Source organism: Rutilus rutilus (assembly GCF_951802725.1).
Source record: "Rutilus rutilus genome assembly, chromosome: 19".
Taxonomy (NCBI): Eukaryota; Metazoa; Chordata; class Actinopteri; order Cypriniformes; family Leuciscidae; genus Rutilus; species Rutilus rutilus.
This window is the reverse complement of record NC_140232.1, coordinates 16,824,432-16,896,520: the sequence shown is the minus strand read 5'-3', so window position 1 is coordinate 16,896,520 and position 72,089 is coordinate 16,824,432. Positions and strand designations below refer to the sequence as shown.

The window sequence follows — 72,089 nt, the reverse complement described above, 5'->3', positions numbered from 1 at the left end:
GAGGACAGCTGAAGCCAACCAGAAGTGATGTTTGGGCATTTGTGGCCATCCTGACAAGACTCTAGCGACACGGAGAGACTGTTTGTGATGCAATCCAAGAGAGACACGTCTAGCGAGCAGCAGACGAGGCTAAGGCTGAGGCAGTCATTATTTTCTGTGCAATTAGAGGAAACCTGAAGTCCTTGATAACGAGCGCAAAAAAATGCCACATAATTAGAAATACACCACAAACACCATTATTGTCAGGAGAACACGGCCGTATAATGAAGCAATTATAAATGAGCGGCTGAGCTCCTGTCATTAATTTCAGCTTTTAAGGATGCAAGAAGATGAGCAGAGGCTAAATGTTTCAGAGAGAGTGAGCGCTGAGAGGGTGCTTAAGGTAGTCAATGCCGTCAAAACCACTTGAGGTTCCCCTCAACGGCCAGATAAAGCCTTAAGTGCCCTGTGGAAAGACTCCTCTGAGCCGGAGTGTGAGGCGAAAAGCTTTGAGCGTTAACTCCTGAGCCATTATGGCCGTCACAGGCAGAATGTTTATACATGCTTGTGCACACGTTCAAAAGCACAAAACGAGGAACTGACTTTGATGTAGAATTTCAGTCTTGAGCTAATCAACAATCAACCAAACCAACATCCTTAAAGAGCCTTCCAGAGAGCCAGAAAGGGATTTCCATGCTCTAATGTGATGGTAAAAGGTGTGTTTGTTTGGTATGTGGACAGTACATTGCTAATCGCATTAGCTTGTAAGCTAAAAGGCTAAGAGAAAGCTTCATTACAGCCACACTTGGAGGAAAGAGAAAAACTGCTCATCCATGGAAATAACTCAAACGTATTGATCTCGCTTTGAAACGCACACGCCGCTCTCCTTAAACCCCACCAATTAAAAAAGTGGGGGTGAATTTCATTAAAATGCCACACGCTTAGTCTTGATCTACCACCGCAAGCCAACCAGCGCAAACACGCAAACATCGCTTTATTAATGAGAATGTTTCTTCTTTGATTGCCCTCCTGCATCAAGCCGATCGGCGATGAAATCCTAGACCGTTATATATATATACACACACGGTAAAGAATGCCAGGCAGAATATGTGCTAAAGCATCGTGCAGTAAACATGAAAACGGCAGTCACTTCGTACATGCACACACACACACTGCGCATTGAACTCCAAAGACGTTGGCGTCATCCAGCACACTTAGAAATACAATCTTATTAATAGAAAGGCTGGTGCTACAGGCACACTACATCATTATTGTCTTGAGAATGCAGTGCTAGAGAAGGAGGCAATTAGGCTGAGGAAGCTGCGAGGTTGCCATTATTTTAGCATTTAATGACCAGGCGCTACGGCAGGGGCTTGATGCAGAAATGAGGGTCTCAGCTCTGAAATTATGCATTATCTGGCAGATCTTAGTGCACCCCCCTAAGACTCCCTCTCCTTCACCATGAATAAATTTACATGGGAATGCTTATTTCTCTAATTTAGGCAGTAAAATTAGAATATACAATACAAATCTACCCGTGGAAGACAAGCATCTACTCACTGTTTTGGTTTTTAATGACCCTGTTTCATGTCTTCCTGTGCTTTTTTCTAGTTATTGGGCGGGGGCTGGAACAGACTTGTGGAAATGAGAATTGTGTCTTTCTTCCATTAGTTTAGCTACGATTTTTGCAAAATGGAGGAATATTTTGAGCCTATGTGGGAGGTCACATATAGGCCTATTTGGGAACACCTTTGACTAGAACAGCAAATGCTGAAGGAACGGTAGCATTGATAACGTGATGAACTGGTCTCTCCAAAAAGCCATATCCTAAAATAAAGTGTCAAGCTTTTTAAGCATCGAATGAACACCCAATAAACACACAACTAGCATGAAACACATATGTTTTCTAATAGGTTTCCTGAACACTTACCCCATTTGTCATTGGTCAGTCAAACAGATAGCCCCGCCCCAAACAAACACCATTGGTTGAGCCACTGTTGTCGTGCTGGGCTGGTCGGAAAGCTGAAACAAACAGAACAATGTTTTGAAAACACAACAGAGACACAAATAACTACAAATAACTTATTTGGCTTACTATGACTCTACATATAACGCTGGGGAAGGAGAAAGTATTTTAATATCCAAAAATGATACACTTCACCTTTGTAAAACAAACATTCTAAATGATAAATGGCGCAAATTCTTTTGCTGAACTACCAACAATGAACATTTATGTGATTTATTGTTGAAGAGCAATTGTAAAAATGACATCTTCCAGATGAAAATGCACACAGAAAATAGATGCCATGGATTGTTTTTATCATCAAGGAAGATTCTGTTAATTAGAATTAAAAAGTTTCAGATTAGCCGTTTTCAAACTGGGGTCCACGAGAGTTATAGGGGGTTCGTAATGTGAAAAGACGAATATAATATAACAATATATAAAGTATAAGTGTGCATGCGTTTCAGTGTTATTGTTGTTAACAAAACTATTACAAATCATTGTCGTTAATTGAAATAAAGCTGAAATAAATTAAAATCAAAATGTTAGATGAAAAACTTAACCTTATTTTATGTAATTTGCCAAGGCAACAATTCTAAGTTGAAGTTGAAGAACTAAAATTGAGCTAAATAATAACCTAAATAATGCCTTCTGTTTCATTATACACAATTTTGTGATGATACATTATTGGCCACCACCATATCACAAAAACCAATTTGTCGGACGTTCTCTTCCATTATTTGTAACCCAGAGGCTTCGACATGGCCATAGTCTGCACTGTCAGCTAGAGCTCTTCTCCAGGATGATCACGGCAGATTCCTGCATAAGAAGTTTCAGCCATCCGGTGAAGTCAAGACTGAGGAGATGCGTCTCTCACTGCTAAGAGATGTTCATCATTCTTGATCTGAGTCTGTCAGGCCCCGGTGTTTTAGTGCCTCTTGCTATTAGGCAGAATTGACAGGCCAAGAAGGTAGCGAATAGCAGAAACGTGTGAAATTAAGGAGGGCATCGTGTGTGTGTACGTGTGATGGGAGAGAGCAAGTGAAGTGTGGCCGTCATTTAATCTGCAATTTATCAGTTTAGGCTGCACCTTGTTACAATGGAGCGAAATTGTTGCTGCCTTCAGGAGAGATGAGATGGCGTCTCGTCTCTTCTATTGCCCCCCTCTCTCTCTCATTCGCTCTTTCTCTGCATGCACCTCTTAATGTAGTCTGACAGCGGGGGGCCGGATGGAGTGGGAGAGATATGGTGGAGAGGTATTTTTTATTGTTATTATTATTATTTCTGAAAACCCTCAATTAATATATAGCGTTGTCATCCCCTCCATGGGCGAACGGCCATAGCTGTGTGACAGAGAGAGAGAGAGAGAGACGCCTGTGGAGGCTTCTGTGTCATATAGGGCTGAGGTCACACACTGAGGTCGGTTGCTTTGGGAACATACACGCACAAACATCCCTTCTATAACACTGAGCACATTCATTTCAGGGCAATCAATGCTTAATTGGCATTTTTCCCATTAGGCCTCTCTATTAATGTCTTTTTAAATCAGATTTGTATGAGTTGTGAGCTAGTTCATGTTAGATTTCCCATTTTAGAAGCCTAATCAAATTACCTCATTGGGCTTCTGTGGAATGGTATTTTTCTATATCCATGACAATATTCGATTTAAATGGCCTCCCTGCTAAACAGGTTGACAAGCATAGTGTATTAATCTTAGTGCAGTGTCTCCTGAAATGACATGTAATCTGCAATGCGCTTAGGCACGTTTACGCGCATGGACGTTTGCGAATGAAGTGTCCATCATGACGTGGAAAAGAATCCCATCCAGGGTTTTGGTATAAAACGCTGCAAATGAGTGGTGCCATTGAAGAACCATTTTTGGTTCACCAAAGAATCTTTCAGTGAAGAGTTTTCTTAAGGTGTGTTCACATTAGCAAAAAAAAGTTCACTCAAAAATGGGAAAAAAATAGTTTTTATCAATTACTCACCCTCGTGTCTTCCAAACCCTCAAGACTTTCGTTCATCTTTTGAAAATATGTTTAATGAAATCTTAGAGATTTCTGTCCCTCCATTGACAGTCCACGCAACTACCACTTTGACACTTCAAAAAGTTAAAGGGTTAGTTCACCCAAAAATGAAAATTCTGTCAGTAATTACTCACCCTCATGTTGTTCCAACCCCGTAAGACCTTCGTTCATCTTCGGAACACCAATTAAGATATTTTTGATTAAATCTGATAGCTGGATCACTCCTCCATAGGCTTCTAAAACACCCAGAAAATGTATTAAAGAGATCATTAATATAGTCCAAGTGACTACAGTGGCTCAATCTTACGTTTATAAAGCGACGAGAATACTTTTTGTGCAAAAAAAAAAAACGACTTTATTCCACTATTCATTTCCTTCTCTCTGGGCCTCGAGTTAGTTTACGAAGTGTAATAGCGCAGCGCGTCTGTGTTGCACGTCACCACGTATCACACACATGACCAGCGTCGGCCAATAGTGAGCCTACGTGGTGACGTGCAACACAGACGCGCTGCGCTATTAACGCTATTGGACTATATTAACGATCTCTTTAATACATTTTCTGGGCCAGCAAGTTATAGTGTCTTAGAAGCCTATGGAGGAGTGATCCAGCTATCAGATTTAATCAAAAATATCTTAATTTGTGTTCCGAAGATGAACGAAGGTCTTACGGGGTGGGAACAACATGAGGGTGAGTAATTACTGACAGAATTTTCATTTTTGGGTGAACTAACCCTTTAATAAAGAGATGGTTAAAGTAATCCATATGAATTGAGAGGTTTAGTACAAATTTTCTGATGAGACTGGATTGCTTTATATGATGAAACGATTAAATTTCGGCTTGTAGGTGACATGTGAAGGCCAAGTATGGTAACCCATACTCTGAATTTGTCCTCTGTATTTAACCCATCCAAGTAAGTGCACACATATTAGGAGTAGTGAGTAGTGAACACACACACTGCAAACCGTGGACACACACACCCGGAGCAGTGGGCAGCCATTTTTGCTGTGGTGCCCGGGGAGTGATTGGGGGTTAGGTGCCTTAAAATCGCAACCTTCGGCTTACCAGTCTGACTCTAACCATTAGGCCATGACTGCCCCATTCACATATAAACATTGATCAACGAACATAAGAAGCAGAAGCTAAACCGAACCTGCCATGACGCACGAGAACAACCCTCATTGGTTGTTTCAGAAGCTCAAACATGCTGTGTAAAACACAAGAATGAACCTCATTGGTTCTAGCAGAAGCTCATTCATGCTGTGTAACAAGAATGAAACTCATTGGTTCTTGTGGCGCTCAATCATGCTGCGTAACACACAAGAATGAACCTCATTGGTTCTTGCAGATGCTCAAAAGTGCAGCGTAACACATGAGAATAAACCTCATTGGTTCTTGAAGAAGCTCAAAAATTGTACCTCATTGGTTCTTGCAGAAGCTCAATCATGCTGCGTAACACACGAGATTAAACCTCATTGGTTATTGCACGTCAAGCAAACATGATTGAGCTTCCGTTTACCACAACTGATGTTTGTGTTGATAAATGTTTATTTGTGAATGAAAACCTCAATTCAATCTGGTCATCATATAAAGTGATCGTGTCTCTTCAGAAAATTTTAACTAAACCGTTCAATTCATATGGATTAGTTTTTCCATCTCTTTATGAACTTTTTGAAGTGTCAAAGTGGTAGTTGCGTGGACTGTCAATAGAGGGACAGATATCTCTCAGACTTCATTCAAATCTCTTCATTTGTGTTTCGAAGATGAACAAAAGTCTTACGGGTTTGAAACGACATAAAGCCTGTTTTATGCTTCTGCGTCGAACTGCCGCCGTAGCTACGTCGTAGGCTGTGTGTAGCGCGCGTACCCTGACGTGCACCTCTCCAAAAATGTAACAACGCGTCAATTCTACGCGGACACAAGCGCTGTGATTGGTCTGCCAGAACCCCTCCCTCGGGGTTTCACATGCTCCCTAGGTACGCGTCAACGCGGACAACGACACAGAAGTATAAATTAAAACCAACACGTTGCCTACGGCGTATAGGCTCCGGCGTAGGTCCGACGCAGAAGTATAATGAGGCCTTAAGGGTGGATAAATGATGACAGAATTTTCATTTTTGGGTGAACTAACCTTTAAGAACAGCTCATGCAGTTGTCATTTTCAAACCAAGCTGCGTTCTGTTGGTAAAAGCTGCAAATTCGCGAATTGCCCAACTGCGTGACGATTGACTTTTTCTCTCTTCCGAGAAACTCCCAATCACATGAATTCCTATTGGAATGACTGGATTATGCTCGCAAAATTTCGCTGAAAGGTAAATGTGACCACACCTTTAGTGTGAAGAACATTATAAATCTAAAGAACCCTTTTCCACTATAAAGAACCTTTTGTGGAATGCTAAGGTTCCATGGATGTTAAAGGTTCTTCATGTAACCATAGATGCCAAATGAAGAGACATTTTTAAGAGTGTAGCCTATATGTGTTACCTGGTTTAGTATCAGCTATAAGACGAAGTGTCGGAGCATTAATGGTCGGCGGGAAACTGGACAAAGTGTTGCTGTGCCGCTATCACACAGCACTTTTTCCACAAGAGCCTCTTTAATACAGAGCAAGTTCACCTTTGTTAGCCTGCTGGGCTGACAAGCAGGGCAGGGAAGCCAGGACCAGCCCTGTTTAATGCCTGTGCCCTGTAAAACAGCATTGCGCAGCAGAAAAGTCAGGGCTGTGTTAAATACCTGCAGGGCATACTCCAGGCAACCAGGGGAGAAGAAGAGAGAAATGGAGGGAGGAAAAAGAACTAGGCCATCTAAAAAAAGGAGAGATGGGGAACAGGAACTCTCACCTGGCAGGATTTGATGACACACATGCAGGATGTAATTCAAACTAAGTTTCAGAACAGCAGCTGTCTGAAACACATTAAGAAAACATTAAATTACTCATAGGTTTGTTACATAAAATATAAATGTTAGGAATAAGGCAATGGTATTTTGTGATGTTAGCATAGCTTTAATAACACCCACAGAGATAAATAAATGGTAACTATATAAACAACTGCAAAATAAAAAAAAATTGAAACTCTTTTTTATGACAGAATGTGCTGCTCATAACAGATATGCTGGTAAAACAACTGAAAAGTCCCATTATCATAAGAACAATATACTGTTAAAAAGTTTGGTGCCAGTAAGATTTTCTTTTTAAGAAATTATTATTTATATTCAGCAAGAATGTATTAAATTGATCAAAATTGACAGCAGACATTTATAAAATTACAAAAGATGTAAATGTCAAATAAATGCTAATCAAAGAATCCTGAAAAAAAAAAAAAAGAATTAAGCAGCACGTTTTCAACATTGATAATAATAACAAATGTTTATTGAGCACCAAATAATTTCTGAAGGGTCATGTGTCACTGAAGACTAGATTAATGATGCTGAAAATGCAGCTTTGCATCACAGAAATAAATTACATTTTACGATATATATTATAGAAAACAGTTATTTCGAAACATCTTACTTAATATTAAACTTATTAATATTTGTAAAAAAAAAATATTTAAAAAACAGTTTCATGTTCAATAAGAAATATTTCATTACATCAGTGGCAGGTTTGGATTCTACAAGCTCTGTCACTGATTTTACCATTAAAAGATTTTGTTGCTTTATTATATTCTATTAAAACCACCATGTTATCTTTTGTGCTGTAAAACATACCTTTAATTTGTTCCGCTCCTTAATTATAACAGATCCCACCACGCACAGAGAATTAAACTAAAACAATCATGGGATAAACAACAAGTTAGAATTATTTGATAAGATACATTTTTTTTTCCATTAAGTTTTAGTACGTAAATGTTAAATAATGCTTTCACCATTAAACAATACAGATGCTTCCCACTGAGAATATGACTCAGCTCCTCTGAAGGTCTGTTCTGAGATCAGATCGCTTCAACCATGACAACAACTGTTTTATTTCCTCAAACGTGGATTAAACTCATCTTTGATGAAAACGTGACTTGACATCCTCTGCTCACTGCATGTCGGGAGCCGAGACAGCTCACTTTTCCATCGGGCACGTCGCCAGACAGCCTGCCCTGGGTCAGGTCCTCAAAGGAGGGCCGCTGTGGCCGGAGACACATTTGCTTGTAACTTCTGTCACCTGTTGCTTGAGGGACGAGGCAGCATGACTGAGACCAGTCACATCAGTGGAGAAGAAGCTACGGAGACTCTATCTGATACCGGTGTAGAGCCCGTCGATTTAGTTTCCTCAGGCACATCAGTGGCACAGCTCAGAGCTCATTTCTCATATTAACGCTGACAGAAATCAGCAAAGCAGGCGTCAAGCATACATACTTAGGCCAGATCGCTCTCACTCGGAGGGAGCCATTGGCTACAGATGATGCATGTCTGATTGATCGTGCTGGTGGACTTTACAGACGTCTGAGATAAAATATCAACATCTACAGTAGGCTATAGGCTAAGGTGAACACTCACATAAAGTGATCTTAAAGGGAAAGTTCACCAACCAAAAAAAAGACAATTATGTTATCATTTACTCACCCTCATGTCGTTCCAAACCTGTATGACTACATCCTTCTGTGAAACACAAAAGTAGATATTGCAAAGTAGTTGTTTCACATACTGAAAGTCAACTGGATCCAAAACAACCCTTTGACTTTCCATTTACAGACAAAAAAAACACTGATATATTTCTCAAAATATGTTCTTTTTTTGTATTCCAAAGAATAGGCTATATGTTTGGAATGACGTAATCATAAATATTAGGCTACATAAATATTTCTTGGCATCAAAACTGACCCAATAAACTTTCAAAATGCACAGTCCCGGTGTTGTTGTGAACTATTTATGAGTACGTTTTTAAAGTAAATAGTTTACCTTTGTTTAAAATTTACACTGCAAAAAAGAAAAAGAAAAAAAAAGGTCTTCCTCAGTATATCTTGTTTTCTAAGACAAACATCTAAACATTCGTAAATCAAGATACATCTAAGCAAAATTACTACATTTTGTTTTCTGAAACAGTGATCAAAATTAAGCGACTTTATGCCTAAAATAACAACAAAATCTGCCGATGGGGTCAAACTTTTTTTTACTTAATTTAAAGGGAAAAATGGTTATTTTTCTTGTTTTAAGTGTAAAGTTAGTTAGAATGTTTAGATATTTGTGCTGGAAAACTAGAGACAAAAATACAGGAAGAAAGCAGTGTAATAACTTGTTCTTATACTCTGAAATGAGTTTCCTTTCCCACTGACATCACTTAAGCCATGCAGGCTATTGGATAATAGTAAAAAACGCTATTTAGGCCTTATTTCAACAAATTTGTATTCAAGTCTGGCTCAATTCACTCCGTTTAAATAAATCACTGATGGATAAAAACTGTGGTTCTCAACCTTAGCAAACTTCCAGAAATGCCCCAATAAATCTTCAAATGCTTTACATTTAGTTATATTAAAGAAAAATTGTAGCACTTTATTTTGCAGTCCTGTTCCGCATGTACAAACTATGTAATAACCTTGCAATAACTGTATTGTAAAAAAAAAATATATATTTTTTTTTTATGTTGTTCACTTTGTTTAAACCATTCATTGTGATTTAACACCATTATATCAGGTGTCATGTTCAAACACTATTGCATCATGTTAAACTGACCATAACCGGTTACTCTTTGCCTTAACTCGATGTTTTCATTTTGAAAGAACATGTTTCAATCAAGTAACTCAGAAATTATTTTAATCTAGTAGCTTACGTCTGTGCCTGACCACAAAATATTTAAAAGAAATTTGAACATACTCCTATAGGTACTAACCCTGAACCTACCCCTAAACCCATGTTACCTTATATCACCAGTACTTTTACATGTAGCCTACTGTAAAAAATAAAAAATAAAAAACAAGATTAAAAATGAATATGTACAACATTAAACTTATTTTAGTTTATTTATTTTCATTACAACAGAGGTTCATATCACCTTATGCGGTCCTTAAAATATTATCTTGAGAACCACTGGGATAAAATCAAGTCCCACCCTACATTTTTTTCCCTGAGGTCCTATTTCACTCTTAAATACGTCGCATTACGTAAAAAATAAATTGTGAACGGTAAGTTAACTTTAAAGAGAATATTCTCTGCTACAACAACAACAAAACAGGACATAAAACACAATTCATACTGAACTAGGCTACAAGTCAGTCCTTATGAGCTGAAACACCCTAATATTCTTACAAGAACTTTAAAATGCCACATATTTTATGTTGATGTTATTAATCTCCCATAAGCCATATCGTATAATAAGCTTATCTACTGCAGAAAGCTGCATAAACGACTCACATCCTCAGGTTTTTTTAATGCACAGTACAGTCCTGGTGTGCTGGTCATGCTTTTCACTAACTCAATTTAGGCAGCCAGCTTAACTCATTTCTAGTTGAACAACATGTTTGGAACTGAAGACCCTGTGTTTTTTTGGTTTGGATGCAGAACGTCTCCCGTGTCCATGCTGCAATCCCAGTGTGTGCAGGTTGAGCTGGGTTTCATTATTTACATCTCTGCGGATCCTCCTGAGCTCTAATCTTCACGTCTCGCAGGCTCCTCGGGGCTATTTCATTTAGCTTTAATATGTGCGTTTGACGTTTTGTTCATTTAGCTTCCCCCTTTAATTTAATTGACATGCTGCTGCCTTGTTTTGTTTGTTCTCGCCTGTGTAGGGATTTTTTTCCCTCATCTTCTAATGCTGCGGTTGTGTGAGACAACTTTTATTGTGTGTGGACAGACAGTGAAAATGAATTTATGCATGCATGCTTATGGGGAGGTAAAAGTCAGTGAATTTTTCATTACATTACAATTGCATGTGGTACCTGTGGGAACGCCTTACGTGTGCAATAAATGTACAAACAGTGGTAGCCTATCAGAAGAAATGTGTTATGTAATCTGATTGAGTGAATTATAACAGGATGAGATTATGAGAATGCCATGATGGCAGTCATCAATGTGCATTGGTTAATGTTGGTTAGTTAATAGTGCTTTGCTTTTTGGAAATGAGTGTACCATCATCAGCCTAAGACAAAACAAGAGCAAAGAAAGAGTTGTGAATTTCAGTTTAGCATTTCAGGAGAATATTTATAGAGTTAATTGTTATACTTAGCTATCTGAGCAACATGATTTTGTATAACTTCTTTTAGGTCATGTGAAGCTATTCAGTGGCCTAGAGCATATATCCCAGAAGTACAATTAGCCTAGACACAGTTCCTTCCAACAACAATTTCTGCCATGTTAATTACATTTTTCGATTATTAGGTGTTTATATCTGAACATGTACAATCTTGCAGACGTTCTATTTGTAAATCTTTTTTAGCATTACTTTGTCTAAATGAAAGGTTTCACAAAATGGTGCGTGTTTTAGCTACAGTATCTGAATGTGTTCTTTGTTTCGGCGATATCCGAAGCGCTGGTCTTAAATGGCGCGGCTGCCATCTGGCGGTCACTGCGAGAACAACACCCAGTCAAACCCATTACTGTCTGCATATTTACTGACATAATTCTTTCAATCGCAATTCACTTTGATAATTCAGAGCAACCCAGCGGAGCTTCATATTGGTGGGCTACACTGGTTAATTAAACTTTCATATTATGAGGTAGAAATTTAATAAATCTAAAACAAAACCAGTTAAAATGTATGATAATTCTCCATTTCTATTCGCATTAAATGGATTAAATGGCTGTTAATCGAGTATAAAAATAACGTACACATAACATGTATGGGTCAATGACGTGAGCATAAATGACTTGAATACAGTTCCTCAATTTCTTAAGCAGGCTAGACAAAAATGCAGACCTTCATGAATGTCTGCAAGGGTCATTGCATACGGTAATACTTCACAATAAGCTCTCATTTGTTAACAATAGTTAATTCATTAACAGCAAGCAATATATTTTACATCGTTTATTAATCTTTGTTAATGTTAGTTAATAAAAATGTTCATGTTTATGTCAGTTCATACAGCATTAATGTTAACAGATAGCTACAATTTTTGAATGAACAACTTTTGAACCTTAAAAATGTAGTAAACGTTGAGATTAACATTTAGATTAATAAGTGCTGTAGAACAATCAAAAAAAAAAAAATATATATAATGTATATGTGTGTATATGTATATGTATGTATGTATGTATGTATGTATATATATATATAAAATGTATATGTATGTATGTATGTATATATATATATAAAATGTATATGTATGTATGTATGTATGTATGTATATGTATGCATGTATATGTATGTATGTATGTATATGTATGCATGTATATATATATATATATATATAATGTATATGTGTGTGTATGTATGTATGTATGTATGTATACACACACATACACATATATATATACATATATATATATACACATATACATATATACATATATATATATACACACACACACACACACACACCAAGGTTTCATTTGTTAACGCTAGTTAACGAACTAAGCAAAATAGTTATTATATAGTATGCATGCATGTACATCATATCATATATACTTATTTGTCATTGCACCATATATAAATGTGATAACAGGTATAAATTATATATATATATATATGTGTGTATGTGTATGTATATATATATATAAGGTAGCCTATATTGACGTTGGCTGAGCCACAATCCATTCTGCTGTTCTAGCTTGCATGTGAATCAAGCAAGCCTAACATTAAAAAAAAAAGAAAAAAAAAAAGTGTGTGTGTGTGTAGTCATGTGAGAGCCTCACTGGACTGATGATCTGTGATTTCAGTGCCATCTGGGCTTGGCCCTCAGGCTGTTTAGATCTTCATGCAACAATCTGACATCAATATGTAACACAGTTGCATCAGACAAAACCCATTCCCAAATCCAGCATGCACAATCAAATCAGCAAACCCCCAAGAACCTTTGTTTACAAACGGATAAATGACAATAACACGGCCACAGGATTGCCAAATGCGTTTAGATGGGGGGGGCGATGACCTCGTGTTGTTTAATCAAAGTTTATTCATATCACGAGCCTGTTTCACCAATAAGGCCTCCATCTCACACAGCGGGCTGCCGATATCCACCCGATCTCACCTAAACAAAAGCCATCTCTTCTCCCGACCAAGCGAGTCATTTCGGGTTATTAATACAACTAATTACCCTTTTTCTGGCCAAATTTGAATTTAAATGAACAATCGGAGATATCATCAAGAGAAGCAAAGGCACCCCGCTGCGTTCTTTTCCTCTGATGGAAAGATTACAATTAGAGCACTGGAGTGGTAAGGGCAGGAGAGAGAGAGCAATTGCGAAAGCCTATTACGCTGAAAAAAATCTCCAATTACAAATCCGCTATACAGTTGTCAGTGGTAATTAAATGTGTGGCGAGTGCGGGGGCTTTGCTGTTCGTGGCGGCCTTTGTTTCGTCATACTCGAGGCCGGTGACGTGCTCGATGTGAAGGTGACAGACATCAGCGTGAAGGGATCTGTCAAGGAGAGAATGCCACTTTTTAAAAGCGGTCCTTGATGGTTGAACTTTTCATAGACAAAGTTTTATTTGTGATTATCGATTGTGAAGAAAGTCTTTCTGCCGTCAGACCTTGCGGCAGCTTACCGATCACGAGGCTTAGGCCAGCGCAGTTAAAGTCACCATTGAAATTGACAAATCCTTTTTTTTTTTTTTATGGAAAATTGCTGTATTTATTATTAATGATTTATCTGTGTCCGTCATTTAAAAAAATAATAATAATTATGCGCCCTCGTAATGTTTAATCAAAAATAAAAGTGCGTTCACGCCATGTCGTAATAAGCGTATAATTACGAGATTCCGACCTGTAAAAAGCGTTCACGTCTTCATAGAACAATTACAACTTGTAATAGCATTCTGACTTGAACTAACGTTACCTGAGCGCTGCAGATTCATTTTGGCGTCGTTAATGTTGCCATAGAAAAGCATTATTTCAAGTAGGTCACACATTATCATCTTTTAATTACGGTAATTATGACATGGCACGGAGGCAGCAAAGACATGTTTGTTTTATTCTCTGATGGTGTGTTTAATGGCACGACCGGTCACTCGCATGAGATCACAGCAATAGCAAACCACAACCATCCAATCAACTTCCAATGGACAAAATCCCACACTACATATTTTAGATTTCGAGAGGCTGTTTCACTCGGATAAATGTCACAACCGGGAAGTAAATAATATTGCAATTTTAGTTTCATGCTGACTTTAAAACAAAAAAAGCCAGAAGATACAGTTGTCATGCATCTCTAACAAGACATTTTGATGCAAAAACAGGCGTTGAATTTTCACGGAAAAAGTCTTTAATCGTTTTTTTTTTTTTTTTTTTTTAAGAATTATGTACAGGTTCATATTAAATCACATAACACACAGAATGCCTTCCCAACAGGAGCCCAAGTGAGTACGCTCACAAATGCAAGCCATTACCCATAATTCTCTTAGCATGCTCTTCAAAATAGTGGACCAACATGATACGGTAGGGATTATAAAGCTCTTAAATACAGATTGAGTACAAAGCCTTGCTCTCAGTCAACATACTGTGCAGATATTAAGCCAGTTCAGTTAAGTACAGTACACCAAAACCCTGTTTAAGTCACTTCTGCTAAAAAGTGTGTTCAAAGGAACAGTAGTGTATTTCAACTGTTCAATTAAAAACTGCCCTATTGGAAACCTCAAAGACTATTAGTCCTGTGGGTTAGAATATTTGCACGAGGCCGTCGCTTTTTAGTTCTTCCGGTTAAATGTAGAACACCAAAAACACCAACCTTTCAATCTCAAGAAAAAGAAACAAATAAATCAAGATTAAGTCCTCTTCAAATGTTTGCCACGGGTTACACTAACCCCAAGGTGCATATTTTTGTTAGGGCAGACTTTATACACAAAAAGGTCTTGGTAAAAGTACATGCCATGAAAATATAAAGTCTTTTGATTCCTTTGGCAACTAATTTCACCAAGATCCATCAAATGCAACATTGCTGCTGTGGTAAAAAAAAAAAAAAAAATTATAATGATCCAAACACTGCAAACAAACAGAGCACCAAAATAGTGTGCGAGCCTGAACCATTTGAGATATTGAGATCAATAATACCCGATTCCACATTACAGAAAATATTGAAAAGGCAAAAATGCATATCACATTATAATTTAAAAAGGAACCAGTAAAACCAAAGATAGTCTGCTATAGCATTTATATAGAATCGAAATGATCTATTATATAGAATATAAATGTTATATAGAATATCAGTGTTGTTCCAAAGTGCACTGCAAATTAAGTATTGTAGCTGATGCTCTTCGTATTACAGTTTGTGCAAGAGAGAGATACACGACGATATCGCGTTCATGCGCCATTCAAATCAGAAGGAAAACAAGTATATACAGGGCTCTAAAGGCAACAAAAGCTAGAGGAAAAGAATGCATTACAACAATTTTATTTATCCCTTTATGTACACAGTTGGAGGTAGAACTAATTGTTCTAAGTGCATCTACTATATTTAGGACCAAAATCAACACCCAGAGTATGTTATCAGATATTCACACATCTTTAGGAGCAACAATAACAAACAGATTTGAAAGGGGGAAACTCAAGACAACCACACAAAATGTTAGGTACAGTTATTTCGCCCTAGTTCTACGCAAGTGCAAATGTTATTGGGAAGTTCTGATGTGATAAAGATAAATTTAGCAATAACATGAGTATGATATTCTACATTCCTGTTTAAATAATATATTGTGCCGATGTCACCAGCAAAAACAGTTATGAAGAACGTGTGCTTGCTGTTTATGGGATTATGACACGAGGTAGCCTGAACCGCATAGATATATTCTCCTCAGCAACATCAATATACTAGTCCTCAAGCTTTGATGATGCCACAGTGTTAAAATGTTCTTTGTTCTATCTAAACTCAATACACTGGCAGAAAAAAAGATTAATAATTTGACCTTTAGGTGTAAAACAGCTTGTCAATGGGGCAGCTCCCATAATATAAGAGGGCCAGTTTGTACCTTATATACCCCTAGAAGGTGTATATTAGTAACTTAGAGTAGTCATATGTGCCCTTAAGGAACTACTATGAACCTTTTAGGGGTAAATAAGGTACAAAGGTGTCCCTTTGAGGATACTGCCCCAATAACAAGCTTTTTGCCCTAAAGGTTCTGCTGTTTTCTTTTCTAAAGTGTACCTCAAAGTACAGAAAAATAGTCCTCCTAACTCAAAGTTTTACTTGGGAACTGCATTATAAAAATAACAATGATCCCTAGAAAAGTAAGAACTTTGAAAACAATACATGGACTTTAAACACAAGTGAAGGTCAATATCAAACTGAATAAAAATATTTTCATTTGGTAAGACCTAACAGTCAGTTTTCCAACTATTCAACACAAATAACAATCCACATACTGAACGTCCAATTGTGGGGTGTTTCTATATGGCATGTTGTACTTTTTACTGTAGGTTGGTTATAGCATACTGACGCTTAGCCACGCTTGACTTTGACAGATCCGACTTCCTCACTTCCAGGAAGATGCAAGAAACGAAAAGGACACGTGTTACTGCAAATATCTGCAAGGCACTAAATTTACAACTCTAACCGCTAATGTGAAAACACCCTATTTTAGCTGCTCTCAGTGAGTCTTAATTTTTCTTAAACTTGTTTCCTCAACCGAACCGTGTGCATCTGTCCAACAGCTAATTCATGGAACAAGTCAGTAAATATAATAAAACATTAAATACAGGAGTTAAGTAATAAATACATTTTATTTTATATAAATATGTGGGCCCTTTTGTCCAAATTGTCTGGGAAACGTAGTAAAGAATGAATGTACAATAATGACAACACCTGCTTACATTCATAGAACAAGCTGCCCTAGTAAGATAATGGCATGATTAATTTGATAAACTGTAACATTGATACACTGGCAGCATCTATAGTGATGCGTTGTGATATGACTCGGCGTGTGACTGTTAGCTATGAATGGGGTGAGATTGCACGGTTTATACGAGAAGGACAGAATCATGGATTCCCCTCTAAAGCGCCCCGATACATAATCGTTGCCGGTAGTTCCTGGTCCCTTTTTCATTTGATAGGTATGTTTTAACAGCTAATTACTTGCTAAATCTGTTTATTATAAAATGTGATTCTAAGCCCCAACACCTCCCCAATACTACAGAAAAAAGACGTGGGTTATAAGCGAGATCAGTAGAGCGCGGCAATGTCGCCACCGGCCGCATTATTTGTTTTCATTCGTTTAATACCCCACCGTAGTAAAACCTGTCATCATGATCATGTCTAATTTTTGATCGCTTTTAAACTTGTTTTTGTCTCTATGTACAGCTATACAGACTGAGGCGATGCCTCGCTGTGATGAAGGGGAGAGTAGTCGTCCGCGCTGTCCTCTCTCTCTCTCTCTCTCTCTCTCTCTCTCTCTCTCTCTCCTTCCTACAGTCTGCCCATACAGGTGGCTGTTCTGCTTCACTTGCGATCGTCGATGGTTTTAATGAATTCCACGGCGGCAGTGAACTGCATCCACCAATAGCACTCCTCCCCGCTCAGCCTGCTGGCGTAGAAATTATTGATGTACTGAATGGTGGACAGAAGGCAGGGTGGGTTTGCCTGGAGGGAGGGAGAGAACGAGCGAGAGGGGGGAATTAACGTACGAGATAACATCTGACCACCCACATTGTGCATCCTTACACATTCAAGCACACTTACAAGTTTAGAAAATCTGGTGTAGGCGTGTGCATTGCAAACACAAACAGGTATGGGGTGGGGAGAAGGAGAAAAACTCACACACAATAACAAAACCTAGACACCAGCAAGCGAACAAAATAACTCTAGCATAAGAATCAGTACATTAAGTTTGCTTCTGAAGACTTGAGAGGTTTTAACCTTGAAGCAGACTAGTGTTCAAAAGTTTAGGGGCAGATTATTATTATTATTTTATTAACTTTTATTCAGCAAGGGTGCGTTAAATTGGTCAAAAATGGCAGTAAAGACATTTTCAGTGTTACAAAAAGATCTTTTAAATAAATGCTGTTCTTTTGAACTGTCTATTCATCAAAAAATCTTGAAAAATACTAGCACAATACAGCACAACTGTTTTCAACATTGATAATAATAAGGAATGTTTCTTGAGCAGAAAATATTAAGAATGATTTCTGAAGGATCATGTGACAGCAAAGACTAGAGCAATGGTGCTGAAAATATAGCTTTGCCATCACAGAAATAACATGGAATTTTAAAATGTATTTAAATAGAAAACAGTTATTTTAAACTGTAATATTTCATGATATTACTGTTTCTAAAGTATTTTTGATCAAATAAATGCATCTTTATTGAGCGTAACAGAAAAAAAGAAAAAAAAACTAACTAACTTTTGAATGGTCTATCTAAAATGAACCTCACAAAGAATTAAAAAATGTTATGTAAAATGTTATTTGTAGCAGGGATGCAACATATATCAATACCATATCAGTTAACGGTTAATGTTGAGATTATTTATATTATTATATAATTTTTCAGTATCATTCGATAATGGATATTTATTTGTGCATGCTCATTTCCCCGATTTTTACTTTTGCCATAATTTAATGCTCTTAAAATGTTTATCTTTAAAACCATAAATAATAATAATAATAATAATAAAATATTATTTTAACATAGTTAAACCATTTTTAGCAAATCTCAAAATAACTATGAAGCATTTGAAACGACTGATTTATTTAAAATGTATATAGAATTAAAAGAATAATTATATAATTTGCATAATCAGCTAATTTTATACAACATATATAACTAAAGGGAATTACAGTATTTTATAACAGTCAGAGACTATGTGAGTCTGGTCTCTAGGAAGCAAAAACAAGGGAATATTGGGCATGTTTTTAAAGGACGAAGGAATGAACCCTGCTGTTTTTGAATTTACAACTGAGTTGCTTGTATTTGAAAGGATGTGCCAATTTCCATTACACCTTAAAAGCAGTTTAATGAAGTAATATGTTGTGGATGTACTGTAATTGCGAATACAGAACAAGCTAAAATTATTTAATGAACTTCTAAATAGATACTTTTATATAGCAAAGGATATTTTATTACAGAGAAGTCAACAAAGCTTTTGGGCCTTAGTGCCAACTATCAGAAATGTTAGCAGCATTACATCATAATGTTTTTTTCTCTTAACTCACCTTAATCAGGACAAAGACGAGCACGGGGACGAAGTCGTCCGCCCCGGGGACAGCGTCCTCATTGGCCAGGCTGAGCAGGTTCATAATGGTGGAGCACATGCGCAGGATACACTGCACCTTATCTCGTGGGGTCTTATAGGCATTGATGGTCCTGATCTCAGCCTGTGCTGAGGGCCACGGTGCCTCCTTCAGATACACCTGCACAGATTCACACACATCAGATTGCAGTTTTCGGTCTTCATTTCTAACTATATTCTGAGACATAGAGCAAACGGTTACCTCTGGGATCTGCAGGGCTTTGTGATTGGCAGTCACCACTTTAGACAGACGCTGAATGTGCTCGTGGAAAAGCCTTGAATAAAGGAGACATCCCATTAAAAGACATTTAAAATGCTAAAATGGTGTCCTAAACTGAGTTGAGCATAAGTTTTCTTGTGCAAAGTAAATGTTTCAACTGACAGTGATTTTGTTATAGTTTAATATGCAGGCATGAACAGGATTTTGGACCAATGATATTTCATTGTGCAAGGCTATCCAGAGAAAATTTCAACTATGTGATTGACAATGTCAAACATGAGGATTAGTATAGAGAAGATTGTTTGCTGCATCACATCTAATTCAGACACAACGCATGAATCAACATGGAAAGGAATAAGGAAAATTTTGGTCGCATAGTAAATATTTGAGTTTCCTCACTCGTCTCTGTGGATGTCCCCATCCTGATTGGGGTAGAATGCCAGTTTGAAGATACGGTTCATGACGCTGCGTTCGATGGCCATCTGGGCGTCCTGGAGCTGCTCCTCACTGGCATACTGCCAGATGGCATCATGGGCCATGGCTCCATACAGGTAACGCAGGAAATCCTCCACGGCTGCTGTCTTATCGTCAGATGCTGTGCAGCCCTGAAATGCTGTGGAACAACAGAGAGAGTCAGACTCAAAAACAGAGGTCTCATCTATCATTTCATACAACCACTCAAATGCTAATAGTTTAATTAAATGTACATTTAGAAAAATTTGTGTTGCATTACGACAATATTGTTGATTTTCGACCAGCTGCAGCTAATTTATTTTGCCTGTCTATATGAAATTATACTATTTTAATTACCTAAAAATGAATTATTGTATTGTATTTTTAGTCCTGAGTCACTATAATATGAGTCACTATACTCTGAAAAGGGCCAACCATGTATAAATTAATTTATAAAATTAGTAGCTGTAAAAAACACATGTATTTTTGTAACCACTGAACTGGCCCCAATGGAGAGGTAATTAAAGTTTGAGACCTCAGCTCTAATGAGTCAAATATCCACCTTTGCTCTGTGAATGACTTAAAATAAAGCACTGGATTTTTCAGGATTTGATTTGGCAATCAACACAAAAAGTGAGTTCTCATATACACAGATTCATATAGACCTTTGATGAAGTCAAGCATCTTAGACTCCATGTGTTCCAGGAGCAGTCGGACACAGACAGTGGTAAAGTAGCGGTTGGCTACTTCTTTATCTCTCAACACTCTCTGCAGGAGTCGCTCCAGATGAGCCTGAGACGTCTGCAGGCCCTGCCGGCACCGCGTCAGATAGGCGATGTACGGAGCCCGCTTCCTACGGCACAAAACCATCACAGCGCTCATTATGGAGTCATGCCCAAAAATATGTCAGCACAATCTTTTATTAAATTGTGATTCATAGCTGTGTTTGAGAGAAGTGAGTAAAAGAGAAAGACAATGAGACAGAAAGTTAGTGAGACATTAAGAGATAGAGAGATAGAGAGAGAGAATAATGTGTGTACCTGTAGTCCTCTGCCATGGCAGTGAGCAGTTTTCTGCAGGTGCGGGGGTCGAGGTGGCTGACGCAGCGCGTAGTCTCCTGGATCTGAGCCATCTGGTTCTTATCCTGCAGGTTAATGGCCTCCGCCAGCTGCACCTTCAGAAAGCACACGATCTCGTTGTCTGAGGAGAGAGAGGAGACAGGGGCCAGACATAAATGCACAGCGTTTTGAACCTCAGAACCTGCGTAACAGCTACTTTCACCCCATGAGCAGAGAGATACAAAAACTTTATTTCAAAAGAAGGTTTGTTTTAAATAGGACTGAATACTACCATAATGATGATAATAATAATAGTAATTAGTAGTAGTAGTAGTAGTAGTACATGATAATTCAATATAATGGCTATAAAAATGATTATTATTTTTATTAAGTATAAATAATAGAAGATAATATGGATAATAGGAACCTTCGGGATCTGCATGGTCCGGGAGGCCGTTACGTGTTGTTGCAGGTGGAATGATGGGAAATACAACCGAATCTGCAGAGCACAGCGCCATGCGAAGCTTTTTCTTAATATCACTGCAGAGATGAAACAGACATGGCAGGTTAACAGTCTGATTGTGTTAAATGTTCATTGCCATTTTGGTTTCCAACTGAGATTTAGACTTTCAGAATGTACTGATTTTACTGAGAGTTTGTCTGAGTGACCTAAAGGAGAACGTCTTGTCCTGAGGTGGTGCTGTCTGGCTGGCAGAGTCTGGAAGGTCATCTGCAGAGATGTTCTGCAGTACTTCATCTTTAGGAGAGTCATGCTCACTGTCTCCTTCTCTACAAGACTCTGTAACACACAGAGCAAAACAGCAGACAACAAATTGTATCAGTGATCAATTTTGTCTAACAGATGCGAGTAGAAAGCATAATAAATAGTGCTATGTCTTTAACTACTTTAATTTGTAGATAATATAAATAGTTTCCCCAGTGATAACACTTAATTTACAGTTTCCTTGTTACATATGTTACATGTGCTTACTCCGGTAATAACAGTAAATTATATTTAATTACATGCAACATACTTAATTATGCTTAATTACATGCTAACCCTAAACCTAACCCTATAGTAAGTACATGTTGTCAAATAATATTACTCAGTAATAAAATGTAGGACATCTTAAAATAAAGTAACCGGAATAATTTCCGGGGGGGGGGGGGGGGGGGGGGAGTGTATACCCTTGTGTGTGTTTGTGTATAAAGCATGAATATTGTTATTTGGCAAACCTTGTCCAATATAGTTTCCAGAACCTGCTCCATCACTGTGGGTGGGTCGTTTCTCCATGTACCTGATGTACTTGTCCATTATTGCCTCCGCTGACTGGGTCTTAGAGTTCTGTCTGAGCATTGAATGCTCATCTGAGATGCACAAAAATGCACACACGTGATCAATGTGGACAATGGTGGCAGAGAGTGTATGATGAAGTTAAATGTGTGCAGACCTTGTGGGACCCTCTCTGGTCCTTGCTCGTCTTTTTCTGGCTTGTCCCGCTTTCGGAGTCCCGCGATCGGCACTGCAGAGATGAGCAGAAGCCGTTATTCTCACAAAACAGCAGAACGCTGCAGTTGTGTTCCTATGAGAAAGCTAACCTCAAGACACGGACTCTCCCCAGTCCATTGTGGCAAATGGATAAACATGCTTAGAATGCTTTTGCTCCACAGATAAGCCACAACCAAAATTTTAGTAATGGGGAACTAAAACAGGAAACATGTCACTACTAAAGTGCAAACACACAGATGTGGAGCTCTGTGCTGCTGTCATGTGTATGCTCGTGTGAATTTAGGCTGTGTGCAAAATAGAGAAAAAAAAAAAAAGAGGTTACAATAGCAAAAATTCAGTAGTTACCAATAATGGTAAAATCATGAATCTCAATACCAAGAGCAAAAATCAATAAGCTGTTAAAACAATCTTTTTCGGTTAAAAAGTGGAATACTTTAATAGTAATTTTTTATTTTAGTTTTGACTTGTAACCAAAGTACTGGTAGTTTTGGTGCCTACAGTAAATTACGCATATTTTTCAAGTGCAAATTTCAGTAAATGTCCTTTTATAGAGGTCAACCACTGCAAAACAAACCATGTTAAACCAAAATGGCTGCATGAATGAAAAGATTAAGCTCGATTGTGTCATGTCACAGAGTGGCAAGGAGGAGTCTACGGGATCTAGTACAAATTCGGGCCGCTGGTGTACAGCACTAGATTGAGTGGGAGAGAGCTTGAAGAGTGGGTTACCTGGGAGTTCACCCTCTGCAGTCCAATAGAGCACTGTGTGAGGAACACAGACAGCAACAGACAGGGTTGGGGGTCACAAACACAAACTCGTCACCCAAGCCATGCTAAATGCTAACTGCTAATGAGCAGAATCGAAAGTTAGATCGATTCGAGCTGCATTTGGGAGTTTGACTGTTCAAAAGTTTGGGGTCAGTATTTTTTTTTAGTAAACGCATTAAATTGATCAAAAGTGACAGTAAAGAAATTCATAAAGATTTCTATTTTAAATAAATGCTGTTCTTTTTAACTTTGCAATTAATCTAAGAATAGTTTTTAGATAGACAGATAGATAGATAGATAGATAGACAGATAGACAGATAGACAGACAGACAGACAGACAGACAGATAGATAGATAGATAGATAGATAGATAGATAGATAGATAGATAGATAGATAGTTGGAAATCAGCAAACAGATAGAAAACAGATATTTAAAATTGTAATGATATTTCACAATATTACTGTTTTTACTGTATTTTTGATCAAATAAATGCAGCCTTGGTGAGCACAAGACATTTCTTTTATTAAAAAAAACAAAAACAAAAACTTTTTGAATGGTAGTGTACAGGCAATTCCACAAAAAAACTATTAGAGTTTAACTGTTAAATATCTGTAAGAAAGGAACATATTAGAAATACTGATCACATACAGAACTGCAATAACTTGGATAAAGTGTTTTCAATGTTTAAAGAAGTCGTAGTAGTTGTAGGGATGCACATTACAGCAGTGACAATGTCAGTATCAGTATCAGCAAATACTAGCGTTTTCAAAATTATCGCCATAAATCCAATTAGGCCAATAATAAAAGCAGATATTATCATCACTTTTTTTCCCCACTCAAACAGAATACTTTTTTTTCTATGCCAGCAATTTCTATATCGATTACATTTTCTAGCCATTGATCCACAGGATAAAAGTAGGCATGTACTTATTCCAAAAAATGAAGGGAATGAGAGTTGGGGCTCCTCACCTTTAGGAATTGCAGGAACAAAGCGCTTCTTCCACCAGGGTCTGTTCCTATCAGACTTCTCATCATCACTGTCCTTTCTGTCCTCAGACTGAATGCATACAAAAACAGTTATTTAAAGTAGTTGTTCACTCAAACATTTAAATTCTGTCAATTACTTGATCTCAAGTAACTCAAACCCTGAAGAAAAAGAAAATGATGAGTTCGACTGACAAAGTAAAGATTATTTTGAGTAGATTATGATATTTTTTTTTTGTCCAGAAATGAAAATTGTTACATAGAGGAAGATGGTGGAAGAAAATATTTATACTAAATTCATTAAAAGAATATAATTTGGAAATATATATTCCAAATTATATTATATATATATATATATATATATATATATATATAGACACACACACACACACACACACAAATACATAAAGTAAAAAAATATATATAAAATAAAAATGCTGATAGTTCAGTCAAATTCAAGTTCACAAGTTAAAAAAAAAATAGTTTGAAAAATCTGAATTTTTATATACTGTAACCTACCATTTAAAAGTTTGGGGTCAGATTTTTTTTAAACGAAATGAATACTAAGAAATTATTCAACAAGGATGCATTAATTCATAAATTGCATAAATAATGCATAAATTCATCTTGTTCACCTCTCCTTTGAGGGAATCCTTGCTGGGAGAAGAGGTGGGTCCTGTGGAGAAAGCCCCAGCCGCATCTCTCTCCTCCATCATGGTCCTGCGGTTCAGTCCTGGATCGCTGTTGGGTCTGCGGCCAGCAGACACCACATCTGTGCTGCGGCTTCTCACCAGCCTTTCAGGGTAAGAGTGCCTCTGCTTGGGATGCTCCAGGTCACCCTGTGCCAGGTGGGGGGCAAAGAGCGGTGGGCGAGGCTCCTGGTGGCTCATTATGCTGGCCTCTGGAATGGGCGGGTCAGGGGGAGGGTGAGGGGGCCGGGGATAGTGCACCTTGGGCCGTACAATGGTGCCAGTGGTCGAACCTGCAAAGACATTTGATCCAAAATCAGAGGGTCCTTGCTTTTGGATTTAAATAATGTCAATGGTACATTCGATACCAGTGAGAAAAACTTTTTGCACTGTGGTATTTGTGACTTAACCGCCAGTTCTTGACAAACAAAACTAGATGCAAGGGTCGTGACATGACTTCTGTTCAACTGGCATTCATAAAAAAGGTTAAATGCATACCATCAGCATGAGTGTGTGTGTATGTATGTGTGTGTGTGTTAGAAAGCTTGAAAAAGCTGTCAGAGTCAGACAGACCTCAGGTGAAAGTAGGCCACCTGTTCCAAGGGTACAGCATCTCTGCTGTGTGCCTTCCAATGCCAGCCCTGTGCCACTAGCTCAGTGGGGACGGGCTGCTGAGCCAAAACGCCTGCAGTGAGGTCTAGCAACCTGTCATCCCCTCACCTTGCCCCACACACACAGATTCTCACAATGTCTCTCCAACACATTTATGCAACTTTCCATTGTGGATTTGTGGGCTTGGACAGAAACAAATCAAATTTAGCCCTTAAACACCAATATAATATAACCCCTTATTCTACCAGAAAGGGCCGTAATAGGGTAGAAATCTGGCAAGCGCTTCCTCTATTTCACAGCACACATGCTGTTTAGTGGGCTCTTGTCATTAGACACATTAATGGCACTCCTTTCTAGATCTTACATGTGTAAGTACTGCATTCAACAGCAGTGCATGCTGGGAAGTGACATTACCTTCTCCAGAGGAGAGGGGATCGAACATGGCCAGCAGTGAATCTGCATGAGAGGGTGCACAGGATAGACTGTGAGCTCCTAGAGAGGTGGAAGAATGGAGGAGTGGATAGAGGAAGAAGTAAATGAGTGACAAAGGATAGTCCCACACCAGACATCCCAAGAAACAAATTCAACAGCTGTGCAGGATGAGATTTAATAGTAAAGAAAAACATTTTATATCTGAAGATAAAAAAAGTTTGATATACTTGATATCTCACAAAACATACAAATATGAATTTAAACTTAAAGATGCACCAAGTTATTATGTATATATGTTCCTCTGGCTCTTATTTTCTTTAAACATCTGATATGTCAGCATTATGCTCTTTGCCATCTGTTTTCCTGGGCACTTATGTGCCTTTACCACAGATAAACTGGTGTGCAACATAAGTTGACATTCACTGGGAAAATACGGATGCACTGATCTTAAATTCTGTACAAAGCACAGTGTGTATGTGCCCAATCAGTAACTTGAGTGTGTGTTTGTACCATGAGCAGAGTCTTCTCCATCTGGACTGGTCACGGAGTCTTTGCCTCCAAAATCTGAGCTGCACTCTGAGCGTAGGTCTTCAATCTTATTGGGGATGTCCTCTGACGTGGCACTGATGCCTGCACAAACAATATGTAACAAATCAGCAAAACCTCAAACTATAAATCACAGAAGCAAACATATTACCTTCAGAGCTGTGAAGTAGTTTGGTTTGTCAAAGAGGAAACTTTGGCATGACATTCTTCTTATACAAAGAACAAAATAATGATGAAAAAAAAATATATATATATATATATATTCTGCTGCCTTAGCAAAACAAGCCTAGAGTTTGACTGTGTATATATCTCTCAGATATACAAAATAGTTCAGATAGTAAGCAAAAGTCTAGCGTATAGGTGATGGAGTGGTGGCCAAGTTGAACAGCCAATCTCATTTCAAGCTCCTCATGGAAGCGGGGAAACCACGCCAATGCTCCCTTGAGCACACAAAGAGGGCAGGAGAATCCCCAGGGAGGTCAGAGTAGGTGAACGAGAGATGGAAACGGCAAGAATGAACGAAAGAGGAAGGGAAAGGCAATCCATCTGCAGAAGTCCTCAGGGGAAACTCCCCACAAGGAGTCGGTCGGGAGTTTGTGTTGTGTTACCTGGCTCTTCGTCTTCATCACAATGTCACGGCAGAAGAGTCACTGAATAAAGAACTCTGCGAGCCAGGGAATAAAATTTAAATGTGACATGTAATGTTCAAACCTTCGGATTGCTGAATGCTGCAAGCTCATGCTTACTCAAATATGTGATTCCAGACTGACTGTGAACGTTCATTTGAACACATTTAGACAATTGAGGCTCTGATATGACCTCATTTTGAACAAAATCAGGCTAAAACAAAGTTTGTTTTGGTTGTTCGAAACAGCTTGCCAAAGAGAACTTTCCGGAAAAAGTTTGCTACAGCTGGTAAACACCTTCAAAGTACCATTTGTCTGTGGCATTTATGTAATAGGTTCTTCTGTTCAGACCGTCAAAGTGAGACAAGTAAAAACAAACACACTGAAAGGTTGCTTTACAGTAGAAATTTAAGTTGTAATTCTAAGTGAATTTTCATGCTTAATGTTGTTAAGCTGCTTGCTTTAAAGCAAAATAAATAAACACAATGTGACTACTGGAGAGCTGAATTAAATATCCACATGCAAGCAGATTCACGTCGCTATGATCTGCTGTTTATTTTGTTATTGAGAGGAAAGCATGCAGCACATATTAACAAATCCATCCAAACGTCGTTCTCAGCAGCGTGGACAGCTTCGGGATGTTCGCTAAAAGTATTATCGCTGCAAAGGTATTTCAAACTTCTTTTTACCCCTAAGCGAAGAACGAAAAAGAAGTTCACCGTGAGTATATCGGGGCCTTTAAGCTTCTGTGTATGTGTACCTGAAACGACGCTGAGTCCCGGGGTGCTGGGACGGGAGCTGACCTCCCTGACCTCGGTGTCATCTGAAGTGCTTCCCACACCGGAGCAGCTCTCCAGCTCCTGCAAGCGTTCCTCCTGCTTCAGGTCTGCAGCTTCTGCAACACAGATTCATTAACTGTAGAAAACGGTGTATCCACACACACACAAAGACACTCAGGGCATCCCCGTGGAGGGCTCTCATTTACGTGCTCATTTGTAATAATGCAGGTCTCAATTGGTCTTCGGAGTCTACTTTTCCACCGCCTCGAACTGAAACAAACCCCAGAAAAGCAAAAAAAACAATCACTCATTCTCTCTTTCCTATGTTTGTGATGCAAAACGGGCAGGGAGACAAGACCACACACAGACTGCCGTATGCCTGATACTGGCACAGTGTTGTTTTACTTTCTTATTCACAACAACTGCATGATTTATTTCTTATTCACAACTGTATGATTCATAACATAATTAGCCTTGTTTACAGGATCATTATTAGTGATGTCACAACAACCAAATTTCAGTAGTGGATACTAATACCATTAAAATGTAAAAATTCTCAATACCACAACAAAAACTAATATGCTACTGAACAAATTTGTTCAATTAAAAAGCTAAATATTAATTCAAACATTAAAACAAAAACCAAAAAAATGTAAAATAGCCTGAAGAATGTAATTAAAGTTTTAAACTAGTGATTTTTAACATTATGGGAGATCAGCAAGTCTATCAAGCTGCACTGACACTAAAAGGCCCAATGCACAGTTCCAATGCTTTGACACAAAACATCACCTTTAAGTATTTAGCATTTAGGTATTACAATTTTAGATGTTTGAATCCCACAATAATATTTAATATATCAGTAAGCTTAATTAATATATATAAAATCATAATTTATTGGGTACTTTCAATTGGGAGGTGGCTGTCCTGAACCCTAACCCCTAAATTTCAACTTGTGAAAATGATATTGAAATAATTTGTGCAATTTTTCCCATAGTTTTTAAAAAAGTAAAAGAAATACATATACAGTATTTTCTTTGTAAATAATGAAACTGTGTCCCGCATGTTCATGTCGCTACCGAAACATTGTATGTTTTAGTCGATTGGCTGAGATTTTGACCACACCCCTATATTTTTGATTAGTAAATATTCCTGTGTCCCTCTCGCTCATATCTTCTCTCTTTCATAGTACATAGGTACCATTGTTTTGAGGTAAATGTGTCCAGAAGTCTGAAAATCTGTGTGTAACTTTAAGGAACGTCACTATCACTACCTTTTTTCTGCAATTAAGCAAACTTTTTTGGGTATTAATCCATAAAATTATGTTTTTATGTGTGTACATCTGTTCAGAACTGTGCTAGGTAACCATGTACTGATTAGCATCTTTGAGCTAGTCTCAAAAGTATCTAAAATTGTCACTACCGAAACAGTCATGTACGAAACATGTACACATTGTTTTGGTAGTGACAAAAGGGAACACATAATCCTTTATTTGGGGAAAATAAACAAAATTTTAGTACAGTTATGCAAATCATTAGTACTTTATTATTAGCACCAGGGCTACAATACATTAATAAAGACTCTCTTGAGTAAAGCCAAAACTGAATAGTAACGCTCTGAGAGAGATCACCTGTACATGGGCAGCCTTATTCACTAAATTATTCTTGTATGCATTCAGCTCTCACCTGAGTCACTTGGCAGAACCTCCACGCTCCACGCCTCGCTCGTTGTCTCAGAGATGGTAGAACCGTACGGGTCCAGAAGCACCGGCAAACACAGCAAGCTGCCCAAAGCATTCTCCGCCGCCGCCCCTGAGAGGAGAACACATACACAGGGGCTTGGTTGAAAATACTGATTTCTTGATTTTAATCTATTCTCATTTTGATGAAAATAAATTGATTCTTAAATCACAATATTTTCGTCTATGCTGTTTTCAGTTGGTGCATGAACAAACCTCGACTAAAAATTATTTGAAGCATGCCTACCATCCAATAAATCACAATAAGTTTTGTGCTTTGTTACTTTTGATATGAAAAAAAGTCTCCGCTTTCAAATTCTGTCCATTTTATTATGAAATTCAAACAATAAATACTGATTTGGCAATCTTTATTGTCGCATGACAGATTGTTGTAGCACCTCAGTTCAAGCGAAGTGGCAACACAGAGCACACGTAACCTGATCATCTCTTCTGCTTTACTACTAGTTACAGCACAAAATAAACATGTATGAACATCAGAAGGTATGCTGAATGATACAATACAACTTACAGAAAAGTAATATGTTGTATTATGTTATCACTTAATCAGTTTCTCAAGACTTCAATAAAACAGCAGAGAGGAGCATTTTGCTAAACATGCACTAAATGGCATATTCATTATATATTTTTCTTAATCTGTTCTTCAATATTGAATGCATGTCTGAATAAATCTGTCATGAAAACAAGTTATGACAGCCAACGGTTTAATGTTTAGGCTAGATTTCGAAAAACTAATTTGAGTAGAAACATTATTATAGTTTGTACCAACTGACAGGGTTCCCTGCATAGTTTACAGCATCAATAAAAAAAATGTATGTACTGTACCTAACTTATATCCAAATTAATCGTTATCAAACTGAAATTAAATTGAATTACACGCATGTGAACTGGAATTGAATCGAATTGTGACAGCCCTACACACACACATTAGAAACACATGGGTATGAGGCATCTCTGATCTAAAGCAGCAAGTAGGCGGACTACGACAGGGATGGCCAAAGGTTAATTGCAGCCTCCCTCGCACACAGACGCAGACACACACATGCGGCATCATCAGGGTTGTGACTTTGAGGTGTGGATCGAGCAGAGCATCACTCATAACCTCATTATTCTCTCAACCGGCATCCCACACAGCGCCTCCTCTCTCCGAAACACTCCCAACAGGAGCTAACGCCTAACAAGGCAGAAGAATGGAGATGGAGAGCGGGAAGGGGGGGGGAGTGAACAGCTAGCATGGCGGGGGGGTGTTTGCACTCGTGCAGGGGCGTTTGATGGTCGGGCTGAAGCAGAGATCATGAGCGCTCCATATGAAGCTCTCTGCAGGTCACGTCTCCCCACATACGCACACATACATGCGCACACAAGGGCAGGTTTGGTGGGCCTGCAGGAGAGCTTTCCCCCGCTGGCCCTGTTTACAGTGAGTGAGGCAGGGGCTCTGGGCCGCCCGTCTTTCAGGTGCATGATTAAATGAGTGGCACCCGCAGTAGTGAAACAATTAGAATTTCTGCCTCATTATCATGGTAATCTTATCAGTGGGATAATGAGGTATTAATGGATATTTAATGTGTATCTCATAACCCAATCCCTCGGAGAAAACACATAAGGAAATCGCTGTAAATTCACTTAATGATGGAAAAGTCCCCCAACGCCATATTCCGAGGAATGAAAAATGGAGGATGCAAATGAGAAGGAACCAAGGTCAATAAGACTGCAGGGACTGTGTGAATGTCAGAGAGAGGGAGGCGAGAAAGAGAGAGAACATGGAAGACAAGTGAACAGAGTGAAAAGAAGGGGTGGAGGGAGTGAGTTGACTGAAAGACAGAAGGAGAAAGAGATGAAGAGAGAGATGGAATGTGACCGAATGAAATGAGAAGCAGTTTGCGGTTGTTCTGCACATCACTCTGTACATAACATTTTTGAGTCAAAACCCTTAAAGGGATACTCCACTTTTTTCGGAAATAAGCTCATTTTACAACTCCCCCAGAGTTAAACAGTTGAGTTTTACCGTTTTAGAATCCATTCAGCCGAACTCCGGGTCTGACGGTACCACTTTTAGCATAGCTTAGCACAGATCATTGATTCTGATTAGTCCAGTAGCATTTCTTTCAAAATGACCAAAGAGTTTCAATATTTTTACTATTTAAAACTTGACTCTTCTGTAGTTAAACCGTGTACTAAGATCGACGGAAAATGAAAAGTTGCGATTTTCTAAGCCTATATGGCTAGGAACTACTCTCATTCCAGCGTAATAATCAAGGAACTGTGCGGCTGTACCATGGGTGCAGCAGGCGTAATGATATGACGCAGCGCCTGAAAATAGTCCCCAGCTCGGTAACTTCTTCCAACATGACCGGGACTAAGTTTGTCTAACCTATTAGACCTATTATCAGGCGCTGCGTCATATCATTACGCCTGCTGCACCCATGGTACAGCCGCACAGTTCCTTGATTATTACGCTGGAATGAGAGTAGTTCGTAGCCATATAGGCTTAGAAAATCGCAACTTTTCATTTTCCGTCGATCTTAGTACACGGTTTAACTACAGAAGAGTCAAGTTTTAAATAGTAAAAATATTGAAACTCTTTGGTCATTTTGAAAGAAATGCTACTGGACTAATCAGAATCAATGATCTGTGCTAAGCTATGCTAAAAGTGGTACCGTCAGACCCGGAGTTCGGCTGAATGGATTCTAAAACGGTAAAACTCAACTGTTTAACTCTGGGGGAGTTGTAAAATGAGCTTATTTCCGAAAAAAGTGGAGTATCCCTTTAACCCTAACCCTATAGTTGTATCTCAATCCAGGAAAGGATGAACTAAATAAGACAAAATTAATTTAGTCAACACAGAGGTGGAGCAAATACATTACCCTCATTTTGAATATTGGATAAATATTTTGTATAAATGTGCATTTATATATATATAAATGTGTGTATGTATAGCTAAATGGCAAATGCACATGATTTGTTACAAGGACTACAATAGTAAAACCTCAAATATAATTACAGTAACACAATCCATTGTAATTACTATGGCACTACTAAAGGGGACTAACAGACACTGTAAAAGTTCACTCTATAGCTCCTTAATTGAGAAGTGCAAATATACAGGTAACCACAAGGTGGCAGTAATGGGTTTGCTGGCTGATGTGCTAAAAAGAACCTTATCTCACTGTAAAATGTGTATTTTGCACTTGAATCCTAAACAAAATGTTAGGAAACCATTACTATTTATGGTTATATGAACTTAATATGATCTATATGAACTAGTGCACAATAAAGTGCATAGCCTCATGACTGTAGCCATGACTGTGAGATCTCCTGAAATAAACTCATACCTGCTATCTCCTGCAGTCGGTCCTCATCCATGTTGGGATCGAAGTCACTGCCCAGGACGTCAGTACTCCAAGTCTCACTGACCGTCTCAGAAATGTCTCGATCATCTGTCAGGCCCATCATGTCCCGAATCTCAAACTTGCGCAGTTTATCGTCCAAATTATCCTGTGTAGTGGCTACAACCCAGAGTAATAATCAAGCTTTGCAACTTTAACCAAAAAGCTCTTGTGAATGCTATTTAGTTTGTTGCTGGAGATTTTTTTGGGTGAAATACTATAAAACACAAATTCACCTTGTTCATGTTCCAGTAGCTGTAAGGCCTCTGCACCATTACTACCAGATGGCCCGGGTCCTCCTTCTGACACAGACTCCACCTCCAAGTCCAAAGAAGAAACTGAATTGGAGCGGTTAGACGGGCCTACAGACAGACCACAATTATTCATATTCACTAACATACTAATAGTATTCAGATGCTTAGTTGTATCCACTTATTACAACTGTAAATTAACAGAAGGTCTATAAACTGTAAAATGTACATAAAATAAATAAGACTGTTATATTTATTTTTCACAAATTTCTCTTACAAAGACCATAGGAAAGAAAAGAAAATGCCAGGTGGATATGGAACAGTTTATGTACAAGAGAACCATCTGCTGGTTGTCTGGTGAAAACACACCCTCAGAAATGCCCTCCAGGTTGTCACTGCAAAGTGAGAAGCGCAGCGTTTTGTCAGGCTTGCCGTGCAGTTTGTTGTCGTCGACAGGGGCATCTCCTTGTCCACCATCTCCAAGATTCAGAGTCAGAACCTGCGGACATAGACACAGCAGTCACATACCAATATCACTATCTATAGAATCACCAGTGCTTGTTATCTACTATACCATTGACCATCACAGCATATGGCATAATGACTATAGCTTCAGACCTCGTTTTCTGACATCATCCCAGGTACAGTCTGTTGTGAGGATCCGAATGAGATGACCAGCACTTCCTCAGGCGTGACCTCCTGCAGAGACTCCTGGGAGCTAGCTTCAATCTCACCCTCCTGGGCCATGTTGGATCGGCTTCGGCTGCGAGAGCCTGCTGGGTGAGGAGGAAGGGGAATGGAGGCAGACTGTTAGGGTTAGAGGAACGCAAGGCGGCTAAAACTGTTAGCAGAAGCATAAAAAAACACGATGAAAGCCTGCAGGAGCATTAGCACTCACAAATGCTCAAAAACATCTTTAAATGGCAACAAGAACACATGCGAGTGAACAAACTGTTCTGGTATCTGTGGCAATATGGTGATGTTCCATACTTCTTAGACAACTTGGAATGTCACTTTTTTATGGATTATGAAACCTTTTTTGAGAGACTTTTTGTCCAGAATCGGTCTTAAAATTGGAATTGAAACTGGATAAAGCAAAGCCAACAAATCAAATGAAGAAAACAGCTGGAATACGGTGGAAAAAGTTGCAGGTAGGCTACATCTTACAAAATTTATGACACTCATAAACAGTTTTGCTTGTCTGAGCAACTACAGCTACATTTATATCGCTAGAGGCAAGTATTGCAGTCCAGATGTGTTATAGCGGAAGTGAATTGTATAGCAGGGACACACACGGCAGACACAGGCTTTTACAGGTTTACACCTGGTATTTAGATGCGTTTTGGTCGATCGGATCACAAGTAGAAGAGGCAGAACCCGGCTCTTTTGTCCACTTTCAACCACTTACCTCCTGATTTCTTCAATGGGAGGGTCTTTGGTAAATGTATGGGGTTTTTTTTCAGATCTTTCGATCTAACGGACAAAATAAGCTTGCGCAATTTACATATGAACGCGCCCGGAGACGACGAAAAAACATACGGAAGCCGATCAACCAAAACACATCTTAATACCAGGTGTAAACAAGGCCATAGTGAGCACTGTCAAAGCATGGGTGAAGCGGTAAGAAGCTATGAGTGGACGGAGGTAATTGTACATGTCGTTCACGGCAGAGCGACAGTGTTACCCACCAAACGGGGTTACTAAGGGTATATGAGCGGACAGGGCAGTGGCAGAGGGCTCCCAACACGTTATGGCTGCTAACTGTTGTCCTGATGATCATTGGCAGCAAGGCAGGAAAAAAAAGGTGGAAGAGACAGAAGGGGGAAATCAGAGAGTTGGTGGATAAGATAAACTGTGTAAAAGATCAGTAAATGTAAATGAGTGTAAGAACAAACACTAGTAAATTAACATAAGACCATCAACTAACGTCCATGTTTTGTGGGTTGTACAGAAGAGATATTAGCTCTGTTCGAGCATGCTTATGACTCTTAAGCCTCCTATGCTCGTAACTGATTTGAATACATTTTGAACAGGTTACAATATTGCTAAGGTAACAGTGCTATGCTCAAAAAACAAAACAAAAATTTCATATTGAGTGAAATACATTAAAATTATTTTAAATCCAACTTTTCTCAGACCTCAATCAGTATTTTTTTTCTCTGAGCTTATTTTGAGATTGCTTTCTCTGTGAAGAATGCATGGGTTATGACAAAAAAAAAAGTATTATAAAATAACAACAACAAATAATTATTAATAATATTATTTGTTACAGAAACCCAAGTGTGTATCATTATATAAACTGTATTATTAATAATAATACTTTTAACTTTAATATTAATATTATACCATTTCATTTATTACCAAAAAAAAACAAGTGTGTAACTTCCTACAAACTGTCATATGAACAACCAGTTTAAGATTTAAGTTTCACATCTTTAAATACACAAAATTTGCTTTCAATATGAACATATGAAAGTCAATGTTTCAATATGAAAGTAATCATATTTACAGTATAGTTCAATAACTGAGTCAGATGTTGATTCAGTAAGATCTCAGACTGATTCAGCAGGTTCATTAAGTGAAATAATTCAATTCTTTCTAAACAATTCATTAAAAGAAACAGCTCAAAAGAGTCATTTATTCTTGAATCAGATCATAGTGGGCTGCATTTTCTGTAATCAGAGGGTTAGTCTCCAAAACATTTGCAGCAACCAACACGCAGTAAAGTTAACGTAGAAGGAATACCAATGGGGAGTCTGTTCTTCTTGTTGGCGGGTGTGGTAGCTGGAGAGAGCTGGGGCGTGTTAGAGGGCGTGAGCTCCAGGCTGTTGCTCTTTGTCGTGCGGGACTGAGGTACATTGGCTAGTAGGGTTTCCAGAGCCAGGTGGTCTTCTTCTCTGAGCTGATCGCCTGCAGTGACACTACGCACAAAGTCCACCTGAACACAGAAATGAGGTTTAAGACACTTTTTTTGCTTTGCTTTGGTACAAACGTCCTATCAAACAATCACTCTAAATTGCTATCCGATCATTTCTTTATGTCAATATCCTGTGAAATAAGGCTTACAAAGATGTACGGTGAGCTTTCTTTATGTCTTCAAGTAATTTTTTAACTCACTCTTAATCAGTGCTGGTAATTAATGCAGGTGGGCCTCATTATTCAGCTATCATCATTAGTGAATTTCAAACAGTGAGTCTAATGCAATAACAACATAGGAGTCGGGCTAATTGGCTCTGTAAATGACAGTGTGATGATGAACATCTTGCTGCTCATGCTGAGAAGAAAACCAGGGAAATGGAGGGTTATTGGCTCTTGGCAGGGTTGTGCAGGAAGAGTAAAGCATTTTGACTGTAAAGGTATGAAGCATGACTGTTACTGCTGTATTGACGTGACGTAGCGTGACGGGTTTGGGCCTGTCTACTTCACCTTCTTTTAAACCAACAGAATGATTCATATTTCATTGATCTGAGTCTCATGTAAGAGTAGAGTAAAAGTACTGTGATATGTTTTGATAAGGGCTGTCAAATGAATTAAAAAAAGTGATTATTTTTATATTAATTATATGACACTGTGATTAATTAAATTAACTGCACATTATTGCACATCAATACTACGTAAAAGCTCTGAGGAAGAAAATTCAATGCTTTACTACTCTGCTACAATAATCTAATATCTTTGAATTGACACTACAAAAAAAGTGGCTTTAGAGGTCAATAAATTATTTGATTTATTTCCATATCATTATCATGAGCTAGTCACAGGCCTACTGTCAACAGCAATCCTTAGTGTTAATGTTTTTGTGTGCTTATTTACATGCAGGTCAGCGGACATGATTAATGCATTCATTTTAGTATCACATTATATTTTTATAATTGTATCAAATTAAAATCCCGTCGTAATTTACTGAAGGTGGACTAGCTTGTGAATATGACCATGTTTAGGATTACATTACCTATGTCTGCTAACCTAAAAAGATTCATCTGAACAGAGCTGTTCAGAAAAGGATGTGAAACTGCATAAGTCTTATATAAGTCATAGTGCAACTTGTTACAAAACTGCAGACCATATTTTAGAGGGATATTTAGCAGCCCATTTAGCTCATTTGTACTTTTGATTTTGAAATCATAAAAGTCAGCTGACGTTAACTTCCTTCCACACGTCTCTTTCATTACATACCACAGCTAAAAGCTGATTATGAGTCATGAAAACCACCGTCCGTGACAGGCCCTCCAGTAAATTCATTGACGACATGGGTGGGGTCTCGACAGCTCTTCCACCAATGACAACATCCAAAAAGGCAGCAACACACGTCTGAAAAGACCAAAAAGCAAACTTCAATGAGTCAATCACAAAAAAAAGACTTGGAACATGTTAATTAACCATTTAATGTTTTCTGATTATGTTTGGAATAGTGTACAAGCATGCCACTACTCTAACTCTTTGTGTAACATGCACAATGTATACTGTGTGCATTCTGTATACATGGAATACCCAGATGACATTTTCTAAACTGTGATTTAACTTTAAAATAAAGGAATAAGTTCAATGGCACATTCATTTTGGTGGTCAAATCATATTGAGAATGATTAAATTTCCCTGGTGTTGGTTTAGACTACTGAAATTTATTGTGACCCTATTATTATGTAAACTGGCCAATATGCAATACGCTAAATAGATGTAGTTTCAGAATCAGAGACAAGGAAGCTTTGTAATTTTGGGATTCTTACCTTATCAAACTTTAATAAACTGCTTTTACGTCGAGGATCTCCATCATCTGCATCAGACATGGCTAATTGTTGCAATAACTGCCCCACCTAAATGATCAAATTAGATTTTATTTTTCCAAATACATTCATAACACAGACAGACATGAATAACACTAAATATTTGTGTTAGAACAAGCATTTGATTCTAGAAAAAAAACGTAATCCAGTGTTTCTTGCACTGTCGCTGAATCTACAGCCTCATGGCAAAACATAAATAAAAAAATTATTTTATCCTAGTCAGTAAGATTTATTATGTTTTTGAAAGAAGTCTCTAATGCTCACCACAGCTACAGTTATTTGATCAAAAGTACAGTAATAACAGTAATATTGTAAAATATGATTATAGTTTAAAATAACTGTTTTCTATTTTAATATATTTAAAACATAATTTACATAATTTTCAGCATCATTACTCCAGTCTCCAGTGTCTAATATGCTGATTTGGTGCTCAAGAAACATTTCTTATTATTGTTGGAAACAGTTACACTCATTACAGAGATTACAGTTGTTTTGTAATATCATGATGAAAGCAGTGTAAATCACAATCAAATGATTCTTATAATTTGGTTATTTTAATTAATTGGTCAAAAAGACTTCCATCCTCTCAGATCACTGGTGCAAATTAGCATCTGCCTCACTGAACTGCAAGTAATAACTTTCAACTTTCAAGTTTAAAAAAAATTTAACCATAACTTGAATTTAACTGAAGCTGCTACTCTGTTCTGTAAGTAACACTATATACCATATATTAAAATATGGTATGAGAGATTTAAAATTTAAAATGACACAAAATTGCTTACTGGCTAATCATGCAACAATTACAGGCCTAGTTCAAGTTATCCATTCACAAACAAATACTTTTTCACAATGGTATCTAAATAAATAAATAAAAACTTTGTTTTAATAAATATGGTAGTGTGCTTTTATACCATCTAAATACCACTCAAAAATAATTGTTGTGAAACTGGAAATTCTTATCTGTAATACTGTTATACTATCAGCATTTTAACTAACTAATGACAGTCAAAGTAATTACATTAAAGTTGTTTTGTAATATACTGATAATGATGCAACACTTATCCTCTACCTGCATGAGGTTGAAACGAGCCACCTCATTGATGGGTGCATCTGAGATGATGCCGTACTGTTCAGGGTTGACAATGGCTGGACAGATGAAGCAGGTGAGCAGCAAGTCGGTGCACATCGTCCTCACCTCCCCGACCTCTAACCTCTCAACCCGTGCCAGCGTCTTATACATCTGAGACACAATCCAACGCAGACTCTGTGGGAAGCAGTAGGTGTTCTGCTTCAGGTAGCCGATGAAGGTATTGACCAGGGTCACAAGCTTGGCCTCATTGGCCTCCACCTCTGCCTGTACTTTTCTGCGGTACTCATCTGTGCCTTTCTCCCCAAACAGGCGCTCCTGCTGGGTCGGGGTAAAGCGTTCAATCAGTTTGGCTGGATCTGTCTCTAGATGGTCCTCGTCCTCCACCAGCAGTTGCATGATGGGCTCATGAAGGGTTGCAGTGAGAAAAAGCTTAGCAGAATACAGGCCCTCGGAGAAGAGTTTGAAGAGGATGCTGAAGGCACACGTGCCTCGCCGTAACAGGCGGCGAGGGTTGTCACTCTCCTTTAGTTCAAATTCCACCAAATAACGCAGCACCTGTTCAGAGTAGGACAGCACAAAGAGAGTTACCTGGTATAACTATCAAGCAAACAAACAACATACATAAATACAACATACACATACATGCATGCATGCATACTATAATAAAAAGTAATGGCTAATGACTAGTACAAATAAACAAATTGTATTAACTTGACCTAGAAAAAGTTTAAGTGCTTTGGTACACCTGCAGATTTATATTCACTACACACATCCAATGTACCTGCAGCAGGTAGCTTTCATCCTCTTGCATGATGCAGTTGCCATAGAGTGAGGTGAAGACTGTGTGTATGACCCCCTGCGTGTGCTCATGATTGAGTCTCTCTCCTGCCACCAGACAGGATGCCACCAATCGTGGGTTCTCCCTCAACCGGCCCAAGAACTCTCCGTAGATGCTCTCCTGAAAGCCCAGTGTCTTATAACCATCCACAAACTGTGTGTCCTCCAGAAACTTAGCATGCTGACAGCATTCCGCAGGAGAAGCCTCCACACTGGAAAGGAGAGAGACACATTCAGACAAGTGGATCGCAGAAAACCATGTAATTAAATCTGATCACCCTGGAGATGCATTGGAATGAATGTGCAAATGCATTTCAGATAAAGAAATATCTAGATACTATCTGCTGGTTGGTTACAACAACCATTCAAAAATATCCCCAATGAAGATTTACAAAAATCCCCACTGAAAAGGGGCCACCCTGAACTACGAATCTTGCAGAGACGGAGAGCGTGAGTAGGAGTAGAGGTCTGCAAGTCCGTCGGGACCCGACGGGGCCCGACACGCTAAGCCCATTCAGGCCGGGCTCGGGCCTTTTTTTTTTTTTTTTTTACAGATCGGGCTCGGGCTTATTTAGCTTCTCTCCTTTCATTGTGCCCATAATATACGTGCAGAGCACACGTCACATAGTGTATATGAAATACTGTTATATTTATTATATTATAAATATTATACATCGCCTAAGCAACACAAACGCAATACGCATACGCACGCGTCACTCACGTGCATTAACAGGTGACAGTTGACCATGCAGAGGATCAGGGAGAAGTTTTTTTTTTTTTTTTTTAAATATTATTTAACATTAGCCAGTTGGCGAAGAGTTCTTCATTTTTGAACATTGTTTTGAACATTGTTCTTCAGTTACTTAAAAGCAAAGAAAGGTAGGCCGTTTATTTACTTATTTTTGCGGTTGGATCCCGTAGCGCTATATTCTCTACTGCATGCTTATGCTTCTCTCTAATGGACAGTCCGTTCAATATTTGTGGGAATGATTGGGCATGATGCTTCAGACCTATAATAAAAGTTTTGTTTTTGTAGCGTGTGACGTGCGTGTGTTTGCGTGTAGCAGAGACAGCCACCAAAGAGCATGCGTCAGAGAGAGCTTAAAGTGATACTGATGTTGGTCTCGGGTCGGGTCCAGGCTGAAAAATTGCAGCCATTGTCGGGCTGGGGCCGGGTAGGGCTTGAACACCACGGGCCAGGGCCGGGTTAGGGCTGGAGTTTTTGGCCCCGTGCAGGGCTCTAAGTAGGAGCTGTCCATGAGCTAGGAGCAGGAGCAACTTTATGACTCTCTATGCGCTTCTCCCTTGACTTTATGCCTCCACGTCCCCCCGATTGCCTGCGAGCTTCTCCTCCTGTCTATACGGTAATTTCTCTACTGTGCGACAGAGTCGTGTGGTTATGACGCAATCGTTAGCCTATTTTTACAAAAACTGCTTCTATGGGGCCATAACATAAGATACAAGGTAATGGAGCCTTTTATACATTGTCGTGTTTCTTTAGAAATAAACAATGGATAAATAGAGTCTTTAAACACCTCAGATGTAAAGTTATTCGCTGTCAAAGTGACACCAAAATGAATGGGAGTCAATGGAATGCTAACAGCAGGTGATGGCTTGCTAACCAATGGCGACCCCTGCAAAAAATGCAGTTTGAAATCGGTGGTGTTTCTTACATCACAAACTACCTCGTAACCAATCACGTCAACGTGCCGGTGGGCTTTAGCATATCATCAACTATGACTGCTCTGAAGAAGGGGAGTCTCAAGAGAAGCCAAGTTATCCCGGTATATTTTTCTGTTGATATGAAAAATCGGGTACTTTTAGCAAAACAGCATGTGAATTACGTATATGATGTATTTTACAATGTTATGATGAACTATATGCCTCTCTCCACTGACGTGCTGAGCTGTTCAAAGCATTTAGAAGGATACTGATTGTTAGAAGGCAGCTGTCTGACTCTGAGGTGGCGAACGGGAACATGGTTTGTGTAACACTAGCAACACATTATTAGCTGTTTGATAACATAGTCAAGCAAAAGGCTAATTATATGAATTGCCGTTATGTGTCGGACTTTGTAAAGAGCGATACCATTATGCAGTGTTTACCTCAGTAAGTCGATCGAGCGAGTGGATCTCTGAGCTGAGTGAGTGAGTGAAGGCGGCACTAATTAATTAGCATACTCATGGATCCGCGTATACTAAATGAACAAGGGTGTACAGTACATACAAGCTATTTAAAGACATGAAGACATTTTTTTCACAGGAAAAAAATGTTTAAATATGTCATTTTGGTGATCAAAGATGACTTTTAAGGGATAAAATTATTGACTACAGGGGGATTACATTTCTTATTTTAATTCACCCACTCAGCACCTTTTTTTTTTTAAGAGCGAGTCGTCATTTACTCACCCTCATGATTTTCCAAACCAGCACTTTGTTTCTTCCATGTAACACAAAAGTAGAACTACTAGAGAATGTACAGGCCTCTCTCTTCCATATAATGAAAGTGAATGGAAAACCAAGCCGTTTTATGACCCTAATGTTGTTCCAAACTCGTATGAGTTTGAGTAAAAGATGACAAATCTTTCTAACGAAGTCTAAAATGATGAAAGACGTAAAAGAAAGTATTAGTCAATCAGATGTCAGAACTTGCCAAGCCAGAAAACTCATTTGGCGCTTTCCTCAGCCACCTACCACAGAGATAATCTGCAATGTGATCTTAGTGATTCTTCCAGTTCAGTTAATCAGGTAATGAGTCATGAAAGAAAAATCACAAGGAGAGTCTCCTGGTTTTACTGGTCTGGAGTGCACAGTGCAGTCACCTGGTTAGGATTAGGCGGTCGAGGTTGATCCTTTGTTGTTTGGCAATCCAGGCTGCGCGGTAGAGCCTCTCTGCTGTCTTTAGCACTTCATTGTTGAGACGCTGGATGAGCTGCTTCTCTGATGCCACGTACAGCCGTTCCTGCTTCAGGTGGTGGGCCAGAGTGTGAATGTCTGGCTTCACCATCGTTCAAGCTCAGCCACGGCGCTGCAGATAGACAGCAAAACAAGTAGGCTAAAGTAGAAGTATTGAAAGAATTATGTCACCAGCATATAATGTAAACACTAATGTAAATTCAATACAAGAGATGGGCAAACTATGACTAACAAATCTGAGCAGTATAAACCACGCTATAGCAGACATATTTATTATTTGTATTACTTTTGTTAATAGTAATGTGAAGCTGTTTTTGATCTGATGACAGATTTCTAATTCATGTAATAAATAATCATACCTTGTAGTTTGGATACATCAAGTCTCAAATAAAGAAAATAAAATGAGATGAACTTTTCATTTATGAACATTACTTCACTAAGCAATGGAAAAAATAAGTAATGCATCAATGTATTTTTGGGACACATTTTTTTTCTAAATTAATATCAGAGTTACCATGATAAAAAAAAAATATTACTCATTCCATGAGTTTTTTGGTTTTACCACCCACCCCGATGGGAAACTGACAAACTTGAGGAACTGTTTTCAAAAGGGGTTCAGAGACAATACTGATCAAAACACAATAGACTTCAGTTGGAGCAGATGCCATAATTAATTAGACATGAATTTAAAAAGAGGCTGTGAGTGACAGAAGAACAGACAGTCTAGAAAAGTTATTCTAGTCAACTGAATGAGATCTGTCTGTTGTTCAAGACAAAATACATCAAGTTGACTAGAATAAATCTACTAGACATTTTGCATTGACCTGGATAAGAGTTTCCACAGATAGTTCTCTAAATATGTCATTGTGTATTAAGTTCAAATGTAATGTCATACGTCTAACTTTCAGTAAACTGTGTTTAACAGTTTGGAGGTTATTGTTTTTTTAACAAAAAAATTGGTCACACTTTAGTTTAGGGTCCAATTCTCACTATTACCTAGTTGCTTATTAGCATGCTTATTACTAGGATATTGGCTGTTTATTAGTACTTATAAATCACATATCAATGCCACAGTCTGCATGACCATATTATATGTACATCCTTTAATCCTACCCAATACCTAAACTTAACAACTACCTTACTAACTATTAATAAGCAGTAATTAGGAGTTTATTGAGGCAAAAGTCATAATAATAGTGAGTATTGGACTCTAATTTAAAGTGTGACCAAACATTTGTATAAAGAGCTAGGCTGTTAAAATGCATGTCTAATGCAAAAGTATGATGGACAGGACATTTTCATTCACATCAAATAAAGCTATTTTGGCCAAGGTTCTCAGGCCGAACAATAGGGATTTTTTCCCGTTGTCTCAGTTGTTCACATTTATACTTGTACTGACAAAAACACATTTATATTTTTCATTAAACATTGTTTACTTGCCAAATCTAGTGTGGATGTGTCACACACTAGGACTGGGTGATATGGATCTCTGTATTTTTTGGCTGAATGGAGATGCACGATATACATTATTTGGATGATAACATATAAGGCATGTCTCGTGTTTTGGACAATTTTTGGATTATGCACTTTCCCCGCAACAGCTCACTCCGTGTCCTCTGCAATTTTTCAAAAGCGCTCGTATTATCAAACTATTGTATATCAACAAACTGTATTGCCTCATCCTATATCATTTATAAAAATATCCTTTTGTTGGTCGAAACATGTTGGTGCATATATATATTTTTAAAATGACTTAAGCCACATTCATTAAAGGCTTTTTAACCTGATCCTTCTCCTGTTACTTTGACTGAGTGCCTGGGACCTGCTTTTATTTATAAAAATATATTGATATATCATACAAACTCAACATACTGCCCAGCCCTATGTCAAACCGGTCATCACTGGAATATTAAAGAGGTATAATTACTTCTGGGAAGTAAGCAGAAGTATTTATCCTGCAGCAGGTTTGGTTTCTTTGGAGTGTAGTGTCACTACAACATCTAACCCTAACTTGTCCCAACAAGGATTCAGTAATACACCCCCATTATAACAGCTGGACCGCACATCTCAATATTACACATACCTTATAGGACAAAAGCACGTGGGGCCTATTATGAAAGTAAAATCACTAGAGATAAAGTCAATAAACAGAGCTGCTAAATAGCGCAAATCCAACTGTGTAAGACAAACAATCAGGCTTAAACAGGAAGACTGCTCTATTTCCTCTGAGACAGGAGAGAATAGAGCAATTTTCGTACAGGGAACTTATGAGACTATAAACACGGGCATACAGCATAAGAAAATTGCACAAATTTTATAAGGTCCAAAGGGCATGCTGAAGTAAAGCATTTTTTAATTACTTCACCTTTTTAACCCAGAGTCAGCACACAGCAATGGCAACTACGCACTTAGCTTCGATGCGTTTCATTTAACCCCATGAAACTGCCGTAAAAAGAAGCAAGGCATGAAATGCATCATTTCTGCTTATTGGTTTTGTGTGCAAAACTGATGCCATGCACAAACTCTGCCATAATCTTTGACCAAAATCATTCTACACCAATGCAGCTAAGAGTATTAAGGACTTTACAACAGTTAAATCCATTAATAATCCATTGTTAAATCATGCACTAACATAATGACTAACAATGCAAATACCACATAAAATGCTGTCTTTTAGACAGTATCCTTCACCAGTTATCAAAGCCTGAACACAAACTATTCAGAAAAAAAAACAAAAAAAGGCATGCAATTTGCTTTTGGTCACCAATGTATTTTAGGGCCCAGTTCAAACTACATTTCTAATGTTAATGAAATACAAAATCCATCATATATAAGTGAAAGATAATGTATAGTCAGTTACCCTGCAAATAAGCTCAAAATAATACAGTGAAGGACCAATCAGAGTGAAGTGTTCCAGAACCATAAAAAAATAAATATGTAAATCAATCAGTGTTGTTAACTAAAACTATTAAAATTTGTTTCTGATAATTGAAAACAAGATGATAAAATATAAATATTAAATCTAACTAGATTTTCAGAACTAGATAAACAGAAATGTATAGCCTTGGCAACTAAATACAAATAAGTACTAAAATTACTAATGCTTTTAATTCAATTTCAGTGAAGCTGAACAAAAAAAAAGACTAAATCACATAACAAAATTACTCAAATTTAAATGGTAAGACCTTACAATAAGGTCTCATTTGTTAACATTATAGTTAATGCATTAAATAACATTAACAAAGTGTAATAAATGCTGTAAAAATATTTTGCGCGTTGTTAAAGTTAGTAAATAAAAACATTCACATTTATGTTAGTTCACAGTGCATTAACTAATGTTAACAAAAATTCTGATCTTAAAAATGTAGTAGTAGATTGAGATTACCAGCCAGACCTGCAGGCACTCTGCTTTATGAATGGCCAAAACACAATATGTAAATCACATTAGTCGCCTTCGCCTTCTCACATAGTGGAGGGATGTAGACAAACAGAAAGCACATGCAAACATTCAAACAAGAGAAAATGCAGAAAATTCAAATAATTTCATGGACCGTTCCTGAGACACAAAGAGGTCTTTGTAAAGCACGGTTACACAGGAGAACGTGGGATGAAGAGCAGCCCCGAGATGCCCTCGATTGAGCCGGGCCCCTGCGCATCCGTGTAGCAGCCCACAAATACACAGAGCGGAATATCAGTACATCCGCAGAGGCCTCTTGTACCACTCACTCCTGAATCAGCTCAACCCCTTGTCATCCTGCCAAATAAAGCACATCAATGCGCTCACTGTGTTTTGTGGTTGAATGCAGAGGTATGTGAAGATTTAGCCTTGGGGGCAGAGGAAAAGGCCACCCTTTCACTTACTTTCTACTTCTATTCTGAGAAAGTTTAAGGTGGCTGTATTAGCTTTTGTGCTTTACTGTAAGTGTCAATAAGCTTATAAATAGCAAAGACATGTGCTATGTTACACTGAGTAAGCATTAAATAAGCTTACCAAAGAAAATCTATGAATCAAAGCAAACAACTAGGTCTACTTTTCTAAAGATCTAAACTTAGCTTAGTTGGCCATATGGTATCAGATGGTAATAGCAAGGTACTTTTAAGTACATTACCATTCACAAGTTTGGGGTCAGTAAGATTTTTCTTTTTAAGAAATGAATAAAGACCTTACACATAGTAGGCCTATTTATAATGTTAACTTATACAATAATTCTATTTCAAATGAATGCTGCTCTTTTGCTTTTTTGAATAAGCATAAAACATTTTTTCAAAATCATTCATACCGACAAACTTTTTTAAGAAAATATATTTTTTAAAATGTTTTATGATAAAAATATTGTATCATTTAGGCTAACCTCCAGTACTACAGAAACAGTGAGAGGAATGCTGCTTAGATAGCAAGATGCATCATTAAAATAAATAGTATTTCTATTTTGAACTATGTTTTGAAGACAGTAATGGCATCTCTTATTTATAATTCTTTATTAAAGGGATAGTTTACACTAAAATTAAAATTAAGTCATAAATAACTCAGCCTGGTGTTGTTCTAATGCCGTACGCCCTTCTTTCTTTTATGGACCTCAGAGAAGAAGGCATGGATTGTATTTCGTGTCACGTTTTTGTATCTTGACTTCTCACAATTTGTGTGCTTTTTCAGGGCGAGACGGAGTGAATTGTTGCGCTAATTGAGTCTCAAGAACACGCACGTCGCGGAACCGTGCACTGAAGACCATCAGCCAAGGTCAGGATTTTGGTTAAATAATACATTGTTACGTATCGTATAGCTACCCTCACAACACTTGGAATATACGCATGTCGCATGGATACCTTATGTCGCTATTCAGCCGGACATTTAATTTACATGAGTACTTCGTTTTCATTTTATGGTGAACTATCCCTTTAAGATTTACTTTTATAGTTCGATCATTTATTTTAAACCAGTAAAAAAATTAAATAAAAAAAAATAAAGTTTGATTAATTGTGCAAACAGAAAAGAAACTAATGGTTTCCAAACATCTATCATCAAAATGGTCCCATTTTTCTCACACTAAACATATTAGACAAAACATCTGCTGCCATGCAGTGAGGGAAAGTATAAACTGGACCATAATAGGACCACAGAGAACTAAAAAGAGGCATTTTAACTAACACGCTGCTTTTCTTGCACTGCCAAATTTCTGGTACAGGAAGTTGAAGCAGCCAAGAATATTTTCAAGAAGCAGTCGCCCTATTTCGATGATCAAAAATATCAACAAAGCATCAAAGGATCTATGAAAAATGGAAACGTTTCACATCTTACACAAAAGGACACAGGCTGAGATAAATAAGTTAGTACGCAGCAGTGTTTCTTAGGTGGTAAGCATTAAGATAAGACGCACTGCAATCCTCTGACTCAACGTCAGCAGCAAGAAATTCACAAGCAACTCAAACCCAAAGATTAGTCTACTTACACTTTTTTCAGGTTTTGGACTGCAGCCGATGCTGTTTTTAGCAACACATAGAAAGGCACACTTTCTAAAAGCATTGGGAACAGGAGGAAGGTCCTTTTTTCAGTTCCTCTGTTCTCAAGAGCAGCATTTGGATTAGATCTGACAGCATTTGATCAGGTAGAGCAGACTCAGTCACTCTGAGGAGGAATGGAGAGAGAGATGGATGTGTGCTTAGTGTATTCTTATGCAAGAGAACAAAATGTCAAAACGTATTCAAGAAAATAGCCCAGGGGATTAAAGTAGGGATGTACAGATAACTTTTTTTAAAGGTCAAGTACAAATACCAATAAATTATTTTGGGGTACTTGCTGATATTTCAGTTCTGTCATATCAATTACAGTCAATGCTGTTACAGTTACAGTTCACTAGGCTACAATTTTCTTGTGATTAAATGACTGATCTCGCTTTAATTTGAATGAAGAGCATGTACGGATTGAGCAAGCCGACAGCACTCGAATGCGCATGCGCGCACACACACACAGTACACTAACTTGGCATTAGACTTGGTGTCTTCCTAGTCTAAAGACATCAACCTTTCTCAAAACTTGTTAAACTCAAAACTGTACTTTTTATTTATACATTTTTTGTACTTTTGACAAAAATATTCTTTAAATATAATTGTTATTTTACCATGTCAATTCATTTTATGCAAATTTACTCAGATTTCTGATCTAATTTTAGCTGATTAAATCATTTTATATATTAATTTGAATTTGAACAAATTTATTACTATTCAAAAGTTTGGGATCGGGAAGAGTTTTTAATGTTTTCATTTTTAAAGTCTCTTAAACACACAAGAGCAAAATAGTAGTACCGTGAAATATTATTAATATTTAAAATAACTGTTTTCTACTTCAATATACTTGAAAATTACATTTATTCCTATGATGGCAAAGCAGAACTTCCACCAGTCATTACTACAGGCTTTATAATCCTTCAAAAATCATTCTAATATGCTGATTTGGTGCTCAATTTATTTTTTTATAATTATCAAATATTTTATAATATTTAATAGGGCTGCACAATTAATCACAATGAAACCACACGCTATTTCGGCAAAAGTTGCGATTATTTGCGCAGCTTGTCATTCCTGCTCCATCTCAACGCCAGGGGGCGCTCGAAAGCAGACACGCCAAATACGCCCTGCGCAGAAGTAGATAACACACATCATTCCAGGAAATCCCTATCGGGCATCATTGCTGTACCTTAATAAATAGAAGATTGAAACGCTTTGATTGATTAAGAATGACTTATAAACACACGACTGCCTTATTCTGGTGTAAGAAGCCACATCGTCTCACATAAGGATGTTCAACTGTCGTTATGAATTGAGTTTGGAGAAAAAGCATGTTATTAAATGTCTTTTGTTTGACAAGAGGTTCATAAATGCTTATATATATATATATATATATATAACATAATAAAATGGTTACTTTTGAGTACCTGAGCACCGGAAACGAGTACACAGTTGTAACAAACCAAAGTTGTGAATCAATGACAAAAAAAAAAAAAAAAACCTGTTAAAGGAACATTTACATCAGTAATTTTATAACACTGGTATTCAAAGCATAACTCTCAGGTTAGGTTGGTGCCTTAACGAGGATCCGTTTTTCATTTCTTCTTCCTCTTTGCATCTGGTTGAATCAGTGCTCTCAGTGCCCTTAAAGCACAGCATTAAGGAGCTCTGCGGGAAATGAATCACAGGCTGGATGCATGCAACATTACGCACTTTCACATGTTTACTACAATGCACAAGACCAAACCACTCATGAGAGAAATTACCCACACATTCAGCACCGAATGCAGTCTGACTCTGCAATGGACAGTATTGTGGAGTGACTGAGCAGATGAGAAATCCAGAGTGGAAGTATACAATTTTCAATTTCATGGCAATTATGAGCACAAAGAGACATCTAAGAAACAGAGGCAGCTAACGTGACTAGCAGGGGATGTGATGTGGAGTGGGATACTCTTTCGCTGGCCAAGCATCCCAACCACATTTCCATTTACAACTACATAAATGTGCACGCAAAGAGATAACACTTGGTCAGTGGAACTCTACTGAAAGCCTTTTTAAGGTGTTCAGATCTGCCTTTTTCCGCTTCTACTGGTATCTAACTGACCACTAAAAATCCCATAACCAAGCACAAAGTCTCTCTGAGAAATCTATTTCATTGCATCAGCCTGGTGTACATGAGTGTGGGAGTACTGTACGGAAATGTCTCCAACCCAGGATGCTTTCTGCTCTCTTTAGAGAATGTGAAACAATATCTTTGTGGTTCACAAAAATAGTGTGCCAAGCAAGTTTGAGTACCTTTGGCAAGAATCCGGAGATAAAATAACAACCACATGCACAGTTTAGCAGACATTTTTGAGATTTCACCAAAAAAAAGAGTCACCGAACATCAAGGATCTAAGAAACACCTGTGCATGCCATTACATGGCAACAAAATTACACCTCAGAAAAATTGACTGTTGATGGAATAGCGAGCCAAAAATAGCATGCCTGCCAATAACCAAGTGACCAATCAAAACAAACAGAAGTTCACACACAGATGACATAGCCTAAGCCTCCTGAGAATTACAAATTCAAGCGGCTCTCAGAAACAGTCATCAAACTTCTTGTGTTGTAGATAGAGAAGTTGTTGACAGATCTGAAAAATGTGGTCATGTACGGAAAGAGGAGGCCAACAAATGATTCCTCAAAAATAAAGAAATACAGCAAATATTCCACTCCCCTAAGACTGTGTTTAAAAGTATTTCTGAAGTGGGCATTCATTAAGACCATTTCACTATTTTTTCGGTATTTTAGCATACAACTGTCATATAAAATCCAGCAAAGGTATTTAAATTACCATCAAGAAAATGTATTTTGGAATAGATATAACCTAAAACAATAAAGTTGCACCAATTAGGCTACAACTGTTTTAATTATTCTTATTTCTTTTTATTATTTTAATTTCTTCTATGTAAAGCACTTTGAATTGCCATTGTGTATGAAATGTGCTATATAAATAAACTTGCCTTACATGACTATAACTGTTATTGCCTGTTAAATAACTGTTAAAACTGTTTTTTGTTTTGTTTTTTTATATCTGAAAGGCTATCAGTCATTTACTGGTTATCGGCCATATAAAATAATTATTCCATTATCTGTATCTGCCAGAATTTAGTGCATTCTTAAAGTCATCATAGAGCTGCACGATTAATCGTTAAACGATCTCGATTCAAACACCCACACAATCTTATTCCTATAGATGATTCGGGATTGATCGCAGCAAACATTCAAATCTGCGTTGGTGCTGCCGCTGACCCAGGAGGAGCAGTTGTCATGTATAGGTATGAAAGTCTTTTCAACCACACACATTATCATTAGCCTACTTCTGTTTTACAATAATTCAAATCACAGAAGTCCTGAGATAAAAGTTAATAGTTTGGATATAAACACTGATGTCTATAGTAGCGATCAAAATAGAGTAAATTACCTTTTAAAAGTAACTTTGACTTTAACTTTGATTAAACAAGTATGGGCTGCATCAGAAATCTCTTGAGTAGGTACTTAGCCTATTTAGAATAAATAATTACTTCACAACCTCTAAAAAAAGTATGTTCTATATAGTATGAGTGTGCGTAGTATGAATCCAGATGTACTACATTCACCATGCTGTCATTAATAAGTGACGTACCAGCGTCAGTTACGTCGCTTCACTGCCATTCACAAAGTCTCCCCATGGGATAGTAAAGTGTCTGTCGTATGCCCACTTCAGAATCTCGCCGGAAGAAGGAGGTCACCCAGGTATTTTTTGCCTACTCTTTTATGAGTACTGTGTGAATTCTGACATGCTTCTTTTGTCACATACTGTTTTTAGCCTACAATATAAGATGTTTTTTGCCTACAAATAGTAGGGAAGTGTTGCAATTTCGGATGCAAAGGTTTAGCACAGATATCATTTACGCATCATAGTTTGGCTGAGAGCGCCCTCTGTCGCTTTCTCTCACACACGCGCATTCAACGTAAAAGAAAGGGAGGGGCTTACACACGGCAAGTGACGCACTAGATCCAAATACAGGGCTCAACAATAACGACTGCCCGATGGACAAGAGTTGACGAAACTTTGAAATTTTATCAAGTGAACAAGTGTTTATCAAGTATTTTTGTGGAGAGCGCGCTTACTGCATGACATACAGGTGCCGGCACCATCACTTGCATTTAACTTAAAATATGTGCTTTTGTAAAATAATGAAAACAAACAGGATGCGCTTTTTGCCGTCTTGGTCTCAGTCACATCACAAAACAAACTGAAACTCAGTGTATCCTCACAGACATGAGAATTAAATCTATAGAAAGCTTGAAATATCTAGGCTACTTTTAAACAGCTAGGCGTGTCCACTAATGCGGAGATGACGAGTCAGCATTCATGACTTAGGCCTAATCTCTACTGCCAAAAACACAGAAAACATTATCAATAAATTATTACAATGTTTAGTCTCTTTCTGTATTTTCAAGACAAACTCATAATCATTAAGTTTGCCGATGCCCTGCTGAAAGATTTATGTGTGCGTTTGAGCGCTGATTAGGCTATGCAATATATAGGCAATTAAAGGCTCATTATTATGATATATGGCTTATTAATATAAAAGCGTGATTAGTCAACTAATCGATTAAATGAACAACTACAAGTCGACTAGAAAAATCTTTAGACGAGGGCAGCCCTAGATTCTCAATTTATCCAGAATCACACAGCTATAAGTCATCATAAATAAAAAATAATTAGTTCTGGAACCATTGCACCAAACTGAAATAAACAACTGTTAAATCTCAGAAGAAGCTGAATCACATCCTAATATGTTTACAAGCACATGATGTTCATGAATTGTCAGTTTTCTCAGTTTTGCCAAATACCAACAGCAAGGCGCCAAGAAAAATATGCTAAGGGCCCCTCTGAAATTACTATATGTGTCAGTGCACTCTCTTTCTCACTCATGATCACACACACACACACTATCTGGAGCTTCACACTTCCTAACTCCTGACCCTGCTGAAAACACATCCTGCTTGACCTCAGCATCACCTCAACAGTTTGTACATTGCCTCAGTCACATGACAGAAAACTGCAGCCTGTTAAAAATGCTAAACCTCCCACTAACGCTGAAATGGTTCATCAGGACATAGAACTTCAACATAAGGACATTTGGCAGGCAGAGGTAGGAGTAAATTGGCATCACGGAACATCCTTATTGAGCTTTCAAGACAATAGTGAAAGAAGGTGTTGAGATATGAGCCCCACTAAAATAGATAATGCATCAAATAAACTCTAGTCTGTTACTCAAAGAGCACCGCTAACCTAATGTCACAGCTTTGGCATGTGTTGAGGAGATGCAATGGGAGGAGCTTCATACCCTCAATATGAGGCTACATAAGGACAGCCAAACAGTTGGGGGATGAACCAGATCAGAAAAGCAGTCCGTAATGTGCCAGCCACACACAGCTGACTGATTAGAAAACAAGAGCATTCTAGGATTTGGCAGTTGTCTAAAAGACCGGCAGCGCGTGTTTGAGCAAGCAAGCCGTATGGATTACAGTTTCCCCTCCCCTGAAATTACCCAAAAACCCATTCAAATCTTTTAGGGGAGGATTTCCATAGGCAATTAAAGTTGCAATGAAATGGACGTACTGTAGCAACAGATATTTTCTTTTGTACTGTGACTTACATCCAAGTGATAAGGATTATCGAAAAAATATAGGGTGGGACTTGGTTCAATGCATCAAATGTTGAATGGATTTTGACATGGGTATTGCACTCAAAAATGAATGTGATCTTGCAGTCAATTGTGGAGGGACTAAATTATTGGTGAAGTCCTGCATAGATCACTAGTCTAGAGAGAAGTCTGTAATTTTCACTAGAAGATCAAGTTATGGCAATTACAAATTACAAAATTAAACTAATTAAACAAGCACGGAAGAATTGTTCACATTAAAGGTATAATGGAGGATTTTTTTACTTCCGGGTGGATCACCTATACTATTGGTCCTCCTAATTGTCAATCATTCTGGTGAATCAATCAAACTTATTCAAAAAGTGGAGAGGGCGGGTCTTATCTAAAATTCGGAAAGATCCTCCACTATACCTTTAAGATCTATAACATGCATTTAAAAAAAGATGGGGTGAAATGCATGCCGGCTTTTAGAAATGTCTGTATAAAACAAACTTAATATAAACTTCTTGCTGAATGAACTGTTGTATAAAGCGACATCAAACTCGCAATAGTGCTGCTGGTCTCATTAACAGTTGAATCACATCAGTTCCCACTCCTGCTCCTGCCATTTTGTTTTTTTTATCCATTTATTTTTATTTTAACATTAGTTTTAAATGAAGTGTTATTTTTCTTACATATTATAATTTCTATGTAAAGCACGCCAAATTACCATTGTGTAAAAATGTGCTAACTAAACCTACCTTTAGGGGTAGTTAGGTCACTTATTTCCAGAAATAAGTGACCAGTATGAAAACCCTAGAATTTAGAGATTTGCTGCAAACAACACTGTCCCAGGTGTGCATGGCGGACCATTTGTCATCCATCATCACAGAAAATAATTTTTCACAATAATATTTTGATCACAATGGGAAATGTCTATAACGTCAGTCACATTGAGCCATCTGTAAACACAGAGATATAGCAGCGCGTGATCTAATAACGCGAGTGACAACAGAACAAAACATCGGCTGCAAATACATGTGCAATTCACACTGAAAGGAAATTATTCAAGCCACTTAGGGCCTTACACTGTCAAATAAAACACTGTAACGTTAGCTGGCATTAACACACCAGCATGACTGTCAATGAGAAGTGCATGACAACAACAAAAGCTGCAAGAGTCGGTGTGTCAGCGACCAAAAGCAAAAGAATCATCGTGTTTTATAGCGCAACAATAAACGAAATACCTCGTTTAATAGCGCTTTGAAATCTACAGTCAGGTAACAATATGCCAAGAAATCGAAATATGTTCCTGAAAGCTTAGTTTGGCAAAAAACGAGGTTAAAAAACAAAAAGTGACAACATGACCGAGACAAGCAGGCCAACAAGCAGCTAACGCTCAGTTCGCTAAAGTGTCACATTAACCAGCTCGAGACAGCGTACAACAGACTTACCGACTAATTTGAGGGCTGGGTATGACGTTTTAAATTCAGTCGCGACTGGTACGGGTCGGTTTTACAGTCGAGTTCTCGTTACAGTCCTCCCAAGGTCCTAGCTGCGAATGAAAGAGATAAAAAAAAGTCCTCCGTCGTGAGATTTTCTCCTCCCTTTAGCAACAGCCACAGCGCACAGCTGTCATCAAACGGGGACGCGCGCCGTGCGCATGCGCATTTCAAATCTGCGCAGACCTGCAGCGTATGGAACTTTTTTTGAGTGTGTTTTTCGTTTTGTATTTACAGTGGGTTTTCCACCATTTATTTTAACATTACATAAAAACTATTTATACATTTAACTACTTTAGAGAGTTAAGGATTGACTGAGAACTCGAGATTCAATGAGAACATTAAATTGACAAATGTATTTTGGATAATAAATAGTTTGATCAGCAGGTGTCGCTGCCAGCATTTGATTATAGAACAATCGAGGATATGCACTATTTTATGGTGTGTTATGGAAAATTTAGTTATATTTTCTTTTTTTAATCTTTCAGATATGACTGCCTTTCTGTTGATGTTGCAATAATAACAATAATTGCTCTTAAATTGCACAGTCTGTGCCTGTATGTATGATAATAAGAACTGTTACAGGACCAATTTAAATAGAAACTTTGTAATTGAAATGCATAATTTAAAAAAAGAATGAAATGCAATGAACACATAAGTTTAAATGGAACTGCACAAATATGCAAATACAAATACAATACAGTCGAATAGCATTAATTTCTTTATTACTGACAATATGACAAAATACATCCAATCACGTGCATAGATAATGTTAATATCATATCTATAATGACGTGCAAAGTGAATGTAAACAAATTATTAAAATCTAAATTATTATAAGCTCATGTGCTTGATACAACTTTGAAAATCATAAACAACAAAATAACATTTTACCAATCACAATTTGAATCTTATTGTAATTTTTTTCAATGTACAAAACATTACATATGCCTTACTGTTCATTTGATTAATACAGTTTGACAGAATTAAAATACATTATTTTTATATATATTTGTTTCGTTAGTTTAGTAATAACAAAAATCATTCTGTGCAATACACTGTATAAAGATATATGATCAATAAATTTTGACAACGTATGGTTTTTACTTTGCTTTAACTCATCAAAATAAGTAAAGCAATTTTCAACTTTTTTGACAAGTTATACAAGATTCAACTCATGTTTTAAGTCAGTTTAATGTAATTTAAGTTGAAATGACTTAAACATCCAAGTTGATTGTACTTAAAACCTTTTTTTTACAGTGATGAAATGTGATACATTATAGCACACAGGTGATAAAATAAAAAGATTGAGAGAGTTTAATTTAATCTGTGCCTCATCCTGTATATTTTGTCGCAATGTCTTAGTAATCAGCATTATACATTCTATTCACCTCCTCGGTGCATCTATATTTTTCTTTGAGATTCATTTATTTTCTTGGTTGTCTTCAATAATTCCATGGACAAACAACACGGAATAGCACAGAAGAGAACACTTGTGCTCCTCAGCTCTCTCCGCAGCTGTTCATATTGAATCATCTTATCTTGTGATCTCTATCGTTGATTCTGAAAGTACAGAATGGTGCCGGTGTCTCCCCTGATGGCATTTTAATGACCTTTTCCAGCAATGGTGTTTGGGTCGCAGACCTCTCTAGCATGCTGGCTTGCCAATGCGAGTCCTGCTTCGCAAAGTCTTCTTGACTTTCTGTGCAGGAGGTAGAGAAGGAAGCAACGGCTCAGGGGGATGACTTCTCAGCAACGCTGGAGCGCTGTTGTTGGAGGCGGTCTCAGCACCCCATCCCCCCAGTGGCTCTGAATTGGAGCGGGGCCCCAGGGAAAGAGGTAGGCAAGTTTTAGGTGTGATAGTGGTCATTGTGCGGTTGAGAACTCGTCTCCTAGATGCTCCCAGGGGAGGCATGCTGGGAGGTCTCTGTTTCTTGGTCTCCATGGGATCGACCGTGTGGTTTCTGGGAAGCGCGGTGGGAGTTGTGCGAGCCAGCGCTTGGGTTCTCAGGCGGGTCTCCAGGCCGCAGAGCGCCTGCTCCGTGTAGCTTTGCATGTCGCAGCGAAGCTGAGCGAGCTCCTCTCTCAGATCCTTCTTTAATGTCTCGACGTTCAACAATATCTCCTCCAACAAGACTACACATAATTCTTCACCTCTCTCCTTCTTATTCTCCCCAGTCATTTGCTCTTCTACAGTCTCTTTCTGGACCGCCTGATCCGCTGCGTTCTCCTCCGATGAGCTGATCTCAACTGTGTGTGTTGGTTCATCATGTTCCTTCTTGCTCTTCTCCAGTTCCTTGATTTGGTTTACAACATCCATTATGCCCATGCGCTGATCCAAACCGGCCTGCGTCCTGATCTGACTCCTCACCAAAGAGAAGACTGAATGGATTCTAGCCTCCTTTTCTTTGCCTGTAACCGCCTCTGCTGCTTCATTCTTCTCCATTTCTTCATGAACAGCAGGATCATGTTCCTCAGCTTCAACCTGCATGTTCGTTTCCTCCTTCTCTCTGTCATCTCGGCTTCTCCTCTTTTGCAACCACTTCTGCACAATGGCTGGGTTTTCTGTTGTCTGCTCATTCATGATGCTCGGCTTTCTTTGATTTTTTCTTTACTTTTCTTCGCTCTTCATGCTTGTTTTATAATCTGTTTATAGCTTATTATCTCTTCGTTCTACTCTGATCTCTCTTATGACTTGTGCTGAGATCACATTGAGCTAAGAGAGACCAACGGCGCTGTATTTCCCCTGAGAACTGTATCTGTCCAATCAGCGTCGGCTACAGACTGTCACTGTTCTCTCGAGAAACATACCTCATGTGCATCAACATCTTTCCCCTAAACGCTCACATATGCTCATTTGCATTTCAGCTACTGCCAGTCTACAGCTCAAATACCTGCTCTCAGTAGATTTGTACTTCTGAGAACACATAAGAGTTTCACACTTACATCAGATGGATTCATAGTAACAGTAGCACTGTGATCACAAATCAGTAAAGAGTTACTTTATTTCCAAACAGAAAACTGATGTAAATACTTATGAGAGCTCCTCATAATATGCTGAATTTATAATAAACATTATATATATATATATACAGTACCAGTCAAAAGTTTGGAAACACTACTATTTTTAATGCTTTTGAAAGAAGTCTCTTATGCTCATCAAGCCTGCAGTAAAAAACAACAACAAAAAAAACAGTAATATTATGAAATATTATTACAATTTAAAATAATGGTTCTCTTTTTTAATATACTTTAAAATGTAATTTATTTTTGTGATGCAAAGCTGAATTTTCATCAGCAAGTACTCCAGTCTTTGGTGTCTTAATATCCTTCAGAAATCATTCTAATATGCTGATTTATGATCAATGTTGGAAACAGTTGTGCTGCTTAATATTTTTTTATAACCTGAGATACTTTTTTCAGGATTATTTGATGAATAAAAAGTTAAAAAGAACTGTATTTATTTAGAATAGAAATCTTTTGTAACAATATACACTACCGTTCAAAAGTTTGGGAACAATAACTATTTTTTTTTAAAGAAATTAGTACTTTAATTCAACAATAATGCGTTAAATTGATCAAAGGTGATGGTAACGATTTATATTGTTAGAAATGTTTTTATTTTGAATAAATGCTGTTTTTATGAATAAATGCTGTTAACGTTTTACTCATCAATGAATCCTGAAAAAAGTATTCCAAAAAAATATATTAAACAGCACAACTGTTTCCATCATTGATAATAACTGAGTATCAAATCATCATATTAGAATGATTTCTGAAGGATCATAAGACACCAAAGACTGGAGTACTTGCTGATGAAAATTCAGCTTTGCATCACAAAAATAAATTACATTTTAAAGTATATTTAAAAAGAGAACCATTATTTTAAATTGTAATAATATTTCATAATATTACGTTTTTTTTTTTTTTTTTTTTTTTTTAACTGCAGGCTTGATGAGCATAAGAGACTTCTTTCAAAAGCATTAAAAATAGTAGTGTTTCCAAACTTTTGACTGGTACTGTATATATATATATATAAAGCAAATTATTTAATGTTTTAGTTATTTGCATTTACACTTTTATCCAAAGCCACTTATAAAAGTAATAATTATAAGTTACATCACACCTGATGTGACTGTCCTCAGCATCAACATTGTCACTGCTAATGAAGTCCCCAGTCGGTTATAAGCATTTTGCTATTTAAAAGGGGGGAGCGGGGGCTGTTACACTAAACGTTATGTCTACCATCATGATGCATTTATTAGAAGGGGAGTGACAGAGAGGAGTTAGAATTTTCTGTGTCAGTATGACAATGCAGTTCTTTAAAATCGCCCTACATTAATTGTTTCCATACTGAAATGTAACTAGCTATAAATTAATTTATAATTATTATTATTATTATTATTTTAACTTTCAAATGAAATAGGCTACGAATGCACATTAAAAAAATGGGAATTAATAGTAAGTTTAACCTAACTTTTACAATTCTACCTCGGAGAGAAAAACATGCATCAATCTTCATGACTCCTGAACTAAATCGTTTCACATTCACTCGCACTGAAAACTACAAACGCAACTCAATAGCCAATAGGGTTGAAGGACCGTGTTCCTCCTCTTTTGCATGGAGACAAACATCTAAAGTTTCAAAAAACAAAACCTCACTCAAAAACCGCAGCAAGTCTTTTAAAACGGACAGAAATCCAAAGATCGATTATTCTGTTGTACACTTGACTGGTTTTGTATTTTTAGAGTTAGATGTTTACATTCGACTTGCTGCATAGACTGCATAGTTTTAAAACCATAATAATTATATATAAAAAAATAAATTAAAAAAAAGATATATATTATATGAAATATTATATATTTCATTATAAAGTATGTTATATTATATATTATAATAGTTTATCAATCTGTCTAGCAAAATAGTGGCTTATTTCAACAGCAGAGCATCTTGCAGTGCCGCTCTCGTCCTCTATGGGCGGAGTTTCACACACACACACACAGCACTACAAATTCACATCTGGAGCATCTGCACTCACCACATCACCTCATTTCTGACTCTGACCCAAGAAGAAGGTGTCTGCAAGAACCACTAAAAGATGGTAAAAAACTTGATTTTTAAGATTTTGATGCATTTGATTTGCTAACTGACCAAACAATTCAAACAAGCCTAAAATTTCTCATTTCTTTTTCTACAGACATCCTACACTGACAAAGGTGAAAAGGTATGATAGCATTATACATGCATGCTTTAAGAAATATGTCCCCTTTCTCAATGTACTGATATTTTACTGCATGCTGAACTTTGTCCTGATTCTGATTTTACTTGTAGGCTACATCATTATACTCTTCAGACTTCAGATTAATTCTGCTTATAGAATAGAAGGTTAGTACATCACAGTCGTTTCTGCTTTTATGTGTCAACAGCACGAGCAGGGCAGGTTTGTCTGCTTCGACCACATCACTTTCTGGGTTGGAAATGCCAAACAGGTAATTCTTTAACACTATAAGTTTGTAGATTTAGTTTGTTTCTGAATATTAGAGGAGGTGTCCAGTAGGGAGATGCTATTGGCTCTTTTCAGGGGTGGAGGCAATAAGCTTGCAGAGGCAGAGACCACCATCCTCCACTCACTAATTTCTTCCATATTGAGACTTTTTTACTGATTTCCCCAGTAGATGGAGCCATTATCATACTACACATGTTGAAAAAACAAAAACAAAAGATGTATAGTTTCTCTTTGAAGATTGTGAATGTTCAAAATGTATATATGCTGATATAGATATATGAACAGTTTATTTTAAATTCACATAGCTATTATCCTTTTATTACCCATATTCTTTTAACTTTATTTTCTGTGATGAATTTGTTCAGATCTCCCCATCTTGTCATTTTCTCTGTTTTCCTCTCTGTGCTGTGATGCATCTCAGGCGGCATCTTATTACTGTAATAAACTGGGGTTTGAGCCCTTGGCATATCGTGGGCTGGAGACAGGCAGTCGTGATGTTGTGTCTCACGCGGTGAAACAGGGGAAGGTGAGAGTCAGGTTGTGTCCATCCTCTTCATTCCTTATGCATTGTGAAGCCTGGCCTGTTTGATCTGCTTTGGTCAGAATTTTTAAAAGCCTCATAGAAGTGTTCGCTGATCAGTGTTTTCTATACCCAGATTGTTTATGTCTTCACCTCTGCCTTGAATCCTGGTAATAAAGGTAAGACTGATAAATGAGTATTACCGTTTTTGGTGTTTGATTATCTTTAAAACCACATCCCGTACTGTATAATCTGTCCTTTTCCTTGAACAGAGATAGGAGATCACCTGGTGAAACATGGAGATGGTGTTAAAGATGTAGCTTTTACTGTAGAGAACTGTGACTTCCTGGTAGAGGTAAATGCTCACTGTAAAAAATCAATACGTTTTGACAACATATGTTTTTACATTGCTTTAACTCATCAAAATAAGTTAAGCAATTTGCAAAAAAAAAAAAAAGAGTTAAGCAACACATTTTTTAAGTCAGTTACATTTTTGGTGAAATGATTTAAATATCCAAGTTGATTGTACTTAAAAATTTAAGGCAGCAACTTTTTTTTTTCTTTTTTTTTTTAGTGCTGATGGTTTTCTCTCATGTTCTTTCTGTTAAAAAAACACCTGGGCATAATTTGCAGTAATCACCTATTGGTTTATTAATTTTTTTCTTGCAGAAAGCAAGAGAACGAGGTGCCATTATCGTTGAAGAGTCTCATGTTGTGGAGGACAAGTTTGGCTCTGTGAAGCTGGCAGTACTTCAGACAGTATGTATAATCTCATGTGTTTATATAAGTTTAAAAAATAAATTAATACTTTTATTGAGCAAGGATGCATTAAATTGGCCAAAAGTTACAGTGAAGACATTTATAATTTTACAATTGATTTATATTTCAAATAAATGCTAGTCCTTTGAACTTTCTATTCATCAAATAATCCTGAAAAAAGGTTTCACGATTTCCACAAAACTATTAAGCAGCACAACATTGATAATAATTATAAAATGTTTATTGAGCACCAAATCAGCATATTAGAATGATTTCTGAAGGATCATGCAAGACTAGAAGTAATGATGCTGAAAATTCAGCTTTGCCATCACATAGATTGATTACATTTCCGTTATTTTAAATTGTAATTATATTTCACAGTATTCTTGTTTTACTGTATATTTGATCAAATTATGTAGTGTGTGTGCATATACTGTACATACATTTAAATCTTTCAACTTTTTGTCCCACTTCCGCTCTGATTCCTCTTATTGTTTTAGTATGGAGACACCACTCATACTCTTATAGAGCGGACAGGATATAATGGGCTCTTCCTCCCAGGATTCCATGCTCCTCTGTTCTGTGACCCTTTCTTGGCAAAACTGTGAGTGTGTTTATGTGTCCTTGTCTTCTTATATAAGAGGTCCATATCTCCGATCATGCCTGGATGGATTGTTATATCATTGTCCTTTTCTTTGTCTCTTAACGTGATTGTTCTTTCACAGGCCAAGCGGGAAGCTGGACTTCATTGACCATGTGGTTGGAAATCAGTCAGACAATGAGATGGTGCCAATAGTAGATTGGTAAAAAACCTTTCTAAACACATTGTTGAACTTATTTCAGCTGCGTAATTGTGAACAGGCAGACAGCATCAGACCTCTGAGCCAGGGTTGTCAAGACTGAAAAGCACAAAAGAAGTCACGAGGGGAATTAGCTTAGAACATCGCAAGTCTTTGGGGGGAAACTCCCTATCCGTCCCATCCAGTCAGAATACAACGAGAGCCCTTCCCCAGTGATCAGCAGTGTGTCTCCATGGTGAGGATGGAGTAAAGACAGAAAGGAAAGATCAGAAGAGACTCAGAGAGAACAGACAGAGACAGCAGATGGGGTGGTTGCATTTCAGTCTGTGGTAGTGGACGACTGAATATTATGCAAGAAAACTCCTTAGTAAGTATGACTCAGCAAAATTACTTTTCAAAAGATCTGAGACACCATCTGGAGACAGTTAGATACAGAGGGGAGGGGGAAAAGAGGGTGTTGAGGGGTGGGAATAGAAGAATTATCTAAACCAGACCCCATCCCATCATGTCCAGCTCTTGTTAAAACACTGCACAAATAAAACCAAACTCATTTTTTTCTTGATTTCCAGTGCAAACATCTTAACATTCTTAAATCAAGATAGATTTACTTGAGAAGCAAAATGACATATAAGATACTAAAAATAGTTTATGCTTAAAACAAAATAAAAAAAAGTGTTGCTTTTTGTAACTCTTTTAAATTGAATACATTTTTAAGAAAACAAGACTTAATATTTTAAGTCATTTTCCATCTCAATTAAATGTATTTTGAGATAAGATAAAAAAAAAAAAATATATATATATATATATTTGTAATGGAAAAACAAGACACAAATATTAAGTAAGAAAATCTGTGAAGATAGATTCATTATAAAACAAAATATCTAATTTTGTTTTTAAAATGAAAATGCATTTGTTTCTAAAGAAAGATAATGCATCCCACAAATAGGCCTAAAAACCTCATATGACTTCTTTAACCTTATATGACTTCTCCAAAAGTATTTATAATCATTTGGCAGATCATAAATTGTGACTTGCGTTTTTTTTTTTTTTTTTTTTTTAATGCTTTTCACATCAGGATCACTGTGTTAAACTGACCTGTAATGCATTCGTATGAAGGTATCAGAGGAACCTGCTGTTCCACAGATTCTGGTCTGTAGACGACAAGCAGTTACAGACTGAATACAGTGCGCTGCGCTCCATAGTGGTGGCCAACTATGAAGAAACTGTGAAAATGCCGATCAATGAACCAGCCATGGGAAAGCGCAAGTCCCAGATCCAGGCATGTATTACAGACATGACATCTACTTTCATCTATCCATCCATGCATCCATCCATTCATTTGACTATCTTTTCTCCTTTTAGGAGTATGTTGAGTACTATGGTGGCCCAGGGGTTCAACACATTGCCATGAACACCTCTGACATCATTACAGCAGTGAGTAAAAAAAGCTTTTCATCCAAGGTTTTACAACATTGATACAGAGATCAAATACATTTGTAGAGTGAAAAGGGTTGGAATTGTTCTTTGTGAAAGCTGAAAAGGTTTACTTTAGGTATGTATATTGCATTGACAAGGATATGTTTTCAGATCCGTAACCTAAAGGAACGTGGAATGGAGTTCATGTCAGTGCCTGACACTTATTACCAGCAGCTCAAGGAGAATCTGAAGCTTTCCAAAGTCAAAATTGTTGAGGACATGAGCATACTGGAGGTACAATACAGTAATCAAAGTGTTTATCAGCTTACTATCAGAAAAGTGAAACAATGCAGAGTTGAAAATGTAAATATGTTATTTTGGTTGAAGGAAATGCAGCAAAGAGTTATTGGCCACCTGATTTAACAGGTCTGAAGCAGAATGTGAAAATAATGTGGCATTGTTTATACAGGAACTTAAAATCTTGGTGGATTATGATGACAACGGCTACTTGCTCCAGATCTTCACTAAACCAGTACAGGACAGACCCACCGTGTTTCTAGAGGTCATCCAGAGACACAACCATCAAGTAAGACTGCTATTATAAATCTCAGAATATAGCAAATATTTCAGAAATCATTTCAGAACATACATTCATATTTAAATTTGCAATGAATTGATCAAATCTACTGTTCGGAAATGTCTCCTAAATGTGTAGATATGTGGTAGTGCATTAATAACAGAAAATCCTCTACTTTTTCAGGGGTTTGGTGCTGGAAATTTCAAATCTTTGTTTGAGGCTATTGAAGCTGACCAGAATGCCAGAGGAAACCTCACCATCCTTACACCCAATGGCACATCCGAGAAACTCTGAATAGGCTATTCATAGTAAATGCATGGTAGCCTACATATTGAAATATGCACAGCACAATTTGCTTTGATGTTTTTCAAGTATGGGTCATTATATATGTACCCACGTGTTTCTTTGCAAACAGACACTTTTGACCCTGTGTGGAAAGAAATGGAATCATGAACATTTCCACAGTATCACCACATCTCAAATTATGTTTTATGTTTACCAGCATACTGTGGTGGAAATAAATGATGGCCTAGTGGAAATTAGATTTTTTGTAATGAAATGTCCTTTGTCTTGCCAAGGCTAATTTCATTGTTAGCATTTTATGTATCACCTCACTGATGCATAATTTGACAAAATTACAGCTTGATTGGAAATGAAGCAAAAAAAAAAAAAAAAAAAAGTTTCATGAAAATAGCCTACCTTGATTTTTCTTTGTTTCACGTCTTATTTTTCGTCTCGAATTCTTAACTGACTGCCTCCTTGGAAAAGAAGCACACTAGCCTAAAAACTTTTTGGCCAACATATTGTGGTGGAAATAACACCGAAGAAGGGGCCCAATCTTTGCGCATTTTTGAAGCATAAAACAAAAACTAAAAGTAGTGAAATTAATTCAAAAACATATCATTTTTGTCTTTACAAAAATAGTAATCTCACTATTACTTAATAGTGTAATCTTTTACACTATTCTTTGTAATATTTAGTTGAGACTATTTAGTCTCAATCTTTGACTAAATAGTCAATAAAGTTTGATAGTAGGCAGAAAATAAAAACATTTATTTGGAAAAATACACGTTTTTATTTTAATTTATATTTCACAATAAAACTCATGAAAGCATATTTAACTTGAATCCAATCCAAACCTTCCAACAATAAACATGATGAAAACTAAATTTAACCAGTGTTAAAGTTAACCTAAATTTAACCAGAGCCTGTTTCTCTGAACATTTTCCAAATCTACACATGCAGAATATAAAATCTGAGTTTCTGGAGATGACATTAACTGCTCGTGTATTTTCATGTTAAACTGTCATTGAAAAATGTCTGCGAAGGTCAGGAATATGTTATGTCCTAAAAGACTGCCCTAGTGAAAAATAAATATACTAAAATGTATTTGAAATACATTTATTTTATGTTAAGTATACTACATATACATTCACATATTTATGTACTTAATATAAATACCCTGCATACCCTGTACTTTTAGTGTACTAAATTGGTATACTTTAAGTCTGCTAAATTGGAACAACTAATTTTGTACTTAATGCACTTCAGTTATCCAGAAATAGTGCTGAGGTCCAACTAAAGATATATTTAAGAATATTTGATTTTGTATTTGATACTTTAGATACTTTAAATATCTTACATTTAAAGACTGATATTATACAGAGATCATACTATCACTAATAGTGATGTTAAATCACATTTTAGGCTTAATATTAAGAAATGTGCATTGTGCAATAAAGAAGTACTCAAAATAAAGTTGAATTATAATATTCATATCAGTAAGTCTCAAGCGATATGTCAGTGAATATGTTAATGGATTTGTAGTATACTTAGTATGAAATAAATGTATTTTAAATACAGGAGTTTGTTCTTAAAAAATAAGTTCATGTACAGTCTGAAACTTGTTTACTGCTAATACTTTGAAATTGTGAGAATAGTCCTTGTCTAGTTGAGGGTTCCTCTACAGTTCTCTGCAGCACACAGGCAGGGGATCTTCTCATCCTCAATAGGGAATTTGTAATCGTAAGTGATCTCTTCATTTACACCAATAGGTTGCCGAGAGTAGATGACTATCTTCTTCTGAGCTTCTACAGCGATGACTTTGGCATAGCAGTTCGGCTATGGAAGGAAAAACACATAAATGAAACCAGTAAGCACAAAATGTTCAAAATGGAAATGAATTAAATTCATAGCAAACACTACACAACAAAAGGAAACAATTCTTAGGTATACTTACAATGTATTATGAATTAATGACTTACATTGCAACTGTGATTGATGAATCTTGCCAGGTTACCGCACTTGGTTGCATCAATTATTGTGTCCTGGTCTACCCGGAAAAGATAGCTGCTTCCAATACCCTCGTTTTCATAGCGCCTTTCACGCATGTCTGCTATCACCTAAAGACAGGATTTGGGATATGATAATAATATACAAAATTTACTGCTTGAAAAAGGCCGTCACTGATGTTTATACTCAGAAATGACTGCTGAAATCTTAAAAATTTTCTTTTGTGTATTGTGTATCTCACCTGCCGAATGCTCTGGCCTACATATTCAATTATCATTTCATCTGCAGCAATAGGTTCCTCTGCAAACAGCCCCCAGTCATGAATACGACTCTTGCCAAAACGCAGCCTTTTCTTACGGAACTGTAAAGAGGGAAATATATTTGTGCTCCATGTGGACCATACTGAAAAATGCAAAACCGGTCTGTTGTGGACTCTTAAGGCCCATTCACAACAAGAACGATAACTATAAAGACAACTATAAGGATAACTATATTAGTGTCCACACCAATGCACAATATTGTTCTGCACAGCAAAAAAAAAAACTGTATTTCTCTGTATTTTTTCCTTGTTTTCCAGTACAGATAAAAACATTTACATGAGAAGCAAAATTACATGAAAGTATCATTCCTCTGAGTCATTTTTGGCGTAGTTGTGGTGTGGACTACCGTATCCACATTGAATTAGAACGATTATTAAAATTTTATAATTATTGTATATGGAATCTTGTTTCCGCCAGTTAAAAAAAAAAAAGGTAATTGTGAATTGTGATCTCGCAATTCTGACTTTTTCTCAGAATTGCGTGATATAAACTTGCAATTGTGAGTTATAAAGTCAGGATAGCGTAATATAAAGTCACAATTGCGAGTTATAAAGTCAGAATTGTGAGATATAAATGAACAATTCTGAGAAAAAAAGTCACTTTTTAACTTTATAAGTTGCAATTGCTAGTTTATATTTCACAAAATGTTAGAAAAGAAGTCGAAATTGCAAGTTATAAAGTCTGAATTGCGAGATATAGACATGTTTTGCGAGTTTATATCAAAAATCTGACTTTATTATTTGCAGTTGTGAGTTTATATCATGCAATTCTGACATCATAACTCACAATTGCGAGTTCATATCTCGCAATTCTGACTTTATTTCTTGCAATTCTGACTTTATCTCTTGCAATCCTGACTTAATAACTCGCAATTGTGAGTTTGTATCACCTAATTCAGAGAAAACATTCAGAATTGCACGATGTAAAACTTGCAATTTTGAGAAAAAGGTTGCAATTATCTTTAAATTGTTTTATTAAGTGGTGGAAACAAGCTTCCATAATTGTTATAGTTATCACCCCATTGGTGTGAACACACCTTTAAAATAATAATAATAGGTTTTAGTGTTTCTGGAGGCTCTAGCATCTCATATGCTGTGTTATGCTGTTGTTGGGACAGCTGGCCTCACCTTGAGCTGGTTGAATTTGAGGAGGTCACTGTCACAGCTGAATGAGGACAACAGACGACGCTGTTCCGCTCTGAGTTCAGAACCTGATCTGGATGAAGATGGAATCTGAGATGGCACACTCTTTCCCTGCATAGATCAGAACATAATTCTCAAATTACAGTCAATTACTTTTAAACATGCAAGTACTTTTAAACTTGGTCTTGGGTTTTATACTGACACCCACTGGTGTGGATGCATGAAGGTTTTGACTAACTTTGTCAAATTGCACAACACACCTGGTTATGTCTCTACATTCTGGCCATGGTAAAATAAAACAGCCTTTTCTAGGTCATTGATATAGTCTTCATTTAATCCCTCAATATATTCAATTATATCCCTATATAAAACAAAGTTATACCCCTCAAAGTAAAAATTACTTAGTGCACCTTTAAATCACTTCATGCAAAAGCACACAGAGAAACACATGAAGCAGAGAAATAACAGAGGGATGAAGTCTTTAAACATGTTTACAACTGAGTCAAATAAATGTTTTTCTTTCCAAAGTTATTTTTGTATAATTTATATACTATTATAGTATTTATTAATATTTAGATATTTTAATTTTCAGTTTAATTTTAACTAAAGTTAAAGTTATTTTACTATTTATTAATACTTAATTTTAACTAAAATATTAACTAAAATACTTTGTTTTTTTTATTAGTTTTAGTTTTTTTTATATAGCTTTAATTTATCGTTTTTCAGCCCATTATATTTCAAAACTTAAATGAGTTTTAATGATTTTAGTTTTAGTTAACAATAACAACAGTTTCTTTCTCACCTGATTTTCTACAACAACCTCATCACAGAGATATCGCAGCTTTTCCCTCTTGCTGATGAAGTAATATCCCTCACTACGAGCACAACCTGTCATGTGATTCCTGACCCCATCCAGCCATCTTCCTGGACAGTCATCAGGACTGCTGGTTGGTGCAGCAGAGTCAAGGAACAAACAACAGAGCAATGTGCATTTGGAAAATAAATTTGACACAATATTGCATGACACAATCCACTGGACACAAATTACATTATCAAGTATTTTGACTATGACGTGTATTATGTGTTTAAGGATATGAGGATGTGGGATCCAGCGTGTTCTCCTCAACCAATCACATTCTTTATCCTGCACCACAAGCCTCTCATAGCTGGCCTTCAGGTGCCTGATCTCCTCCTCATTCACTCCTTTAGTCCACACAGCATGGACGACCAACTTCTCTCTTCTCTCAGAGCGTGGAGAGAAGATGAGGTGACGTCTGGATGATGATTCTCTCCATTTTCTCCATAAACATGACGACTCCTGAACCCTTTGATTCTCATTTAGTTTACGTTTGTCATCAAGCAAACGCTTCTGTCTGTGAGCTTCTGGCAGTGTTTGTTCTGTCCTGATATCTGAAACACAATCCAAATGCCCCAAAACCTGATTTGAAGAAGATTTTGTTGTCAAATTGTTCACTTGTATGGACGAATGAGTATTTATATTTGGGCATTGTCTTCTCCTTTGTAATTCAATCATTCGTTTCCTCATTTTAAGCCGCGCTCGTCGCCTTCTCAAGCGCGCCGAGTCCAAACACTCTGTTTGACGTGAGGGGATATGGCGGTTATGAGGTTCATGACCATTATCTATACTAAAATTGTTAGTTTGTGCATCTGACTGTGTAAAACCAGAGTTGTGATGATGGAGTCCATTAGCCCACAGCTCTCTATGCTGAACGTTTCTCTCTCCGTGGTTTAGAACAGGTGGAGATGGAGACATGTCTCTCCCTGGAGTCCTCGGGATCATGCTGTCAGCACATGGAGACAGAATGGAGTTAGAGGGGCTTCCCATTCTTAGTAAAGCCTCTTGCAGTAATCCCGCTGGTGTTATTCCCTCAGAGTGATAAACGTGGGCAGGACCACTGAAGCAGCCTGGTGTTTTTGGTGTTTCCTCATATGCTGGGTATAAGAAAGAGAGAGGAGGACAGTGGAAAAGGGGCGAGGAGGGAAGTTCCTGGATGCCTCTGGGAGAGGGAGGAGGTGGTAATGGTGTAGGAGGTCCTGGAGGTAGAATATGACCCTCAGCCTCCTCCATTTCCAGACATCCACCAGGTGTGTGTGGCAGCTCCAACTCCTCAACTGCAGGAGGAGAAAATCTACGCCCAAGCTCCATTTCAGGGTCACTATCAGACAAGGATCCAGTAGGTGTGATGGGTCTAAGGTTCTCAGAATCCTCCAGTGTTTCTGTAATGACTCTCTGGTCCTCTGAATCTGTAGAATATTGTGTCTCCAAATCATCTGAAAGCAGAAAGATCCATGAATTCTGGAACTAACAACTATTTGATCTGGTGATTATTTATTTGATTAGTCTGATATTCCAAATATACAAATTGTCGCTGTTGGGCAGAAACCTTGTCCCCCCCATACATCATTACTATTGGTCACCTTTTACATCTGTCTGTGGGTTATGCAAATATTTAACCAATGAAAAGTATTAAAAAGAGTTTGTGACTAATCCTCGTAACTCCATTAGATCCTCAAACTGTCGGTAAACCCTCAAAACTCTACCCAGCCTCTATCGCGAATGAAGTGCTGCGCATATTTTGGACCGTCTCTGCTTGTTTGCAATGCAAGGGTAAATAATGAACTGGTTCTTTGAATAAGCAGAGCATTTTTACTCAAGAAACACTATATATTTTGTACATAAAGGCTAATGTTTTAAGCTTTTGAGGAGAGGAGAAGAGTGTCTTAGTCTAGCATTTGTCTTTGAGACATTGCCAATACTATCTTAAATAGCCTTAAAAAAGCACTTTGTCTTTAATAACATGAGATTTTGTCCAAATGGCCCACATAGCTAACATTAAACTTTATAAACTGTAAAACGTAATGCGATGCACTTACTTTCTCAGATGCAGACGTTCTAATGACGGACAAAACACGCATGTCCGAAATTTGCTGATCAAAACCCTCTTAACTTAATTTGAGCTTGATTTTGGTCAAATGTTAATAATATTATGACACATGCAAGTGTCGGACCATACATAAAGCCACAATATCAACTTTGACAATACTGTGTTTAAT

The 72,089-nt window shown here is 37.4% G+C and overlaps 3 protein-coding genes across 10 annotated transcripts in view; 1 reads left to right on the top strand and 2 right to left on the bottom strand.

The window, feature by feature from the left end:
- Positions 1-15,466: 15,466 nt before the first annotated feature.
- gapvd1 (GTPase activating protein and VPS9 domains 1) lies at positions 15,467-55,819 on the bottom strand. Of its 8 annotated transcripts, none has more exons than XM_084389495.1 (29): positions 55,634-55,776; positions 42,903-43,108; positions 40,026-40,293; positions 39,224-39,799; positions 38,098-38,184; positions 37,547-37,681; positions 36,116-36,308; positions 35,059-35,139; positions 33,989-34,146; positions 33,740-33,869; positions 33,356-33,481; positions 33,066-33,239; positions 29,663-29,788; positions 27,962-28,096; positions 26,540-26,659; positions 26,012-26,089; positions 24,932-25,278; positions 24,282-24,369; positions 23,274-23,306; positions 22,486-22,557; positions 22,271-22,402; positions 21,704-21,833; positions 21,462-21,574; positions 21,017-21,176; positions 20,642-20,829; positions 19,923-20,136; positions 19,506-19,578; positions 19,227-19,424; positions 15,467-17,655 (listed from the first exon to the last, which is right to left on the bottom strand). In XM_084389495.1, exons 2-29 carry the CDS (start codon positions 43,085-43,087, stop codon positions 17,515-17,517), a joined length of 4,461 nt encoding a protein of 1,486 aa, XP_084245621.1. In that variant the 5' UTR covers positions 43,088-43,108; positions 55,634-55,776; the 3' UTR covers positions 15,467-17,514. The 8 variants fall into 8 exon arrangements, with proteins under 8 accessions (XP_084245621.1, XP_084245623.1, XP_084245622.1 ...); XM_084389497.1 differs by having other exon boundaries at positions 33,989-34,143; XM_084389496.1 differs by lacking the exon at positions 55,634-55,776 and adding an exon at positions 48,444-48,584.
- A 4,863-nt stretch (positions 55,820-60,682) lies between these two features.
- Positions 60,683-66,965, top strand: hpdb (4-hydroxyphenylpyruvate dioxygenase b). The gene is made up of 14 exons (XM_084390032.1): positions 60,683-60,783; positions 60,880-60,906; positions 61,109-61,171; positions 61,610-61,714; positions 61,845-61,887; positions 61,981-62,063; positions 62,378-62,467; positions 62,968-63,071; positions 63,193-63,270; positions 64,384-64,546; positions 64,630-64,701; positions 64,855-64,977; positions 65,153-65,269; positions 65,444-66,965. The coding sequence occupies exons 1-14, from the start codon at positions 60,781-60,783 to the stop codon at positions 65,552-65,554; spliced, it is 1,182 nt and encodes a 393-aa protein (XP_084246158.1). The 5' UTR covers positions 60,683-60,780; the 3' UTR covers positions 65,555-66,965.
- A 90-nt stretch (positions 66,966-67,055) lies between these two features.
- Positions 67,056-72,089, bottom strand: part of setd1bb (SET domain containing 1B, histone lysine methyltransferase b) — a gene marked incomplete at its 5' end in the record, with an annotated part of 15,062 nt that continues 10,028 nt past the window's right edge. Inside the window, 5 exons of the mRNA XM_084390275.1 lie at positions 67,056-67,381; positions 67,525-67,662; positions 67,794-67,913; positions 69,000-69,125; positions 69,817-71,306. Of these exons, the coding sequence (XP_084246401.1) occupies positions 67,208-67,381; positions 67,525-67,662; positions 67,794-67,913; positions 69,000-69,125; positions 69,817-71,306 (2,048 nt within the window). The 3' untranslated portion in view covers positions 67,056-67,207. The remainder of the gene's footprint in view (positions 67,382-67,524; positions 67,663-67,793; positions 67,914-68,999; positions 69,126-69,816; positions 71,307-72,089) is intronic.

Excerpts from the sequence above, each read along its gene's own strand:
- hpdb (XM_084390032.1), top strand. Across the intron at positions 64,978-65,152 it reads AGGACATGAGCATACTGGAG|GAACTTAAAATCTTGGTGGA; the intron begins GTACAATACAGT and ends TTGTTTATACAG. Across the intron at positions 65,270-65,443 it reads TCCAGAGACACAACCATCAA|GGGTTTGGTGCTGGAAATTT; the intron begins GTAAGACTGCTA and ends CTACTTTTTCAG.
- gapvd1 (XM_084389495.1), bottom strand. The coding sequence starts at position 43,087 with ATGGTGAAGCCAGACATTCACACTCTGGCCCACCACCTGAAGCAGGAA. Across the intron at positions 26,660-27,961 it reads GGGACTCAGCGTCGTTTCAG|GCATCAGTGCCACGTCAGAG; the intron begins GTACACATACAC and ends TTGTTTGTGCAG. Across the intron at positions 23,307-24,281 it reads TGTTCCTGCAATTCCTAAAG|TGCTCTATTGGACTGCAGAG; the intron begins GTGAGGAGCCCC and ends TTCCTCACACAG.